This window comes from Syngnathus floridae, chromosome 19, assembly GCF_059516105.1.
Source record: "Syngnathus floridae isolate MCC-2025c chromosome 19, RoL_Sflo_1.0, whole genome shotgun sequence".
Lineage (NCBI taxonomy): Eukaryota > Metazoa > Chordata > Actinopteri > Syngnathiformes > Syngnathidae > Syngnathus > Syngnathus floridae.
This window is the reverse complement of record NC_142431.1, coordinates 9,451,702-9,523,790: the sequence shown is the minus strand read 5'-3', so window position 1 is coordinate 9,523,790 and position 72,089 is coordinate 9,451,702.

The window sequence follows — 72,089 nt, the reverse complement described above, 5'->3', positions numbered from 1 at the left end:
ATGCCGCACTGAACAACACCATGCCGCACTGAACAACACCATGCCGCACTGAACAACACGATACCGCATTGAACAACACCATGCCGCACTGAACAACACCATCCCGCACTGAACAACACCATCCCGCACTGAACAACACCATGCCGCACTGAACAACATTATGGCGCACTGAACAACATCATGCCGCACTGAACAACACCATGCCGCACTGAACAAAACCATGCCGCACTGAACAACACCATGCCGCAATGAACAACACCATCCCGCACTGAACAACACCATGCCGCACTGAGCAACACCATGCCGCACTGAACAACACCATCCCGCACTGAACAACACCATGCCGCACTGAACAACACCATTCCGCACTGAACAACACCATGCCGCACTGAACAACATTACGCTGCACTGAACAACACCATGCCGCACTGAACAACACCATGCCGCACTGAACAACACCATGCCGCATTGAACAACACCATGCCGCATTGAACAACACCATGCCGCACTGAACAACACCATCCTGCACTGAACAACACCATGCCGCATTGAACAACACCATGCCGCACTGAACAACACCATCCTGCACTGAACAACACCATCCCGCACTGAACAACACCATCCCGCATTGAACAACACCATCCTGCACTGAACAACACCATGCCGCACTGAACAACACCATGCCGCACTGAACAACACCATGCCGCACTGAACAACACCATGCCGCACTGAACAACACCATCCTGCACTGAACAACACCATCCCGCACTGAACAACACCATGCCGCATTGAACAACACCATCCTGCACTGAACAACACCATCCTGCACTGAACAACACCATGCCGCACTGAACAACACCATGCCGCACTGAACAACACCATGCCGCACTGAACAACACCATGCCGCACTGAACAACATTATGCCGCACTGAACAACATTATGTCGCACTGAACAACACCATGCCGCACTGAACAACACCATGCCGCACTGAACAACATGCCGCACTGAAAAACACCATGCCGCACTGAACAACACCATCCCGCACTGAACAACACCATGCCGCATTGAACAACACCATGCCGCACTGAACAACACCATGCTGCACTGAACAACATTATGCTGCACTGAACAACACGATCCTGCATTGAACAACACCATGCCGCACTGAACAACACCATCCTGTACTGAACAACACCATCCTGCACTGAACAACACCACCCCGTGCTGAACAACACGATCCCGCATTGAACAACACCATCCCGCACTGAACAACACCATGCCGCACTGAACACCACCATTCCGCACTGAACAACACCATGCCGCACTGAACAACACCATGCCGCACTGAACAACACCATGCCGCACTGAACAACACCATGCCGCACTGAACAACATTATGCCGCACTGAACACCATGCCGCACTGAACAACACCATCCCGCACTGAACAACACCATGCCGCATTGAACAACACCATGCCGCACTGAACAACACCATCCTGCACTGAACAACACCATCCCGCACTAAACAACACCATGCCGCACTGAACAACATTATGGCGCACTGGACAACATTATGCCGCACTGAACAACACCATGCCGCACTGAACAACACCATGCCGCACTGAACAACACCATGCCGCACTGAACAACACCATGCCGCACTGAACAACATTATGCCGCACTGAACAACACCATGCCGCACTGAACAACACCATGCCGCACTGCACAACACGATCCCGCATTGAACAACACCATCCTGCACTGAACAACACCATGCCGCACTGAACAACACCATGCCGCACTGAACAACACCATTCCGCACTGAACAACACCATGCCGCACTGAACAACACCATCCTGCACTGAACAACACCATCCCGCACTGAACAACACCATGCCGCATTGAACAACACCATGCCGCACTGAACAACACCATCCTGCACTGAACAACACCATGCCGCACTGAACAACACCATGCCGCACTGAACAACACCATGCCGCACTGAACAACATTATGCCGCACTGAACAACATTATGCCGCACTAAACAACATTATGTCGCACTGAACAACACCATGCCGCACTGAACAACACCATGCTGCACTGAACAACATTATGCCGCACTGAACAACACGATCCCGCATTGAACAACACCATCCCGCAGTGAACAACACCATGCCGCATTGAACAACACCATGCCGCACTGAACAACACCATGCTGCACTGAACAACATTATGCTGCACTGAACAACACGATCCTGCATTGAACAACACCATGCCGCACTGAACAACACCATCCTGCACTGAACAACACCTTTCCACACTGAACAACACCATGCCGCACTGAACAACATTATGCCGCACTGAACAACACCATGCCGCACTGAACAACACCATGCCGCTCTGAACAACACCATGCCGCAATGAACAACACCATCCCGCACTGAACAACACCATGCCGCATTGAACAACACCATGCCGCACTGAACAACACCATCCCGCACTGAACAACACCACCCCGCACTGAACAACACGATCCCGCATTGAACAACACCATCCCGGACTGAACAACACCATGCCGCACTGAACAACACCATTCCGCACTGAACAACACCATGCCGCACTGAACAACACCATGCCGCACTGAACAACACCATGCCGCACTGAACAACACCATGCCGCACTGAACAACATTATGCCGCACTGAACAACACCATGCCGCACTGAACAACACCATCCCGCACTGAACAACACCATCCCGCACTGAACAACACCATGCCGCACTGAACAACATTATGGCGCACTGAACAACATTATACCGCACTGAACAACACCATGCCGCACTGAACAACACCATGCCGCACTGAACAACACCATGCCGCACTGAACAACATTATGCCGCACTGAACAACATTATGCCGCACTGAACAACACCATGCCGCACTGAACAACACCATGCCGCACTGAACAACACCATGCCGCACTGAACAACACGACGTCGCACTGAACAACACGACGCCGCACAGAACAACACGACGCCGCACAGAATAACACAATACCGCACAGAACAACACAATACCGCACAAACAGTCTTAGATAATATTACGTCGCAGTCATGTGACGCGGACATGACGTCAATAGGCGGAACTCACGGCAAAATTATAATCCGTGGGCGTGGCTTGCAACAGGAAGTAGGAAAGCGGCAATTCTGGCAAACAAGACACAGCGGTTAGTAACACGATGACTAACAAGGCAAATATTTTTGTTTTCAGCTTGCAACTTGACCGTCTAGAGCGTACAAGGTAATTACAACTGTTTTTTTTTAGCCCTGAAAAGCGAGGGAGTGTGGTGTTTGGGAGGAATGTCGAACTCGGCGTCTGCTTCCAGCCACAGACGCCAAATTTCGACGATTATTTCGACTGGTCAACGGTTGTAAATTATTGCGTTGACTAAAAACTTTATTTAACTCTACTCTTAACTTTGCCGTTTCAGATATGCGGGTATTACACCGCGGAAATGACGTCAATAGGCTGAACTCTCGCCAAAATTCAAATCTGTGGGCGCAATGGCCTTGAGCGAGACACCGGATACAAACACGACGATTATCAACAGAAATATCTTTATTTTCTGCTTGCAAGTGGACCGTCTAGAGCGTACACGGTAAGTACAACTCATTGTGTTTAAAAAGATTTACGTTTGTGTAGTTTGCGTTGCGTTGTATCTGTGAATGTTGGTTGAGGCTAAATGTTAATGTTTAATTTCATTCCTTTAGGTTCCACGGTGTTTGTTGGCTGTATGTTTTCCACTGCAAGAAGAGGCTCGTATCATTGACCAGCAGGAGCTACAATGGTGAGTACCCCTTTCGTCTTCCATTTATGTTAAACACTTCCTATTTCATGTCTAACAGTACTCGATTTAACAAATAACCATAAATAAATACAGTGTGGGCAGTCACGTTAACATATGTGATTATCCTGCCTAATATGTTTATCACAAATATGTCACTAATCACTAATATGTTTATTTGTTTATCACAACACCTTTGGACCTTCAGCAATCGATTATTTCCCTTCATCTACATAGAGACAGAACGATGGTGTCTTAAACATCTCATTCATTTCACCAAATAACTTCACGCAGGTGGATAACGGCCGTCTCGGTCACGCTATGTTGCGTGATGCAGTTTTGAAGAACCAAATGCATTTATTCAATGAATAAGTCAAGCTAGTTCTATGTTTATGATGTTGTAAGTTACGGTACCGATTGAAGTTGAGTTCGAAGCCAGTGGAAAACAGCGCTGCGTTTGTGCTCTCCAGGTACAAATGTTGTGATCTCTGACTGACGACCGGGCGAGACTCGAGTAAGAGATGTCCAAACGAGCTCCGGCAGGGCGGGCCAAGGCGGAGCGAACGGACGCCCTTCAGGCCGCCAATGACGAGCTGAGAACCAAACTGATGGACGTCCAGTTAGAACTTCAGCAGGAGAAGAACAAGGTGAAAACCTCAACAGACAGACACTGCCTGCCTCCCTGCCTGCCTCCCTGCCTGCCTCCCTGCCTGCCTCCCTCCCTCCCAGTTTTCCCGATGTAGATTAGACATGCGTGTGCCATGACTGTGTCAGCCTACATCAACAAATGCACCGAGGACGTCAGCACCACTAAGAATATCATCACCCGGGGCAACCAACGACCCTGGATGACTGAGGAGGTACGTCAAACGCTACGAGCGCGGAACTCTGCCTTCAAGTCTGGCGACAAGGAGACACTGAGGACAGCGAGAGCCAACTTGAACCGTGCCATCAGGATAGCGAAGCGAGACCGCAGTCGAAAATTTCAGGATCGTTTCCACGACGTCAAAAACATCAGGAGTATGTGGCAAGGCATACGGGCGATTACAGACTACAACTCACCCTCCCCCCCCCCCGGTGGGTGTAGTTGATGCTGACTTTCTAAATGGTCTAAATAACTTCTTTGGGAGGTTCGAGGCACTAAACGGCACTCCAGCAGTTAAAACTGTCCCCCATCAGGAAGAGGAGGTACTCTGCCTTGACTCCGCCGATGTGTTGAAGACCCTGAGGAGAGTCAACCCCTGTAAGGCCCCTGGCCCCGACAACATTCCTGGGCGTGTGTTCAGGGAATGTGCAAGTCATCTGGCTGGGGTCATCACAGACATTTTTAACACCTCGCTGGGCCAAGCCACAGTGCCGGCGTGCTTTAAGACTGCCTCCATCATTCCGGTGCCGAAGAAACCTCAAATCACCTCATTTAATGATTACCGGCCTGTTGCACTGACTCCGGTTATGATGAAGTGCTTCGAAAGGCTGCTTAAAGGTCACATCGTTTCCAGACTCCCCCTATTATTTGACCCGTTCCAGTTTGCCGACCGGCAAAACCGCTCCACTCAGGACGCCATCTCCTCCGTTCTTCACCTGAGCCTGGCTCACCTGGAGGAGAAGAACACCCATGTGCGGAGGCTGTTCCTGGACTTCAGCTCAGCGTTTAACACCATCATCCCACAGCATCTGGTAGGAAAATTGGAACACCTGGGCTTCAACACCCCCCTTCGCAACTGGCTGCTAGACTTCCTCACCAACAGACCTCAGTCAGTCCGGGTCGGACAGAACACCTCTGATGTCATCACCCTCAGCACAGGCTCCCTTCAGGGCTGCGTCCTGAGCCCCCTGCTGTGCACCCTGATGACACACGACTGCGTCCTCAGGTTCACCACCAATCACATCGTGAAGTCAGCAGACGACACAACGGTGGTGGGGCTCATCAGAGACAACAACGACCTGGACTACAGAGAGGAGGTGGAGCAGCTGGTGGGCTGGTGCAGAGAAAACAGCCTGATCCTGAATGAGGAGAAGATGAAGGAGATCATCGTCGACTTCAGGAAAAAACAGCCTCACCACGCTCCACTGATCATCAACAGCTCAGCTGTGGAGGTGGTCAGCACCACCAAATTCCTGGGGGTCCACATCACAGAAGACCTCACCTGGACTATGAACACTACGGCACTGGTCAAGAGGGCACAGAAGCGCTTGTACTTCCTGCGGAGGATGATGAGAGCCCACCTGCCCCCACCCATCATGAGGACGTTCTACAGGAGCACCATAGAGAGCATTCTGACAAGCTGTCTCTCTGTGTGGTGTGGAGGCTGCACCGCCTCCGATTGGAAGAACGTGAGGAGAGTGGTGAGGACAGCAGAGAGGATCATAGGGGCTCCTCTTCCCTCCATTCAGGACATTTCATCTCAGCGCTGCATGTCCCGTGCCCGTAACATCATCAATGACCCATCACACCCCCACCATGGACTGTTCTCCCTGCTGCCCTCTGGGAAGAGGTTTGCAGCATCCGCTGCAGGTCCACCAGGTTCTGCAACAGCTTTTTCCCTGCTGTCATCAGACTGTTGAACACTAGAACTGTTGAGCTCTAAACTGAACTCTGCATCACACATTCACAGAACTGTACTTTATGACACTACGGACCTCTATCTTGCACTATCTCGCACTACCAACTTTACTGAACTTGTATAAACCCTTTAAATAGAAGTTTAATACATGGTTTAGCATTCCTCTGCACACTCTTGAATACTGTTTTGCCTACTTGCACTATTGCATAATTATCACTGCTGCACTTTATACTTATTTTTAATATATATATATATATATATATATATATAGTATATATGTATATATATATATTTTCATAGGATATGTTACTTCTATTCAACTGCAATATCACTACTTTGTTGTAAGACGTATGCAACGGAATTTCGTTTTGTATGCACCATGTGCAGACAAGATGACAATAAAGTTTGTCTAAGTCTAAGTCTAAGTCATGTCAGGTCAGCTGTCTGGAGAGAGAGAGAAGTCAGGACCTGCGGGCGGAGCACCACCGTGCCACCGCCGCCATGACGGAACTCAAAAGCAAACTCCATGAGGAGAAGCAGAAAGAGTTAGCCATTACCAGGGAGACATTACTGCGGCAGCATGAAATGGAGCTGATGAGAGTGATCAAAATCAAAGATGGAGAGATCCAGCGACTGAATGCCTTGGTCCTCAGCCTGAGGGACGGCTCCATGGACAAGGTGATCCGCTCTATCCGTGTCTGACTATCCGCACGCCACGTCGGGCTTCGATGCGGCCGCTACCGTATTGTGTAGCTTGTCCCCAGTAAGTGTCGCGGCGCTCCGTTGCGGTCTCAACGGCCCGGTGTGGCGCAATGTCTGCTCAGGTGAGGAGGGGGGGCGCTTTGCTGGCGGAGGTGGAGGAGACGCGGCGGTGTCGGGAGACCGAGCGGTGTCGCCTCCACCAGGAGCGCGGAAGAAGCCCTGGCAGCGGCCCAGCAGGCCTGGCAGTCCCGAGCGGCCGAGCTCCGATCGGCTCATCACCAGCATCGGGAGGAGCTGAGCCGAACCAAGAGAGACTGCGAGAGGGAGATCCGCCGACTGGTAGGACTGATCAGATGCGCGGTGCGTGGCTATGTTCCCAATTTCGTTGTATACCTGCAGTGCAATGACACCTAAGGCATTCTATTCTATTCTATTTCACAAGAAGAAAATGTCCGGTTGCTCGCTTCGCTTTTGTCACAGCAAAGGTGTTCTAGTCGATTCAAGAAAAAAATTGGCCGGTTGCTCTCTTTGTTTTTGTCACAATTCTGGCAAATGAGTTTGCCCGCCTGCCTGAGCGCTCCCCGTTTGTACATCCAGACGGATGAGATCAAGCTGAAAGACAGAGCGGTTAGTGTTTTGGATGAAGCCCTGGGGCCGGCCACGTCCACCGCCTTCAGCTGCAGACTCAGGCTGCCGAGCAGCAGATCGCTGCCCTGAGGGATTCCCAAAGGGCGGGCCTAAACTACCCTGGAAGTGGGGTCAACGCCGCTACTAGCAATCCTCTTCATTGCGTAAGCCACCTCATCACACACTTGCAGTACGCATGACTTAGTTCGTTGCTGGAGGAAGGTAGCACAAAAACAGTTTTGAACTTTGAACGAGTGCTTGTGTGTGTGTGTTGCGGGGCGTTTTCAGTCTCAGGAGGATCGGGACACGCGACGGTTTCATCTGAAAATCGCTGAGCTCAGCGCAGTCATCAGGAAACTGGAGGATCGAAACGCCCTGCTTTCTGAAGAGCGCAATGAACTGGTAATTTATTGACGGCACGCTTGAAGGTTTGCGCTACGTTTGATGCGCGCCATCCAGCGAGGCACCCATTGCGCTTGCTTATTAGTTGAGCGGCGCGGCGAGTCGGTTGCCTGGTAGATGTCTTTTATTGGGAGCCAAAGCCACGATTCCGTTCAAACCGATGCAAAAGGAATGGATACGTTCTGGCCCGCGTGTTGTGCGTCTTTCACATCCCGCACTTCATGCTTGCAGCTAAAGCGACTGAGAGAAACAGAAAGCCAGTTTCTGCCACTCCTGTACAAAAACAAACGCCTGAGCAGGAAGAATGAAGAACTCTCGCTGGTGCTGTGTCGCCTTGAAAACAAAGTGCGCTTTGTCACCCAGGAGAACGAGGAGATGGCAAGCTTGGTAAGTCGACGCGGACAACGGCGGCGTGCCAACAGAGTCCACTGCATTTGTGTTCCACAGAGAAGGCCTAGTTCGCTCAATGACCTGGACCGCGGTTGCGGCCAGCAGGACGGTGAAATGGAGTTCCTTCAAGTTGTGGAGCAGCGGCACATCATCGACGACTTGTCCAAGGTCTTCAGGCAGGCGACTCGGTGCACGTACGGCAGCGCCGCGCTCGCTCGCTGTCGCCAGGAAACCTTTTCCGTCCAAAGCTTGGCCGGCGGCCGCCATCCAAAAAATTGGCCCCTTAAATTCCGACCTTTCAAGCAGGAGCATTGTGCGCACGCGTTTGAACACGCTTTAGACTTGTTTTGCCGTTTTCAGCAGCTCAAAGCTCCCGTTTTGTCAGCGCCTTTGCCACTCGCTGTGCGCTGAAAACGACGGACTTGCCCGGCTGCTCAGCCCGTCAACCATGAGCTGCGAGCGCGACGTCATTGTCCGTAGGCAGCTAGTGGCAAAATGCACCCTGTTAGAGTTGCGCTCGCTCCAACTTATTTTGCAAGAACCACACGGGAGACAAGTAAGTTCTTTTGGACACCTGCAGGTGGAGAGTCCATCCGTTGTACGAATGAAGTCTGACTCTCGGCTCCTGCACGAGCATTTTAATTAAGAGAAACAGGGTGGGTGTAAGAGTGGATTGAATAGAGGAAGCCCTTGACCTCTAGTCAAAACATAGCAAGGGGTGTTTTACAACTTTGTGTAGGAAGGGATAAGCGATAGGGATAAATAAGGGATAAATAATATTATTTATTACAGGTCGCAGTCAAAGTCAAAGCAACACAATGATACGATAAAGATAATCTGGAAAACCCTGACACACCCTGTAGTTGTCACTTTTGGAAAAGACGAGCGTCCCTCCAATCATCGCCGGTGACGTGTTTTTCAGGCTCTGGAGACAGGAGCTCATGTCAGAAATGTCATTGTGAGTCGCGTTTGTTTCTGCGCCGGAGCCGTTCGTTCCCTTTGCATCCAAAGAATCTCAAAGGCGGATTATTTGTGTCGACAGGAGAGAGATTTGCTGCTACGATACCGACGTCGAGAATCTCTGAGGAGGAACAAAGCGTGAGGTCCTGCAAGGTGAGTCTGTTTGTTTGCGGCTGCTTGGTGTTGCGCAAGATGAAATGGCCTTTTTCTCGCTATCGTTCCTCTCGTCGATTCATGGTGAGGTGTCGCTTCAGTTTGTTCAGAGAGATGTTTGCTTCCGCGCCCGCAGGTCATCGAAACATTTTACGGCTACGACGAAGACGTGTTGGTGGACTCGGACGGATCGTCCTTGTCTTTTCACACCGACAGAACCCCCGACACGGAACCCGAAGAGGTAGCCCGCCATTTCTGCCAGCGTATTGGCACCAAACATTCCTCTTCAGCCTGGAATCGGACTCGTCTTTGCGTCGCGGGTGCTTTGTCGCCGGTCTGACTGATTCTGGTACTAGTGCTGTGTTGCATTGGTGTGTGCATGAAGAGGCGGAGCTTCGCTACCGCCAGCTGACGCAAGAATATCAAGCGCTGCAACGAGCCTACGCTCTGCTAGCCCAGACCAGCGAAGGGGACTACGACGCCGAGAAGGAGATCAAGGTGGCGCCCCTTCCCGCAACCCCCGGCCGGGTCGCAGCCTCCCCGTTCTCACCCAGCCTCGGGTGTTCTCTGGTCTGAAAGGAGGAGGAGGAGCCTCCCTCCTCCTCCTTTCAGACCAGAGAAAAGCTGATGGTAGAAATGGGTCACTATCAAAGCAGAGTAGCAGATCTGGAGTCAGCGCTGAAGCAACAAGGACAGGTAAGCTCATCAATGAGCACACCTTTTTCTCAGACAAAATAGCTACATTCTTCAGTCACTCATCCGTCTGGCATTACTGGACCAACCCCCCCCCCCCCCCCCCCCCCCAAACGTGGCTGGGAAAATGCGGAGAAAAGCAAATGTCATTTTCCAGTCAACCAAAGAATTTGTGGATGAAAATGACACAACATTCCAAAGCTGTCCACGCGTTTGTCTCTTCTAGAATGTCAAGTGGGTGGAGGAGAAGCAGCTGCTGCGTCAGAGCAATCAGCAGTTGGCCGAAAAGGTGACGGAAAGAAAGGCGCTGGGCGGAGTCGCTTGGCGTCACACCTGTCGGGAAGCCCCGCAGATGAGGTCTGACTGTCTTTTCAGGTCAGGCGGATGGAGGCGGAAGAAGCGCGTCTGAAAGAGCACATCCAGGATATCCGAGACCAAAACGAACAGCTTGAGTTCCGCATCCTGGAGCTGGAGGTGGGAAGACTCGCACAAGCGTGTTGAGGCCAGAGATGTGACGGACGGACGGACGGACGGACGGACGGACGGATGCATGCCTCTGCCTTTCAGGAGAGGGAGTGGCGCTCCCCCGTCTTGAAGTTTCTGCAAGTCCGTTTCCCAGACGGCCTCAGCCCTTTGCAGATCTACTGCGAGGCCGAGGGCGTGAGCGTAGGTAAGGCGTCCCTCGCAACCCTAACCTTAACCCGAGGTCCCAGAACACCTTACATTGCTCCTTGCGCCTTTCCCCCGGACATCGTCATCAGTGATCTGATGAAGAAGCTGGACATCCTGGGCTATAACGCCGTAAGTGTATGTCGAACTCCTTATGTTCGCACTCCACGAGACTCGGCGGCTCAAATGTGACTTTTGGAAGGCTTTGCGCTGAAAGAAGCTTGTTGACGCTGTGCCTTTGGGCTCTTGCAGAATCTCACCAACGAGGAGCAGGTGGTCGTGATTCACGCCAGGACCCTTCTCACCCTAGCCGAGAAGGTAACGCGCACGTCCACGCACGCTCTCGCATTCTGCTTATGTGACAGCAGCCTTTCCTCAGTGGTTAGAATACATCAAAGTGACCAAGTCAGCACTTCAACAGAAGATGTTGGACATTGAAAGTGAGAAGGTAGACAGACACGCGACATCAGCCAAGGGGAACTCCGGCAATGTGCCCCAACAATTCTGACCTTGAGCTGTGCTAGGATATGTTCTGCAAGCAGAAGGGCTACCTGGATGAAGAGTTGGACTTCAGGAAGTGTTCCATGGACCAGGCTCATAAGGTAAGCCGCCCTCAAATCTCCCGCCGGACCACTGATGGACGAGGATTGCGGCCCAGAGGATCCTGGAGCTGGAGGCCATGTTGTACGAGGCGCTACCGCAGCGGGACTGCCCCGCCACGGACGGCGAAAAAGCCAGCCACGCTGGCGTGAATGACGTGCTGACGGCGGATCAGAGAGAAGAGCTTAGGAGCGCCGTGGACCAATGGAAGCGAGCCCTGATGTGCGAGTTGAGGGAGCGCGACGCTTGCATCCTCCAAGAGAGAATGGATCTGCTGCACAGCGCGCAACAGGTAAGGGCCCAAAGCCAGCCCGGCACTTACTTGCACGCTTACTGGCTTTTGAATGCCACTTTCCATTTGTCCGTCCTAGAGGAACAAAGAGCTGAAAGAATTCATCGAAGCTCAGAAGAGACAAATCAAACAATTGGAGGAGAAGTTTCTGTTTCTCTTTCTATTCTTCTCCTTGGCCTTCATTCTGTGGCCCTAACACCAGCTGGTGAGTGAGCTCCAGCGGCACCGCACTCGACACCTCCGATACACTGCCAGCCGGTCTCAGACGTTGGCAGACGCTCCGATGCCAACGTATACCCCCCGCCACGGTGACAGAGGCACCGCGTCACACCGGCGCTCATCCAATCAGAAGGCAGGAAAAGCAAATTCACATGCAGGGCACTTTTGAACCAGAAGAGAGCGCCACAAAAAACGGTTGTTGCCCCAAACGCGCACTAAAAAGGGTCAGAATAACAAGAGTCCCACTGGCCAGCCGGGGCCACCCGTCCAGCTGTTTCTTCAGGGGGGAAAAAAATTGGAGTCACCGGTGAGTACATTTTGCATTTAGCTCTGCTTTTCTGCTTCTGTCTTCAAGTGTGTGGCATCCTGCGATCAAAGATTCAGCCAACCCCAAAGCGGTTGACCTCAACGTCCCACCACCATGCCTACCAGAGCAGGTGACGTGATGCTTTGGACATCCTTCCGTCTCAGATGCCCAAAAGTACTCTTTGCCACATCTGCGGCAATACGGTGTCTTTTCAAAGGTGCAAATAAATCCAGCGTGGGCGGAACACGCACGTCTTCGGTTTTTCCCGCTTTGTTTGTGTGACAGCTGTTGTGAAAATTTTATACAAATAAAGTTGTATAGTACAGGTTTGGCCAAGCCGCAACTCCCGAACCGCATGCGGCTCTTTTATGTTCATATCAACATTTGTGTGTGTGTGTGTGTGTGGGGGGGGGGGGGGGGGGGGTTGTGCGTGTTGGCTTCACTTGAGTTCAATTTGGTATTTTGGTCAAAAGCGCATGTGGTGAAATTCCACAAAGTAGGATGGGCAAACACATTTCTTTAAACTATGAGTGTCAATTGGGCTCTCGAAATGGCAGGGAAAAGATGCACAGCAAAACGAAAATACGTAGATGAACACAGGACGTTTTAATCAGAGTGGGAAAGTTTCTATTTTTTGTTGAACGTGATGGCAAACCATTCTGCCTGATATGTCAGACCTCAGCGCATTTCAAAGATTCAAATCTTCAGCGCCATGCACTTCAGCTCACTCCATGCTAACATTGATCAGGCGTCGAACCCGCATCATCATGCTTAAGAGGTGGCCATGCTAACCAGTGCGCCATTATGTCAACGCATAATAACTAAGTCTACTGGTCAAAACAGCGGTTACTATATGACGTCGCTACGTCGTGGTCACGTGACACAGACAAGACGTCAATGGACGTGGGCAGAGTTAACTTGTTTAAAAGGGAGTAGGCAGAAGAAATATTTAATTTATTTAAATCTATTTTGAGTGCACACCATTATGCCAATGCATAACAACTGTAAATCTACTAAACAAAACAGCGGTTGCTATATGACATCTGCCACGTCGTGGTCACGTGACATACGTGACGTCGATGGGCGTAACTTTCGCCGGAATTCAAATCCGCGGGGAGAGTTAACTTGTTTAAAAGAGAGTGGGCAGAAGAATTATTTAATTTATTTAAATCTATTTGGTGTGTGCGCCATTATGTCAATGCATAACAACTGTAAGTCTACTAAACAAAACAGCGGTTGCTATATGACGTCTGCCACGTCGTGGTCACGTGACGCGGACGTGACGTCGACGCCTACTTTACATCCCACCGATCACAGGACCCCTCGGCTGCATAACCGTGCCCCCTTCCCAACCAATCGGATTTGCTATACGCGAAAACGACGCCAATGGAAAGAGCTTCCGCCCAAATTTAAATCCGTGGGCGTGGCTCGCAGCAGGAAGTAGGAAAATGGCGGCGATGTTGACAAAGACACAGCGGATGGTAACATACGACTAACAAGAGAAATATTTTTATTTTCTGCTTGCAACTGGACCGTCCAGAGCGTACACGGTAAGTACAACTCATCGTTTTTAAAAAGAAGTACTTTTGTTGCCCTGAAAAGCGAGTGAGCGTGGCGTTTGTGGGGGACGTCGAATTTCGACGATTCTTTCTGGTCAACGGTTGTAAATGATTGTGTTGATTAAAAAAGAAAACTTGATGTAACTCTACTTTTAACTGCCGTTTCAGATAGATTTGGAATTGCATCACATCCAATTTTGCCTAGAGCGTACACGGTAAGTAACACTCGTTGTGTTTAAGGAGAGTTACGTTTGTAATAGCAGAAGTGTAGCCGCGTTGCGTTGTACGTGTGAATGTTGGTCCGGGCGAAATGTTAATGTTTAATTTCATTCCTTTAGGTTCCACGGTGTTTGTTGGCTGCAAGTTTTCCACTGCAAGAAGAGGCTCATATCATTGACCAGGAGCGAGCTACAATGGTGAGTAGCCATAACATTTATGTTAAACACTTCCTATTTTATGTCTAACAGTACTTGATTTAACAAATAACCATAAATAAATACAGTGTGGGCACTGAAGTTAACATATGTGATTATACTGCCTAATCTGTCACCGAGTAGATTGTTGCAAAGTAATATAAGATCCAAAGTTGTAATTCAGAATAGTTTTCAAAAGAAGGCCATTAGAATTATATACAAGTCTGATTACCCTGAACAAGCTATTAATTAAATCACAAATTCTTCAATTCAAAGATTTGGTAGATTATCAGACAAATAATGTCTAACAGTAATTGATTTAACACATCACGATAAGTAGATTGAGTGTGGGCACTCTCAAGTTAACATATGTGATTATACTGCCTAATCTGTTACAGAGTATGTTGTTGCCAAGTAATGTAGAATAGATCCAAAGTAGTAATCCAGAATAGTTTTGAAGAGGCCATTAGAATGATAAACAAATCTGATTACCTTGAACATAATAACAAGCTAAGTGTTTAATATGTCCTATGAAGTCAAAATTGGGCACCATCATGTGGTGAAATTTGGAATTGCATCACATCCAATTTTGCCTGGGAACAAACAGATTACATAAATCTTAGTTTTGAATAAGCCACTCCTTCTCAAACAAGTAAACTCTGCCCATTTTGCGCAGTAGATGTTCTGTTAATATCTAGTATTTATACAAAGTCATAATTTAAATTGCTTTCAACCTTCATTCATCGGTTCAACCAACATTACTCGCTCTTATTACCAACTTGTATTGATTTAACTAAGCGTTTAATACTTCCTATCAGGTCTCAAATCGAGATTTGGCAAAATACAATTTCAGCAAATCCAATTTTGCCAGGGAACAAAAATAGATTAAATAAACTAAATAAGTCCTCTTCCCATTAAATAAATCAGAAAAGTCTGTCTTGTAACCAGTCCTCTTCAAACAAGTAAAGTCTGCCCATTTTGTGCCGTAGATTTTGTGTCTATGCCTAGTATTTAAACAAAATCATAATTTAAACGACTTCTTTCCTTCATTCACTTTGGAAATTTGGAATTGCAGCAAATCGAATTTTGGCAGGGAACAAAAATAGATCAATTAAACTAAATAAGTCTTCTTCCCATTAAATAAATTAAAAAAGTCTGTCTTGTAACCAGTCCTTTTCAAACAAGTAAAGTCTGCCCATTTTGTGCCGTCGATTTTGTGTTAATGCCTAGTATTTATACAAAATCATAATTTAAAGGACTTCATTCCTTCATTCACTTTGGAAATTTGGAATTGCAGCACATCAAATTTTGCCTGGGAAGAAAAGTAGATTAAATAAATTTAATAAGTCTTACTACTTCCCATTAAATAAATTAAATACGTCTTACTTGTTCCCACTCCTTTTCAAAACAGTAGTTTAAAACGAGGGCCCTTCACTCAATCTTTAACCTCAACCCCGCACGTTGTGTTGTATCTGTGAATGTTGGTTGTGGCCAAATGATAGTTTTCTTTCATTCGTTTAGGTTCCAAGAAAACTTGATGTAACTCTACTTTTAACTGCCGTTTCAGATAAGCGGGTATTACGTCGCAGTCATGTGCCGCGGATATGACGTAATTGCCCGAACCTCCGATTCAAATCTGTTGGTGCGATGGCCGTGAGCCACTGAGCAGCGACGATTATCAACAGAAATATCTTTATTTTCTGCTTGCAACTGGACCGTCTAGAGCGTACACGGTAAGTAACACTCATTGTGTTTAAGGAGATTTACGTTTGTAATAGCAGAAGTGTAGCCGCGTTGCGTTGTACGTGTGAAAATTGGTCGAGGCGAAATGTTAATGTTTAATTTCATTCCTTTAGGTTCCACGGTGTTTGTTGGCTGCAAGTTTTCCACTGCAAGAAGAGGCTCGTATCATTGACCAGGAGCGAGCTACAATGGTGAGTAGCCATAACATTTATGTTAAACACTTCCTATTTCATGTCTAACAGTACTTGATTTAACAAATAACCATAAATAAATACAGTGTGGGCACTGAAGTTAACATATGTGATTATACTGCCTAATCTGTCACGGAGTAGATTGTTGCAAAGTAATATAAGATCCAAAGTTGTAATTCAGAATAGTTTTCAAAAGAAGGCCATTAGAATTATATACAAGTCTGATTACCCTGAACAAGCTATTAATTAAATCACAAATTCTTCAATTCAAAGATTTGGTAGATTATCAGACAAATAATGTCTAACAGTAATTGATTTAACACATCACGATAAGTAGATTGAGTGTGGGCACTCTCAAGTTAACAGATATGATTATACTGCCTAATCTGTTACAGAGTATGTTGTTGCCAAGTAATGTAGAATAGATCCAAAGTAGTAATCCAGAATAGTTTTGAAGAGGCCATTAGAATAATAAACAAATCTGATTACCTTGAACATAATAACAAGCTAAGTGTTTAATATGTCCTATGAAGTCAAAATTGGGCACCATCATGTGGTGAAATTTGGAATTGCATCACATCCAATTTTGCCTGGGAACAAACAGATTAAATAAATCTTAGTTTTGAATAAGACACTCCTTCTCAAACAAGTAAACTCTGCCCATTTCGCGCAGTAGATGTTCTGTTAATATCTAGTATTTATACAAAGTCATAATTTAAATTGCTTTCAACCTTCATTCATCGGTTCAACCAACATTACTCGCTCTTATTACCAACTTGTATTGATTTAACTAAGCGTTTAATACTTCCTATCAGGTCTCAAGGCAAGATTTGGCAAAATACAATTTCAGCAAATCCAATTTTGCCAGGGAACAAAAATAGATTAAATAAACTAAATAAGTCTTCTTCCCATTAAATAAATCAGAAAAGTCTGTCTTGTAACCAGTCCTCTTCAAACAAGTAAAGTCTGCCCATTTTGTGCCGTAGATTTTGTGTCTATGCCTAGTATTTAAACAAAATCATAATTTAAACGACTTCTTTCCTTCATTCACTTTGGAAATTTGGAATTGCAGCAAATCGAATTTTGCCAGGGAACAAAAATAGATCAATTAAACTAAATAAGTCTTCTTCCCATTAAATAAATTAAAAAAGTCTGTCTTGTAACCAGTCCTTTTCAAACAAGTAAAGTCTGCCGATTTTGGGCCGTCGATTTTGTGTTAATGCCTAGTATTTATACAAAATCATAATTTAAAGGACTTCATTCCTTCATTCACTTTGGAAATTTGGAATTGCAGCACATCAAATTTTGCCTGGGAAGAAAAGTAGATTAAATAAATTTAATAAGTCTTACTACTTCCCATTAAATAAATTAAATACGTCTTACTTGTTCCCACTCCTTTTCAAAAAAGTAGTTTAAAACGAGGTCCCTTCACTCAACCTTTAACCCTATTTATTCACCTTCTAGGCTAAGTGTTAAAGGCTAAGTGTTAAAGGCTAAGTGTTAAAGGCTAAGTGTTAAAGGCTAAGTGTTAGAGGCTAAGTGCCAGAGGCTAGGCGCCAGAGGCGAGTTTTTGTGGGCTGAAGTTTTAGTGGGGTTAGTGTGAATACAATCCAAAAGAATACAACAGAATACAATACAATAGAATATAATACATAGATTAAATTATATAGCTCTTACTACTTCCCATTAAATAAATTAAATACGTCTTACTTGTTCCCAATCCTTTTCAAAAAAGTAGTTTAAAACGAGGGCCCTTCACTCAACCTTTAACCTCAACCCCGCACGTCACATTGTGTTGTATCTGTGAATGTTGGTTGTGGCCAAATGATAGTTTTCTTTCATTCGTTTAGGTTCCACGGTGTTTGTTGGCTATGTTTTCCACTGTCAGAAGGATGAAAATACAAAGTACAACGCTTGGACGTGGGCGAAGGCGTCACCGGTGAGTCCTTCCTTCCTATTCATTTACCTTCTAGATGCTAGAGGCTAAGTGTTAGAGGCTAAGTGTTAGAGGCTAAGTGTTAAACACAATACGAACAACACAACGATACTGCACTGAACAACACGATACCGCACTGAGAAACACGATACCGCACTGAACAACACGATACCGCACTGAACAACACCATGCCGCACTGAACACCATGCCACACTGAACAACACCATCCCGCACTGAACAACACCATGCCGCACTAAACAACACCATGCCGCACTGAACAACACCATGCCTCACTGAACGACACCATGCCGCACTGAAAGACACCATGCCGCACTGAACGACACCATGCCGCACTGAAAGACACCATCCCGCACTGAACACCATGCCGCACTGAACAACACCATCCTGCACTGAACAACACCATCCCGCACTGAACAACACCATGCCGCACTGAACAACATTATGGCGCACTGAACAACATTATGCCGCACTGAACAACACCATGCCGCACTGAACAACACCATGCCGCACTGAACAACACCATGCCGCAATGAACAACACCATCCCGCAATGAACAACACCATGCCGCACTGAGCAACACCATGCCGCACTGAACAACACCATCCCGCACTGAACAACACCATGCCGCACTGAACAACACCATTCCGCACTGAACAACACCATGCCGCACTGAACAACATTACGCTGCACTGAACAACACCATGCCGCACTGAACAACACCATGCCGCACTGAACAACACCATGCCGCATTGAACAACACCATGCCGCATTGAACAACACCATGCCGCACTGAACAACACCATCCTGCACTGAACAACACCATGCCGCATTGAACAACACCATGCCGCACTGAACAACACCATCCTGCACTGAACAACACCATCCCGCACTGAACAACACCATCCCGCATTGAACAACACCATCCTGCACTGAACAACACCATGCCGCACTGAACAACACCATGCCGCACTGAACAACACCATTCCGCACTGAACAACACCATGCCGCACTGAACAACACCATCCTGCACTGAACAACACCATCCCGCACTGAACAACACCATGCCGCATTGAACAACACCATCCTGCACTGAACAACACCATCCTGCACTGAACAACACCATGCCGCACTGAACAACACCATGCCGCACTGAACAACACCATGCCGCACTGAACAACATTATGCCGCACTGAACAACATTATGTCGCACTGAACAACACCATGCTGCACTGAACAACACCATGCCGCACTGAACAACATGCCGCACTGAAAAACAACATGCCGCACTGAACAACACCATCCCGCACTGAACAACACCATGCCGCATTGAACAACACCATGCCGCACTGAACAACACCATGCTGCACTGAACAACATTATGCTGCACTGAACAACACGATCCTGCATTGAACAACACCATGCCGCACTGAACAACACCATCCTGCACTGAACAACACCTTTCCACACTGAACAACACCATGCCGCACTGAACAACATTATGCCGCACTGAACAACACCATGCCGCACTGAACAACACCATGCCGCACTGAACAACACCATGCCGCACTGAACAACACCATGCCGCAATGAACAACACCATCCCGCACTGAACAACACCATGCCGCATTGAACAACACCATGCCGCACTGAACAACACCATCCCGCACTGAACAACACCACCCCGCACTGAACAACACGATCCCGCATTGAACAACACCATCCCGGACTGAACAACACCATGCCGCACTGAACAACACCATTCCGCACTGAACAACACCATGCCGCACTGAACAACACCATGCCGCACTGAACAACACCATGCCGCACTGAACAACATTATGCCGCACTGAACAACATTATGCCGCACTGAACAACACCATGCCGCACTGAACAACACCATCCCGCACTGAACAACACCATGCCGCATTGAACAACACCATGCCGCACTGAACAACACCATCCTGCACTGAACAACACCATCCCGCACTGAACAACACCATGCCGCACTGAACAACATTATGCCGCACTGAACAACATTATGCCGCACTGAACAACACCATGCCGCACTGAACAACACCATGCCGCACTGAACAACATTATGCCGCACTGAACAACATTATGCCGCACTGAACAACACCATGCCGCACTGAACAACACCATGCCGCACTGAACAACACCATGCCGCACTGAACAACACGACGTCGCACTGAACAACACGACGCCGCACAGAACAACACGACGCCGCACAGAATAACACAATACCGCACAGAACAACACAATACCGCACAAACAGTTTTAGATAATATTACGTCGCAGTCATGTGACGCGGACATGACGTCAATAGGCGGAACTCACGGCAAAATTATAATCCGTGGGCGTGGCTTGCAACAGGAAGTAGGAAAGCGGCAATTCTGGCAAACAAGACACAGCGGTTAGTAACACGATGACTAACAAGGCAAATATTTTTGTTTTCAGCTTGCAACTTGACCGTCTAGAGCGTACAAGGTAATTACAACTGTTTTTTTTTAGCCCTGAAAAGCGAGGGAGTGTGGTGTTTGGGAGGAATGTCGAACTCGGCGTCTGCTTCCAGCCACAGACGCCAAATTTCGACGATTATTTCGACTGGTCAACGGTTGTAAATTATTGCGTTGACTAAAAACTTTATTTAACTCTACTCTTAACTTTGCCGTTTCAGATATGCGGGTATTACACCGCGGAAATGACGTCAATAGGCTGAACTCTCGCCAAAATTCAAATCTGTGGGCGCAATGGCCTTGAGCGAGACACCGGATACAAACACGACGATTATCAACAGAAATATCTTTATTTTCTGCTTGCAAGTGGACCGTCTAGAGCGTACACGGTAAGTACAACTCATTGTGTTTCAAAAGATTTACGTTTGTGTAGTTTGCGTTGCGTTGTATCTGTGAATGTTGGTTGAGGCTAAATGTTAATGTTTAATTTCATTCCTTTAGGTTCCACGGTGTTTGTTGGCTGTATGTTTTCCACTGCAAGAAGAGGCTCGTATCATTGACCAGCAGGAGCTACAATGGTGAGTACCCCTTTCGTCTTCCATTTATGTTAAACACTTCCTATTTCATGTCTAACAGTACTCGATTTAACAAATAACCATAAATAAATACAGTGTGGGCAGTCACGTTAACATATGTGATTATCCTGCCTAATATGTTTATCACAAATATGTCACTAATCACTAATATGTTTATTTGTTTATCACAACACCTTTGGACCTTCAGCAATCGATTATTTCCCTTCATCTACATAGAGACAGAACGATGGTGTCTTAAACATCTCATTCATTTCACCAAATAACTTCACGCAGGTGGATAACGGCCGTCTCGGTCACGCTATGTTGCGTGATGCAGTTTTGAAGAACCAAATGCATTTATTCAATGAATAAGTCAAGCTAGTTCTATGTTTATGATGTTGTAAGTTACGGTACCGATTGAAGTTGAGTTCGAAGCCAGTGGAAAACAGCGCTGCGTTTGTGCTCTCCAGGTACAAATGTTGTGATCTCTGACTGACGACCGGGCGAGACTCGAGTAAGAGATGTCCAAACGAGCTCCGGCAGGGCGGGCCAAGGCGGAGCGAACGGACGCCCTTCAGGCCGCCAATGACGAGCTGAGAACCAAACTGATGGACGTCCAGTTAGAACTTCAGCAGGAGAAGAACAAGGTGAAAACCTCAACAGACAGACACTGCCTGCCTGCCTCCCTGCCTGCCTCCCTGCCTGCCTCCCTCCCTCCCAGTTTTCCCGATGTAGATTAGACATGCGTGTGCCATGACTGTGTCAGCCTACATCAACAAATGCACCGAGGACGTCAGCACCACTAAGAATATCATCACCCGGGACAACCAACGACCCTGGATGACTGAGGAGGTACGTCAAACGCTACGAGCGCGGAACTCTGCCTTCAAGTCTGGCGACAAGGAGACACTGAGGACAGCGAGAGCCAACTTGAACCGTGCCATCAGGATAGCGAAGCGAGACCGCAGTCGAAAATTTCAGGATCGTTTCCACGACGTCAAAAACATCAGGAGTATGTGGCAAGGCATACGGGCGATTACAGACTACAACTCCCCCTCCCCCCCCCCGGTGGGTGTAGTTGATGCTGACTTTCTAAATGGTCTAAATAACTTCTTTGGGAGGTTCGAGGCACTAAACGGCACTCCAGCAGTTAAAACTGTCCCCCATCAGGAAGAGGAGGTACTCTGCCTTGACTCCGCCGATGTGTTGAAGACCCTGAGGAGAGTCAACCCCTGTAAGGCCCCTGGCCCCGACAACATTCCTGGGCGTGTGTTCAGGGAATGTGCAAGTCATCTGGCTGGGGTCATCACAGACATTTTTAACACCTCGCTGGGCCAAGCCACAGTGCCGGCGTGCTTTAAGACTGCCTCCATCATTCCGGTGCCGAAGAAACCTCAAATCACCTCATTTAATGATTACCGGCCTGTTGCACTGACTCCGGTTATGATGAAGTGCTTCGAAAGGCTGCTTAAAGGTCACATCGTTTCCAGACTCCCCCTATTATTTGACCCGTTCCAGTTTGCCGACCGGCAAAACCGCTCCACTCAGGACGCCATCTCCTCCGTTCTTCACCTGAGCCTGGCTCACCTGGAGGAGAAGAACACCCATGTGCGGAGGCTGTTCCTGGACTTCAGCTCAGCGTTTAACACCATCATCCCACAGCATCTGGTAGGAAAATTGGAACACCTGGGCTTCAACACCCCCCTTCGCAACTGGCTGCTAGACTTCCTCACCAACAGACCTCAGTCAGTCCGGGTCGGACAGAACACCTCTGATGTCATCACCCTCAGCACAGGCTCCCTTCAGGGCTGCGTCCTGAGCCCCCTGCTGTGCACCCTGATGACACACGACTGCGTCCTCAGGTTCACCACCAATCACATCGTGAAGTCAGCAGACGACACAACGGTGGTGGGGCTCATCAGAGACAACAACGACCTGGACTACAGAGAGGAGGTGGAGCAGCTGGTGGGCTGGTGCAGAGAAAACAGCCTGATCCTGAATGAGGAGAAGATGAAGGAGATCATCGTCGACTTCAGGAAAAAACAGCCTCACCACGCTCCACTGATCATCAACAGCTCAGCTGTGGAGGTGGTCAGCACCACCAAATTCCTGGGGGTCCACATCACAGAAGACCTCACCTGGACTATGAACACTACGGCACTGGTCAAGAGGGCACAGAAGCGCTTGTACTTCCTGCGGAGGATGATGAGAGCCCACCTGCCCCCACCCATCATGAGGACGTTCTACAGGAGCACCATAGAGAGCATTCTGACAAGCTGTCTCTCTGTGTGGTGTGGAGGCTGCACCGCCTCCGATTGGAAGAACGTGAGGAGAGTGGTGAGGACAGCAGAGAGGATCATAGGGGCTCCTCTTCCCTCCATTCAGGACATTTCATCTCAGCGCTGCATGTCCCGTGCCCGTAACATCATCAATGACCCATCACACCCCCACCATGGACTGTTCTCCCTGCTGCCCTCTGGGAAGAGGTTTGCAGCATCCGCTGCAGGTCCACCAGGTTCTGCAACAGCTTTTTCCCTGCTGTCATCAGACTGTTGAACACTAGAACTGTTGAGCTCTAAACTGAACTCTGCATCACACATTCACAGAACTGTACTTTATGACACTACGGACCTCTATCTTGCACTATCTCGCACTACCAACTTTACTGAACTTGTATAAACCCTTTAAATAGAAGTTTAATACATGGTTTAGCATTCCTCTGCACACTCTTGAATACTGTTTTGCCTACTTGCACTATTGCATAATTATCACTGCTGCACTTTATACTTATTTTTAATATATATATATATATATATATATATATATAGTATATATGTATATATATATATTTTCATAGGATATGTTACTTCTATTCAACTGCAATATCACTACTTTGTTGTAAGACGTATGCAACGGAATTTCGTTTTGTATGCACCATGTGCAGACAAGATGACAATAAAGTTTGTCTAAGTCTAAGTCTAAGTCATGTCAGGTCAGCTGTCTGGAGAGAGAGAGAAGTCAGGACCTGCGGGCGGAGCACCACCGTGCCACCGCCGCCATGACGGAACTCAAAAGCAAACTCCATGAGGAGAAGCAGAAAGAGTTAGCCATTACCAGGGAGACATTACTGCGGCAGCATGAAATGGAGCTGATGAGAGTGATCAAAATCAAAGATGGAGAGATCCAGCGACTGAATGCCTTGGTCCTCAGCCTGAGGGACGGCTCCATGGACAAGGTGATCCGCTCTATCCGTGTCTGACTATCCGCACGCCACGTCGGGCTTCGATGCGGCCGCTACCGTATTGTGTAGCTTGTCCCCAGTAAGCGTCGCGGCGCTCCGTTGCGGTCTCAACGGCCCGGTGTGGCGCAATGTCTGCTCAGGTGAGGAGGGGGGGCGCTTTGCTGGCGGAGGTGGAGGAGACGCGGCGGTGTCGGGAGACCGAGCGGTGTCGCCTCCACCAGGAGCGCGGAAGAAGCCCTGGCAGCGGCCCAGCAGGCCTGGCAGTCCCGAGCGGCCGAGCTCCGATCGGCTCATCACCAGCATCGGGAGGAGCTGAGCCGAACCAAGAGAGACTGCGAGAGGGAGATCCGCCGACTGGTAGGACTGATCAGATGCGCGGTGCGTGGCTATGTTCCCAATTTCGTTGTATACCTGCAGTGCAATGACACCTAAGGCATTCTATTCTATTCTATTTCACAAGAAGAAAATGTCCGGTTGCTCGCTTCGCTTTTGTCACAGCAAAGGTGTTCTAGTCGATTCAAGAAAAAAATTGGCCGGTTGCTCTCTTTGTTTTTGTCACAATTCTGGCAAATGAGTTTGCCCGCCTGCCTGAGCGCTCCCCGTTTGTACATCCAGACGGATGAGATCAAGCTGAAAGACAGAGCGGTTAGTGTTTTGGATGAAGCCCTGGGGCCGGCCACGTCCACCGCCTTCAGCTGCAGACTCAGGCTGCCGAGCAGCAGATCGCTGCCCTGAGGGATTCCCAAAGGGCGGGCCTAAACTACCCTGGAAGTGGGGTCAACGCCGCTACTAGCAATCCTCTTCATTGCGTAAGCCACCTCATCACACACTTGCAGTACGCATGACTTAGTTCGTTGCTGGAGGAAGGTAGCACAAAAACAGTTTTGAACTTTGAACGAGTGCTTGTGTGTGTGTGTTGCGGGGCGTTTTCAGTCTCAGGAGGATCGGGACACGCGACGGTTTCATCTGAAAATCGCTGAGCTCAGCGCAGTCATCAGGAAACTGGAGGATCGAAACGCCCTGCTTTCTGAAGAGCGCAATGAACTGGTAATTTATTGACGGCACGCTTGAAGGTTTGCGCTACGTTTGATGCGCGCCATCCAGCGAGGCACCCATTGCGCTTGCTTATTAGTTGAGCGGCGCGGCGAGTCGGTTGCCTGGTAGATGTCTTTTATTGGGAGCCAAAGCCACGATTCCGTTCAAACCGATGCAAAAGGAATGGATACGTTCTGGCCCGCGTGTTGTGCGTCTTTCACATCCCGCACTTCATGCTTGCAGCTAAAGCGACTGAGAGAAACAGAAAGCCAGTTTCTGCCACTCCTGTACAAAAACAAACGCCTGAGCAGGAAGAATGAAGAACTCTCGCTGGTGCTGTGTCGCCTTGAAAACAAAGTGCGCTTTGTCACCCAGGAGAACGAGGAGATGGCAAGCTTGGTAAGTCGACGCGGACAACGGCGGCGTGCCAACAGAGTCCACTGCATTTGTGTTCCACAGAGAAGGCCTAGTTCGCTCAATGACCTGGACCGCGGTTGCGGCCAGCAGGACGGTGAAATGGAGTTCCTTCAAGTTGTGGAGCAGCGGCACATCATCGACGACTTGTCCAAGGTCTTCAGGCAGGCGACTCGGTGCACGTACGGCAGCGCCGCGCTCGCTCGCTGTCGCCAGGAAACCTTTTCCGTCCAAAGCTTGGCCGGCGGCCGCCATCCAAAAAATTGGCCCCTTAAATTCCGACCTTTCAAGCAGGAGCATTGTGCGCACGCGTTTGAACACGCTTTAGACTTGTTTTGCCGTTTTCAGCAGCTCAAAGCTCCCGTTTTGTCAGCGCCTTTGCCACTCGCTGTGCGCTGAAAACGACGGACTTGCCCGGCTGCTCAGCCCGTCAACCATGAGCCGCGAGCGCGACGTCATTGTCCGTAGGCAGCTAGTGGCAAAATGCACCCTGTTAGAGTTGCGCTCGCTCCAACTTATTTTGCAAGAACCACACGGGAGACAAGTAAGTTCTTTTGGACACCTGCAGGTGGAGAGTCCATCCGTTGTACGAATGAAGTCTGACTCTCGGCTCCTGCACGAGCATTTTAATTAAGAGAAACAGGGTGGGTGTAAGAGTGGATTGAATAGAGGAAGCCCTTGACCTCTAGTCAAAACATAGCAAGGGGTGTTTTACAACTTTGTGTAGGAAGGGATAAGCGATAGGGATAAATAAGGGATAAATAATATTATTTATTACAGGTCGCAGTCAAAGTCAAAGCAACACAATGATACGATAAAGATAATCTGGAAAACCCTGACACACCCTGTAGTTGTCACTTTTGGAAAAGACGAGCGTCCCTCCAATCATCGCCGGTGACGTGTTTTTCAGGCTCTGGAGACAGGAGCTCATGTCAGAAATGTCATTGTGAGTCGCGTTTGTTTCTGCGCCGGAGCCGTTCGTTCCCTTTGCATCCAAAGAATCTCAAAGGCGGATTATTTGTGTCGACAGGAGAGAGATTTGCTGCTACGATACCGACGTCGAGAATCTCTGAGGAGGAACAAAGCGTGAGGTCCTGCAAGGTGAGTCTGTTTGTTTGCGGCTGCTTGGTGTTGCGCAAGATGAAATGGCCTTTTTCTCGCTATCGTTCCTCTCGTCGATTCATGGTGAGGTGTCGCTTCAGTTTGTTCAGAGAGATGTTTGCTTCCGCGCCCGCAGGTCATCGAAACATTTTACGGCTACGACGAAGACGTGTTGGTGGACTCGGACGGATCGTCCTTGTCTTTTCACACCGACAGAACCCCCGACACGGAACCCGAAGAGGTAGCCCGCCATTTCTGCCAGCGTATTGGCACCAAACATTCCTCTTCAGCCTGGAATCGGACTCGTCTTTGCGTCGCGGGTGCTTTGTCGCCGGTCTGACTGATTCTGGTACTAGTGCTGTGTTGCATTGGTGTGTGCATGAAGAGGCGGAGCTTCGCTACCGCCAGCTGACGCAAGAATATCAAGCGCTGCAACGAGCCTACGCTCTGCTAGCCCAGACCAGCGAAGGGGACTACGACGCCGAGAAGGAGATCAAGGTGGCGCCCCTTCCCGCAACCCCCGGCCGGGTCGCAGCCTCCCCGTTCTCACCCAGCCTCGGGTGTTCTCTGGTCTGAAAGGAGGAGGAGGAGCCTCCCTCCTCCTCCTTTCAGACCAGAGAAAAGCTGATGGTAGAAATGGGTCACTATCAAAGCAGAGTAGCAGATCTGGAGTCAGCGCTGAAGCAACAAGGACAGGTAAGCTCATCAATGAGCACACCTTTTTCTCAGACAAAATAGCTACATTCTTCAGTCACTCATCCGTCTGGCATTACTGGACCAACCCCCCCCCCCCCCCCCCGAACGTGGCTGGGAAAATGCGGAGAAAAGCAAATGTCATTTTCCAGTCAACCAAAGAATTTGTGGATGAAAATGACACAACATTCCAAAGCTGTCCACGCGTTTGTCTCTTCTAGAATGTCAAGTGGGTGGAGGAGAAGCAGCTGCTGCGTCAGAGCAATCAGCAGTTGGCCGAAAAGGTGACGGAAAGAAAGGCGCTGGGCGGAGTCGCTTGGCGTCACACCTGTCGGGAAGCCCCGCAGATGAGGTCTGACTGTCTTTTCAGGTCAGGCGGATGGAGGCGGAAGAAGCGCGTCTGAAAGAGCACATCCAGGATATCCGAGACCAAAACGAACAGCTTGAGTTCCGCATCCTGGAGCTGGAGGTGGGAAGACTCGCACAAGCGTGTTGAGGCCAGAGATGTGACGGACGGACGGACGGACGGACGGACGGACGGATGCATGCCTCTGCCTTTCAGGAGAGGGAGTGGCGCTCCCCCGTCTTGAAGTTTCTGCAAGTCCGTTTCCCAGACGGCCTCAGCCCTTTGCAGATCTACTGCGAGGCCGAGGGCGTGAGCGTAGGTAAGGCGTCCCTCGCAACCCTAACCTTAACCCGAGGTCCCAGAACACCTTACATTGCTCCTTGCGCCTTTCCCCCGGACATCGTCATCAGTGATCTGATGAAGAAGCTGGACATCCTGGGCTATAACGCCGTAAGTGTATGTCGAACTCCTTATGTTCGCACTCCACGAGACTCGGCGGCTCAAATGTGACTTTTGGAAGGCTTTGCGCTGAAAGAAGCTTGTTGACGCTGTGCCTTTGGGCTCTTGCAGAATCTCACCAACGAGGAGCAGGTGGTCGTGATTCACGCCAGGACCCTTCTCACCCTAGCCGAGAAGGTAACGCGCACGTCCACGCACGCTCTCGCATTCTGCTTATGTGACAGCAGCCTTTCCTCAGTGGTTAGAATACATCAAAGTGACCAAGTCAGCACTTCAACAGAAGATGTTGGACATTGAAAGTGAGAAGGTAGACAGACACGCGACATCAGCCAAGGGGAACTCCGGCAATGTGCCCCAACAATTCTGACCTTGAGCTGTGCTAGGATATGTTCTGCAAGCAGAAGGGCTACCTGGATGAAGAGTTGGACTTCAGGAAGTGTTCCATGGACCAGGCTCATAAGGTAAGCCGCCCTCAAATCTCCCGCCGGACCACTGATGGACGAGGATTGCGGCCCAGAGGATCCTGGAGCTGGAGGCCATGTTGTACGAGGCGCTACCGCAGCGGGACTGCCCCGCCACGGACGGCGAAAAAGCCAGCCACGCTGGCGTGAATGACGTGCTGACGGCGGATCAGAGAGAAGAGCTTAGGAGCGCCGTGGACCAATGGAAGCGAGCCCTGATGTGCGAGTTGAGGGAGCGCGACGCTTGCATCCTCCAAGAGAGAATGGATCTGCTGCACAGCGCGCAACAGGTAAGGGCCCAAAGCCAGCCCGGCACTTACTTGCACGCTTACTGGCTTTTGAATGCCACTTTCCATTTGTCCGTCCTAGAGGAACAAAGAGCTGAAAGAATTCATCGAAGCTCAGAAGAGACAAATCAAACAATTGGAGGAGAAGTTTCTGTTTCTCTTTCTATTCTTCTCCTTGGCCTTCATTCTGTGGCCCTAACACCAGCTGGTGAGTGAGCTCCAGCGGCACCGCACTCGACACCTCCGATACACTGCCAGCCGGTCTCAGACGTTGGCAGACGCTCCGATGCCAACGTATACCCCCCGCCACGGTGACAGAGGCACCGCGTCACACCGGCGCTCATCCAATCAGAAGGCAGGAAAAGCAAATTCACATGCAGGGCACTTTTGAACCAGAAGAGAGCGCCACAAAAAACGGTTGTTGCCCCAAACGCGCACTAAAAAGGGTCAGAATAACAAGAGTCCCACTGGCCAGCCGGGGCCACCCGTCCAGCTGTTTCTTCAGGGGGGAAAAAAATTGGAGTCACCGGTGAGTACATTTTGCATTTAGCTCTGCTTTTCTGCTTCTGTCTTCAAGTGTGTGGCATCCTGCGATCAAAGATTCAGCCAACCCCAAAGCGGTTGACCTCAATGTCCCACCACCATGCCTACCAGAGCAGGTGACGTGATGCTTTGGACATCCTTCCGTCTCAGATGCCCAAAAGTACTCTTTGCCACATCTGCGGCAATACGGTGTCTTTTCAAAGGTGCAAATAAATCCAGCGTGGGCGGAACACGCACGTCTTCGGTTTTTCCCGCTTTGTTTGTGTGACAGCTGTTGTGAAAATTTTATACAAATAAAGTTGTATAGTACAGGTTTGGCCAAGCCGCAACTCCCGAACCGCATGCGGCTCTTTTATGTTCATATCAACATTTGTGTGTGTGTGTGTGTGTGTGTGTGTGGGGGGGGGGGTTGTGCGTGTTGGCTTCACTTGAGTTCAATTTGGTATTTTGGTCAAAAGCGCATGTGGTGAAATTCCACAAAGTAGGATGGGCAAACACATTTCTTTAAACTATGAGTGTCAATTGGGCTCTCGAAATGGCAGGGAAAAGATGCACAGCAAAACGAAAATACGTAGATGAACACAGGACGTTTTAATCAGAGTGGGAAAGTTTCTATTTTTTGTTGAACGTGATGGCAAACCATTCTGCCTGATATGTCAGACCTCAGCGCATTTCAAAGATTCAAATCTTCAGCGCCATGCACTTCAGCTCACTCCATGCTAACATTGATCAGGCGTCGAACCCGCATCATCATGCTTAAGAGGTGGCCATGCTAACCAGTGCGCCATTATGTCGACGCATAATAACTAAGTCTACTGGTCAAAACAGCGGTTACTATATGACGTCGCTACGTCGTGGTCACGTGACGCAGACAAGACGTCAATGGACGTGGGCAGAGTTAACTTGTTTAAAAGGGAGTAGGCAGAAGAAATATTTAATTTATTTAAATCTATTTTGAGTGCACACCATTATGCCAATGCATAACAACTGTAAATCTACTAAACAAAACAGCGGTTGCTATATGACATCTGCCACGTCGTGGTCACGTGACATACGTGACGTCGATGGGCGTAACTTTCGCCGGAATTCAAATCCGCGGGGAGAGTTAACTTGTTTAAAAGAGAGTGGGCAGAAGAATTATTTAATTTATTTAAATCTATTTGGTGTGTGCGCCATTATGTCAATGCATAACAACTGTAAGTCTACTAAACAAAACAGCGGTTGCTATATGACGTCTGCCACGTCGTGGTCACGTGACGCGGACGTGACGTCGACGCCTACTTTACATCCCACCGATCACAGGACCCCTCGGCTGCATAACCGTGCCCCCTTCCCAACCAATCGGATTTGCTATACGCGAAAACGACGCCAATGGAAAGAGCTTCCGCCCAAATTTAAATCCGTGGGCGTGGCTCGCAGCAGGAAGTAGGAAAATGGCGGCGATGTTGACAAAGACACAGCGGATGGTAACATACGACTAACAAGAGAAATATTTTTATTTTCTGCTTGCAACTGGACCGTCCAGAGCGTACACGGTAAGTACAACTCATCGTTTTTAAAAAGAAGTACTTTTGTTGCCCTGAAAAGCGAGTGAGCGTGGCGTTTGTGGGGGACGTCGAATTTCGACGATTCTTTCTGGTCAACGGTTGTAAATGATTGTGTTGATTAAAAAAGAAAACTTGATGTAACTCTACTTTTAACTGCCGTTTCAGATAGATTTGGAATTGCATCACATCCAATTTTGCCTAGAGCGTACACGGTAAGTAACACTCGTTGTGTTTAAGGAGAGTTACGTTTGTAATAGCAGAAGTGTAGCCGCGTTGCGTTGTACGTGTGAATGTTGGTCCGGGCGAAATGTTAATGTTTAATTTCATTCCTTTAGGTTCCACGGTGTTTGTTGGCTGCAAGTTTTCCACTGCAAGAAGAGGCTCATATCATTGACCAGGAGCGAGCTACAATGGTGAGTAGCCATAACATTTATGTTAAACACTTCCTATTTCATGTCTAACAGTACTTGATTTAACAAATAACCATAAATAAATACAGTGTGGGCACTGAAGTTAACATATGTGATTATACTGCCTAATCTGTCACCGAGTAGATTGTTGCAAAGTAATATAAGATCCAAAGTTGTAATTCAGAATAGTTTTCAAAAGAAGGCCATTAGAATTATATACAAGTCTGATTACCCTGAACAAGCTATTAATTAAATCACAAATTCTTCAATTCAAAGATTTGGTAGATTATCAGACAAATAATGTCTAACAGTAATTGATTTAACACATCACGATAAGTAGATTGAGTGTGGGCACTCTCAAGTTAACATATGTGATTATACTGCCTAATCTGTTACAGAGTATGTTGTTGCCAAGTAATGTAGAATAGATCCAAAGTAGTAATCCAGAATAGTTTTGAAGAGGCCATTAGAATGATAAACAAATCTGATTACCTTGAACATAATAACAAGCTAAGTGTTTAATATGTCCTATGAAGTCAAAATTGGGCACCATCATGTGGTGAAATTTGGAATTGCATCACATCCAATTTTGCCTGGGAACAAACAGATTACATAAATCTTAGTTTTGAATAAGCCACTCCTTCTCAAACAAGTAAACTCTGCCCATTTTGCGCAGTAGATGTTCTGTTAATATCTAGTATTTATACAAAGTCATAATTTAAATTGCTTTCAACCTTCATTCATCGGTTCAACCAACATTACTCGCTCTTATTACCAACTTGTATTGATTTAACTAAGCGTTTAATACTTCCTATCAGGTCTCAAATCGAGATTTGGCAAAATACAATTTCAGCAAATCCAATTTTGCCAGGGAACAAAAATAGATTAAATAAACTAAATAAGTCCTCTTCCCATTAAATAAATCAGAAAAGTCTGTCTTGTAACCAGTCCTCTTCAAACAAGTAAAGTCTGCCCATTTTGTGCCGTAGATTTTGTGTCTATGCCTAGTATTTAAACAAAATCATAATTTAAACGACTTCTTTCCTTCATTCACTTTGGAAATTTGGAATTGCAGCAAATCGAATTTTGGCAGGGAACAAAAATAGATCAATTAAACTAAATAAGTCTTCTTCCCATTAAATAAATTAAAAAAGTCTGTCTTGTAACCAGTCCTTTTCAAACAAGTAAAGTCTGCCCATTTTGTGCCGTCGATTTTGTGTTAATGCCTAGTATTTATACAAAATCATAATTTAAAGGACTTCATTCCTTCATTCACTTTGGAAATTTGGAATTGCAGCACATCAAATTTTGCCTGGGAAGAAAAGTAGATTAAATAAATTTAATAAGTCTTACTACTTCCCATTAAATAAATTAAATACGTCTTACTTGTTCCCACTCCTTTTCAAAACAGTAGTTTAAAACGAGGGCCCTTCACTCAATCTTTAACCTCAACCCCGCACGTTGTGTTGTATCTGTGAATGTTGGTTGTGGCCAAATGATAGTTTTCTTTCATTCGTTTAGGTTCCAAGAAAACTTGATGTAACTCTACTTTTAACTGCCGTTTCAGATAAGCGGGTATTACGTCGCAGTCATGTGCCGCGGATATGACGTAATTGCCCGAACCTCCGATTCAAATCTGTTGGTGCGATGGCCGTGAGCCACTGAGCAGCGACGATTATCAACAGAAATATCTTTATTTTCTGCTTGCAACTGGACCGTCTAGAGCGTACACGGTAAGTAACACTCATTGTGTTTAAGGAGATTTACGTTTGTAATAGCAGAAGTGTAGCCGCGTTGCGTTGTACGTGTGAAAATTGGTCGAGGCGAAATGTTAATGTTTAATTTCATTCCTTTAGGTTCCACGGTGTTTGTTGGCTGCAAGTTTTCCACTGCAAGAAGAGGCTCGTATCATTGACCAGGAGCGAGCTACAATGGTGAGTAGCCATAACATTTATGTTAAACACTTCCTATTTCATGTCTAACAGTACTTGATTTAACAAATAACCATAAATAAATACAGTGTGGGCACTGAAGTTAACATATGTGATTATACTGCCTAATCTGTCACGGAGTAGATTGTTGCAAAGTAATATAAGATCCAAAGTTGTAATTCAGAATAGTTTTCAAAAGAAGGCCATTAGAATTATATACAAGTCTGATTACCCTGAACAAGCTATTAATTAAATCACAAATTCTTCAATTCAAAGATTTGGTAGATTATCAGACAAATAATGTCTAACAGTAATTGATTTAACACATCACGATAAGTAGATTGAGTGTGGGCACTCTCAAGTTAACAGATATGATTATACTGCCTAATCTGTTACAGAGTATGTTGTTGCCAAGTAATGTAGAATAGATCCAAAGTAGTAATCCAGAATAGTTTTGAAGAGGCCATTAGAATAATAAACAAATCTGATTACCTTGAACATAATAACAAGCTAAGTGTTTAATATGTCCTATGAAGTCAAAATTGGGCACCATCATGTGGTGAAATTTGGAATTGCATCACATCCAATTTTGCCTGGGAACAAACAGATTAAATAAATCTTAGTTTTGAATAAGACACTCCTTCTCAAACAAGTAAACTCTGCCCATTTCGCGCAGTAGATGTTCTGTTAATATCTAGTATTTATACAAAGTCATAATTTAAATTGCTTTCAACCTTCATTCATCGGTTCAACCAACATTACTCGCTCTTATTACCAACTTGTATTGATTTAACTAAGCGTTTAATACTTCCTATCAGGTCTCAAGGCAAGATTTGGCAAAATACAATTTCAGCAAATCCAATTTTGCCAGGGAACAAAAATAGATTAAATAAACTAAATAAGTCTTCTTCCCATTAAATAAATCAGAAAAGTCTGTCTTGTAACCAGTCCTCTTCAAACAAGTAAAGTCTGCCCATTTTGTGCCGTAGATTTTGTGTCTATGCCTAGTATTTAAACAAAATCATAATTTAAACGACTTCTTTCCTTCATTCACTTTGGAAATTTGGAATTGCAGCAAATCGAATTTTGCCAGGGAACAAAAATAGATCAATTAAACTAAATAAGTCTTCTTCCCATTAAATAAATTAAAAAAGTCTGTCTTGTAACCAGTCCTTTTCAAACAAGTAAAGTCTGCCGATTTTGGGCCGTCGATTTTGTGTTAATGCCTAGTATTTATACAAAATCATAATTTAAAGGACTTCATTCCTTCATTCACTTTGGAAATTTGGAATTGCAGCACATCAAATTTTGCCTGGGAAGAAAAGTAGATTAAATAAATTTAATAAGTCTTACTACTTCCCATTAAATAAATTAAATACGTCTTACTTGTTCCCACTCCTTTTCAAAAAAGTAGTTTAAAACGAGGTCCCTTCACTCAACCTTTAACCCTATTTATTCACCTTCTAGGCTAAGTGTTAAAGGCTAAGTGTTAAAGGCTAAGTGTTAAAGGCTAAGTGTTAAAGGCTAAGTGTTAGAGGCTAAGTGCCAGAGGCTAGGCGCCAGAGGCGAGTTTTTGTGGGCTGAAGTTTTAGTGGGGTTAGTGTGAATACAATCCAAAAGAATACAACAGAATACAATACAATAGAATATAATACATAGATTAAATTATATAGCTCTTACTACTTCCCATTAAATAAATTAAATACGTCTTACTTGTTCCCAATCCTTTTCAAAAAAGTAGTTTAAAACGAGGGCCCTTCACTCAACCTTTAACCTCAACCCCGCACGTCACATTGTGTTGTATCTGTGAATGTTGGTTGTGGCCAAATGATAGTTTTCTTTCATTCGTTTAGGTTCCACGGTGTTTGTTGGCTATGTTTTCCACTGTCAGAAGGATGAAAATACAAAGTACAACGCTTGGACGTGGGCGAAGGCGTCACCGGTGAGTCCTTCCTTCCTATTTATTTACCTTCTAGATGCTAGAGGCTAAGTGTTAGAGGCTAAGTGTTAGAGGCTAAGTGTTAAACACAATACGAACAACACAACGATACTGCACTGAACAACACGATACCGCACTGAGAAACACGATACCGCACTGAACAACACGATACCGCACTGAACAACACCATGCCACACTGAACAACACCATCCCGCACTGAACAACACCATGCCGCACTAAACAACACCATGCCGCACTGAACAACACCATGCCTCACTGAACGACACCATGCCGCACTGAAAGACACCATGCCGCACTGAACGACACCATGCCGCACTGAAAGACACCATCCCGCACTGAACACCATGCCGCACTGAACAACACCATCCTGCACTGAACAACACCATCCCGCACTGAACAACACCATGCCGCACTGAACAACATTATGCCGCACTGAACATTATGCCGCACTGAACAACACCATGCCGCACTGAACAACACCATGCCGCACTGAACAACATTATGCCGCACTGAACAACACCATGCCGCACTGAACAACACCATGCCGCACTGAACAACACCATGCCGCACTGAACAACACCATGCCGCACTGAACAACATTATGCCGCACTGAACAACACCATGCCGCACTGAACAACACCATCCTGCACTGAACAACACCATTCCGCATTGAACACCATGCCGCACTGAACAACACCATCCCGCACTGAACAACACCATCCCGCACTGAACAACACCATGCCGCACTGAACAACATTATGCCGCACTGAACAACATTATGCCGCACTGAACAACACCATGCCGCACTGAACAACACCATGCCGCACTGAACAACACCATGCCGCACTGAACAACATTATAACGCACTGAACAACACCATCCCGCACTGAACAACATTATGCCGAAATGAACAACACCATGCCACACTGAACAACACCATGCCGCACTGAACAACACCATGCCGCACTGAACAACACGATCCCGCATTGAACACCATCCCGCACTGAACAACACCATGCCGCACTGAACAACACCATGCCGCACTGAACAACACCATGCCGCACTGAACAACACCATGCCGCACTGAACAACACCATTCCGCACTGAACAACACCATGCCGCACTGAACAACATTATGCTGCACTGAACAACACCATGCCGCACTGAACAACACCATGCCGCACCGAACAACACCATGCCACACTGAACAACACCATGCCGCACTGAACAACACCATCCCGAACTGAACAACACCATGCCGCATTGAACAACACCATGCCGCACTGAACAACACCATCCTGCACTGAACAACACCATCCCGCACTGAACAACACCATGCCGCACTGAACAACACCATGCCGCACTGAACAACACCATGCCGCAATGAACAACACCATCCCGCACTGAACAACATTATGCCGCACTGAACAACATTATGCCGCACTGAACAACATTATGCCGCACTGAACAACATTATGCCGCACTGAACAACATTATGCCGCACTGAACAACATTATGCCGCACTGAACAACACCATGCCGCACTGAACAACACCATGCCGCACTGAACAACACCATGCCGCACTGAACAACACGATACCGCATTGAACAACACCATGCCGCACTGAACAACACCATCCCGCACTGAACAACACCATCCCGCACTGAACAACACCATGCCGCACTGAACAACATTATGGCGCACTGAACAACATCATGCCGCACTGAACAACACCATGCCGCACTGAACAAAACCATGCCGCACTGAACAACACCATGCCGCAATGAACAACACCATCCCGCACTGAACAACACCATGCCGCACTGAGCAACACCATGCCGCACTGAACAACACCATCCCGCACTGAACAACACCATGCCGCACTGAACAACACCATTCCGCACTGAACAACACCATGCCGCACTGAACAACATTACGCTGCACTGAACAACACCATGCCGCACTGAACAACACCATGCCGCACTGAACAACACCATGCCGCATTGAACAACACCATGCCGCATTGAACAACACCATGCCGCACTGAACAACACCATCCTGCACTGAACAACACCATGCCGCATTGAACAACACCATGCCGCACTGAACAACACCATCCTGCACTGAACAACACCATCCCGCACTGAACAACACCATCCCGCATTGAACAACACCATCCTGCACTGAACAACACCATGCCGCACTGAACAACACCATGCCGCACTGAACAACACCATGCCGCACTGAACAACACCATGCCGCACTGAACAACACCATCCTGCACTGAACAACACCATCCCGCACTGAACAACACCATGCCGCATTGAACAACACCATCCTGCACTGAACAACACCATCCTGCACTGAACAACACCATGCCGCACTGAACAACACCATGCCGCACTGAACAACACCATGCCGCACTGAACAACACCATGCCGCACTGAACAACATTATGCCGCACTGAACAACATTATGTCGCACTGAACAACACCATGCCGCACTGAACAACACCATGCCGCACTGAACAACATGCCGCACTGAAAAACACCATGCCGCACTGAACAACACCATCCCGCACTGAACAACACCATGCCGCATTGAACAACACCATGCCGCACTGAACAACACCATGCTGCACTGAACAACATTATGCTGCACTGAACAACACGATCCTGCATTGAACAACACCATGCCGCACTGAACAACACCATCCTGTACTGAACAACACCATCCTGCACTGAACAACACCACCCCGTGCTGAACAACACGATCCCGCATTGAACAACACCATCCCGCACTGAACAACACCATGCCGCACTGAACACCACCATTCCGCACTGAACAACACCATGCCGCACTGAACAACACCATGCCGCACTGAACAACACCATGCCGCACTGAACAACACCATGCCGCACTGAACAACATTATGCCGCACTGAACACCATGCCGCACTGAACAACACCATCCCGCACTGAACAACACCATGCCGCATTGAACAACACCATGCCGCACTGAACAACACCATCCTGCACTGAACAACACCATCCCGCACTAAACAACACCATGCCGCACTGAACAACATTATGGCGCACTGGACAACATTATGCCGCACTGAACAACACCATGCCGCACTGAACAACACCATGCCGCACTGAACAACACCATGCCGCACTGAACAACACCATGCCGCACTGAACAACATTATGCCGCACTGAACAACACCATGCCGCACTGAACAACACCATGCCGCACTGCACAACACGATCCCGCATTGAACAACACCATCCTGCACTGAACAACACCATGCCGCACTGAACAACACCATGCCGCACTGAACAACACCATTCCGCACTGAACAACACCATGCCGCACTGAACAACACCATCCTGCACTGAACAACACCATCCCGCACTGAACAACACCATGCCGCATTGAACAACACCATGCCGCACTGAACAACACCATCCTGCACTGAACAACACCATGCCGCACTGAACAACACCATGCCGCACTGAACAACACCATGCCGCACTGAACAACATTATGCCGCACTGAACAACATTATGCCGCACTAAACAACATTATGTCGCACTGAACAACACCATGCCGCACTGAACAACACCATGCTGCACTGAACAACATTATGCCGCACTGAACAACACGATCCCGCATTGAACAACACCATCCCGCAGTGAACAACACCATGCCGCATTGAACAACACCATGCCGCACTGAACAACACCATGCTGCACTGAACAACATTATGCTGCACTGAACAACACGATCCTGCATTGAACAACACCATGCCGCACTGAACAACACCATCCTGCACTGAACAACACCTTTCCACACTGAACAACACCATGCCGCACTGAACAACATTATGCCGCACTGAACAACACCATGCCGCACTGAACAACACCATGCCGCTCTGAACAACACCATGCCGCAATGAACAACACCATCCCGCACTGAACAACACCATGCCGCATTGAACAACACCATGCCGCACTGAACAACACCATCCCGCACTGAACAACACCACCCCGCACTGAACAACACGATCCCGCATTGAACAACACCATCCCGGACTGAACAACACCATGCCGCACTGAACAACACCATTCCGCACTGAACAACACCATGCCGCACTGAACAACACCATGCCGCACTGAACAACACCATGCCGCACTGAACAACACCATGCCGCACTGAACAACATTATGCCGCACTGAACAACACCATGCCGCACTGAACAACACCATCCCGCACTGAACAACACCATCCCGCACTGAACAACACCATGCCGCACTGAACAACATTATGGCGCACTGAACAACATTATACCGCACTGAACAACACCATGCCGCACTGAACAACACCATGCCGCACTGAACAACACCATGCCGCACTGAACAACATTATGCCGCACTGAACAACATTATGCCGCACTGAACAACACCATGCCGCACTGAACAACACCATGCCGCACTGAACAACACCATGCCGCACTGAACAACACGACGTCGCACTGAACAACACGACGCCGCACAGAACAACACGACGCCGCACAGAATAACACAATACCGCACAGAACAACACAATACCGCACAAACAGTCTTAGATAATATTACGTCGCAGTCATGTGACGCGGACATGACGTCAATAGGCGGAACTCACGGCAAAATTATAATCCGTGGGCGTGGCTTGCAACAGGAAGTAGGAAAGCGGCAATTCTGGCAAACAAGACACAGCGGTTAGTAACACGATGACTAACAAGGCAAATATTTTTGTTTTCAGCTTGCAACTTGACCGTCTAGAGCGTACAAGGTAATTACAACTGTTTTTTTTTAGCCCTGAAAAGCGAGGGAGTGTGGTGTTTGGGAGGAATGTCGAACTCGGCGTCTGCTTCCAGCCACAGACGCCAAATTTCGACGATTATTTCGACTGGTCAACGGTTGTAAATTATTGCGTTGACTAAAAACTTTATTTAACTCTACTCTTAACTTTGCCGTTTCAGATATGCGGGTATTACACCGCGGAAATGACGTCAATAGGCTGAACTCTCGCCAAAATTCAAATCTGTGGGCGCAATGGCCTTGAGCGAGACACCGGATACAAACACGACGATTATCAACAGAAATATCTTTATTTTCTGCTTGCAAGTGGACCGTCTAGAGCGTACACGGTAAGTACAACTCATTGTGTTTAAAAAGATTTACGTTTGTGTAGTTTGCGTTGCGTTGTATCTGTGAATGTTGGTTGAGGCTAAATGTTAATGTTTAATTTCATTCCTTTAGGTTCCACGGTGTTTGTTGGCTGTATGTTTTCCACTGCAAGAAGAGGCTCGTATCATTGACCAGCAGGAGCTACAATGGTGAGTACCCCTTTCGTCTTCCATTTATGTTAAACACTTCCTATTTCATGTCTAACAGTACTCGATTTAACAAATAACCATAAATAAATACAGTGTGGGCAGTCACGTTAACATATGTGATTATCCTGCCTAATATGTTTATCACAAATATGTCACTAATCACTAATATGTTTATTTGTTTATCACAACACCTTTGGACCTTCAGCAATCGATTATTTCCCTTCATCTACATAGAGACAGAACGATGGTGTCTTAAACATCTCATTCATTTCACCAAATAACTTCACGCAGGTGGATAACGGCCGTCTCGGTCACGCTATGTTGCGTGATGCAGTTTTGAAGAACCAAATGCATTTATTCAATGAATAAGTCAAGCTAGTTCTATGTTTATGATGTTGTAAGTTACGGTACCGATTGAAGTTGAGTTCGAAGCCAGTGGAAAACAGCGCTGCGTTTGTGCTCTCCAGGTACAAATGTTGTGATCTCTGACTGACGACCGGGCGAGACTCGAGTAAGAGATGTCCAAACGAGCTCCGGCAGGGCGGGCCAAGGCGGAGCGAACGGACGCCCTTCAGGCCGCCAATGACGAGCTGAGAACCAAACTGATGGACGTCCAGTTAGAACTTCAGCAGGAGAAGAACAAGGTGAAAACCTCAACAGACAGACACTGCCTGCCTCCCTGCCTGCCTCCCTGCCTGCCTCCCTGCCTGCCTCCCTCCCTCCCAGTTTTCCCGATGTAGATTAGACATGCGTGTGCCATGACTGTGTCAGCCTACATCAACAAATGCACCGAGGACGTCAGCACCACTAAGAATATCATCACCCGGGGCAACCAACGACCCTGGATGACTGAGGAGGTACGTCAAACGCTACGAGCGCGGAACTCTGCCTTCAAGTCTGGCGACAAGGAGACACTGAGGACAGCGAGAGCCAACTTGAACCGTGCCATCAGGATAGCGAAGCGAGACCGCAGTCGAAAATTTCAGGATCGTTTCCACGACGTCAAAAACATCAGGAGTATGTGGCAAGGCATACGGGCGATTACAGACTACAACTCACCCTCCCCCCCCCCGGTGGGTGTAGTTGATGCTGACTTTCTAAATGGTCTAAATAACTTCTTTGGGAGGTTCGAGGCACTAAACGGCACTCCAGCAGTTAAAACTGTCCCCCATCAGGAAGAGGAGGTACTCTGCCTTGACTCCGCCGATGTGTTGAAGACCCTGAGGAGAGTCAACCCCTGTAAGGCCCCTGGCCCCGACAACATTCCTGGGCGTGTGTTCAGGGAATGTGCAAGTCATCTGGCTGGGGTCATCACAGACATTTTTAACACCTCGCTGGGCCAAGCCACAGTGCCGGCGTGCTTTAAGACTGCCTCCATCATTCCGGTGCCGAAGAAACCTCAAATCACCTCATTTAATGATTACCGGCCTGTTGCACTGACTCCGGTTATGATGAAGTGCTTCGAAAGGCTGCTTAAAGGTCACATCGTTTCCAGACTCCCCCTATTATTTGACCCGTTCCAGTTTGCCGACCGGCAAAACCGCTCCACTCAGGACGCCATCTCCTCCGTTCTTCACCTGAGCCTGGCTCACCTGGAGGAGAAGAACACCCATGTGCGGAGGCTGTTCCTGGACTTCAGCTCAGCGTTTAACACCATCATCCCACAGCATCTGGTAGGAAAATTGGAACACCTGGGCTTCAACACCCCCCTTCGCAACTGGCTGCTAGACTTCCTCACCAACAGACCTCAGTCAGTCCGGGTCGGACAGAACACCTCTGATGTCATCACCCTCAGCACAGGCTCCCTTCAGGGCTGCGTCCTGAGCCCCCTGCTGTGCACCCTGATGACACACGACTGCGTCCTCAGGTTCACCACCAATCACATCGTGAAGTCAGCAGACGACACAACGGTGGTGGGGCTCATCAGAGACAACAACGACCTGGACTACAGAGAGGAGGTGGAGCAGCTGGTGGGCTGGTGCAGAGAAAACAGCCTGATCCTGAATGAGGAGAAGATGAAGGAGATCATCGTCGACTTCAGGAAAAAACAGCCTCACCACGCTCCACTGATCATCAACAGCTCAGCTGTGGAGGTGGTCAGCACCACCAAATTCCTGGGGGTCCACATCACAGAAGACCTCACCTGGACTATGAACACTACGGCACTGGTCAAGAGGGCACAGAAGCGCTTGTACTTCCTGCGGAGGATGATGAGAGCCCACCTGCCCCCACCCATCATGAGGACGTTCTACAGGAGCACCATAGAGAGCATTCTGACAAGCTGTCTCTCTGTGTGGTGTGGAGGCTGCACCGCCTCCGATTGGAAGAACGTGAGGAGAGTGGTGAGGACAGCAGAGAGGATCATAGGGGCTCCTCTTCCCTCCATTCAGGACATTTCATCTCAGCGCTGCATGTCCCGTGCCCGTAACATCATCAATGACCCATCACACCCCCACCATGGACTGTTCTCCCTGCTGCCCTCTGGGAAGAGGTTTGCAGCATCCGCTGCAGGTCCACCAGGTTCTGCAACAGCTTTTTCCCTGCTGTCATCAGACTGTTGAACACTAGAACTGTTGAGCTCTAAACTGAACTCTGCATCACACATTCACAGAACTGTACTTTATGACACTACGGACCTCTATCTTGCACTATCTCGCACTACCAACTTTACTGAACTTGTATAAACCCTTTAAATAGAAGTTTAATACATGGTTTAGCATTCCTCTGCACACTCTTGAATACTGTTTTGCCTACTTGCACTATTGCATAATTATCACTGCTGCACTTTATACTTATTTTTAATATATATATATATATATATATATATAGTATATATGTATATATATATATTTTCATAGGATATGTTACTTCTATTCAACTGCAATATCACTACTTTGTTGTAAGACGTATGCAACGGAATTTCGTTTTGTATGCACCATGTGCAGACAAGATGACAATAAAGTTTGTCTAAGTCTAAGTCTAAGTCATGTCAGGTCAGCTGTCTGGAGAGAGAGAGAAGTAAGGACCTGCGGGCGGAGCACCACCGTGCCACCGCCGCCATGACGGAACTCAAAAGCAAACTCCATGAGGAGAAGCAGAAAGAGTTAGCCATTACCAGGGAGACATTACTGCGGCAGCATGAAATGGAGCTGATGAGAGTGATCAAAATCAAAGATGGAGAGATCCAGCGACTGAATGCCTTGGTCCTCAGCCTGAGGGACGGCTCCATGGACAAGGTGATCCGCTCTATCCGTGTCTGACTATCCGCACGCCACGTCGGGCTTCGATGCGGCCGCTACCGTATTGTGTAGCTTGTCCCCAGTAAGCGTCGCGGCGCTCCGTTGCGGTCTCAACGGCCCGGTGTGGCGCAATGTCTGCTCAGGTGAGGAGGGGGGGCGCTTTGCTGGCGGAGGTGGAGGAGACGCGGCGGTGTCGGGAGACCGAGCGGTGTCGCCTCCACCAGGAGCGCGGAAGAAGCCCTGGCAGCGGCCCAGCAGGCCTGGCAGTCCCGAGCGGCCGAGCTCCGATCGGCTCATCACCAGCATCGGGAGGAGCTGAGCCGAACCAAGAGAGACTGCGAGAGGGAGATCCGCCGACTGGTAGGACTGATCAGATGCGCGGTGCGTGGCTATGTTCCCAATTTCGTTGTATACCTGCAGTGCAATGACACCTAAGGCATTCTATTCTATTCTATTTCACAAGAAGAAAATGTCCGGTTGCTCGCTTCGCTTTTGTCACAGCAAAGGTGTTCTAGTCGATTCAAGAAAAAAATTGGCCGGTTGCTCTCTTTGTTTTTGTCACAATTCTGGCAAATGAGTTTGCCCGCCTGCCTGAGCGCTCCCCGTTTGTACATCCAGACGGATGAGATCAAGCTGAAAGACAGAGCGGTTAGTGTTTTGGATGAAGCCCTGGGGCCGGCCACGTCCACCGCCTTCAGCTGCAGACTCAGGCTGCCGAGCAGCAGATCGCTGCCCTGAGGGATTCCCAAAGGGCGGGCCTAAACTACCCTGGAAGTGGGGTCAACGCCGCTACTAGCAATCCTCTTCATTGCGTAAGCCACCTCATCACACACTTGCAGTACGCATGACTTAGTTCGTTGCTGGAGGAAGGTAGCACAAAAACAGTTTTGAACTTTGAACGAGTGCTTGTGTGTGTGTGTTGCGGGGCGTTTTCAGTCTCAGGAGGATCGGGACACGCGACGGTTTCATCTGAAAATCGCTGAGCTCAGCGCAGTCATCAGGAAACTGGAGGATCGAAACGCCCTGCTTTCTGAAGAGCGCAATGAACTGGTAATTTATTGACGGCACGCTTGAAGGTTTGCGCTACGTTTGATGCGCGCCATCCAGCGAGGCACCCATTGCGCTTGCTTATTAGTTGAGCGGCGCGGCGAGTCGGTTGCCTGGTAGATGTCTTTTATTGGGAGCCAAAGCCACGATTCCGTTCAAACCGATGCAAAAGGAATGGATACGTTCTGGCCCGCGTGTTGTGCGTCTTTCACATCCCGCACTTCATGCTTGCAGCTAAAGCGACTGAGAGAAACAGAAAGCCAGTTTCTGCCACTCCTGTACAAAAACAAACGCCTGAGCAGGAAGAATGAAGAACTCTCGCTGGTGCTGTGTCGCCTTGAAAACAAAGTGCGCTTTGTCACCCAGGAGAACGAGGAGATGGCAAGCTTGGTAAGTCGACGCGGACAACGGCGGCGTGCCAACAGAGTCCACTGCATTTGTGTTCCACAGAGAAGGCCTAGTTCGCTCAATGACCTGGACCGCGGTTGCGGCCAGCAGGACGGTGAAATGGAGTTCCTTCAAGTTGTGGAGCAGCGGCACATCATCGACGACTTGTCCAAGGTCTTCAGGCAGGCGACTCGGTGCACGTACGGCAGCGCCGCGCTCGCTCGCTGTCGCCAGGAAACCTTTTCCGTCCAAAGCTTGGCCGGCGGCCGCCATCCAAAGAATTGGCCCCTTAAATTCCGACCTTTCAAGCAGGAGCATTGTGCGCACGCGTTTGAACACGCTTTAGACTTGTTTTGCCGTTTTCAGCAGCTCAAAGCTCCCGTTTTGTCAGCGCCTTTGCCACTCGCTGTGCGCTGAAAACGACGGACTTGCCCGGCTGCTCAGCCCGTCAACCATGAGCCGCGAGCGCGACGTCATTGTCCGTAGGCAGCTAGTGGCAAAATGCACCCTGTTAGAGTTGCGCTCGCTCCAACTTATTTTGCAAGAACCACACGGGAGACAAGTAAGTTCTTTTGGACACCTGCAGGTGGAGAGTCCATCCGTTGTACGAATGAAGTCTGACTCTCGGCTCCTGCACGAGCATTTTAATTAAGAGAAACAGGGTGGGTGTAAGAGTGGATTGAATAGAGGAAGCCCTTGACCTCTAGTCAAAACATAGCAAGGGGTGTTTTACAACTTTGTGTAGGAAGGGATAAGCGATAGGGATAAATAAGGGATAAATAATATTATTTATTACAGGTCGCAGTCAAAGTCAAAGCAACACAATGATACGATAAAGATAATCTGGAAAACCCTGACACACCCTGTAGTTGTCACTTTTGGAAAAGACGAGCGTCCCTCCAATCATCGCCGGTGACGTGTTTTTCAGGCTCTGGAGACAGGAGCTCATGTCAGAAATGTCATTGTGAGTCGCGTTTGTTTCTGCGCCGGAGCCGTTCGTTCCCTTTGCATCCAAAGAATCTCAAAGGCGGATTATTTGTGTCGACAGGAGAGAGATTTGCTGCTACGATACCGACGTCGAGAATCTCTGAGGAGGAACAAAGCGTGAGGTCCTGCAAGGTGAGTCTGTTTGTTTGCGGCTGCTTGGTGTTGCGCAAGATGAAATGGCCTTTTTCTCGCTATCGTTCCTCTCGTCGATTCATCGTGAGGTGTCGCTTCAGTTTGTTCAGAGAGATGTTTGCTTCCGCGCCCGCAGGTCATCGAAACATTTTACGGCTACGACGAAGACGTGTTGGTGGACTCGGACGGATCGTCCTTGTCTTTTCACACCGACAGAACCCCCGACACGGAACCCGAAGAGGTAGCCCGCCATTTCTGCCAGCGTATTGGCACCAAACATTCCTCTTCAGCCTGGAATCGAACTCGTCTTTGCGTCGCGGGTGCTTTGTCGCCGGTCTGACTGATTCTGGTACTAGTGCTGTGTTGCATTGGTGTGTGCATGAAGAGGCGGAGCTTCGCTACCGCCAGCTGACGCAAGAATATCAAGCGCTGCAACGAGCCTACGCTCTGCTAGCCCAGACCAGCGAAGGGGACTACGACGCCGAGAAGGAGATCAAGGTGGCGCCCCTTCCCGCAACCCCCGGCCGGGTCGCAGCCTCCCCGTTCTCACCCAGCCTCGGGTGTTCTCTGGTCTGAAAGGAGGAGGAGGAGCCTCCCTCCTCCTCCTTTCAGACCAGAGAAAAGCTGATGGTAGAAATGGGTCACTATCAAAGCAGAGTAGCAGATCTGGAGTCAGCGCTGAAGCAACAAGGACAGGTAAGCTCATCAATGAGCACACCTTTTTCTCAGACAAAATAGCTACATTCTTCAGTCACTCATCCGTCTGGCATTACTGGACCAACCCCCCCCCCCCGAACGTGGCTGGGAAAATGCGGAGAAAAGCAAATGTCATTTTCCAGTCAACCAAAGAATTTGTGGATGAAAATGACACAACATTCCAAAGCTGTCCACGCGTTTGTCTCTTCTAGAATGTCAAGTGGGTGGAGGAGAAGCAGCTGCTGCGTCAGAGCAATCAGCAGTTGGCCGAAAAGGTGACGGAAAGAAAGGCGCTGGGCGGAGTCGCTTGGCGTCACACCTGTCGGGAAGCCCCGCAGATGAGGTCTGACTGTCTTTTCAGGTCAGGCGGATGGAGGCGGAAGAAGCGCGTCTGAAAGAGCACATCCAGGATATCCGAGACCAAAACGAACTGCTTGAGTTCCGCATCCTGGACCTGGAGGTGGGAAGACTCGCACAAGCGTGTTGAGGCCAGAGATGTGACGGACGGACGGACGGACGGACGGACGGACGGATGCATGCCTCTGCCTTTCAGGAGAGGGAGTGGCGCTCCCCCGTCTTGAAGTTTCTGCAAGTCCGTTTCCCAGACGGCCTCAGCCCTTTGCAGATCTACTGCGAGGCCGAGGGCGTGAGCGTAGGTAAGGCGTCCCTCGCAACCCTAACCTTAACCCGAGGTCCCAGAACACCTTACATTGCTCCTTGCGCCTTTCCCCCGGACATCGTCATCAGTGATCTGATGAAGAAGCTGGACATCCTGGGCTATAACGCCGTAAGTGTATGTCGAACTCCTTATGTTCGCACTCCACGAGACTCGGCGGCTCAAATGTGACTTTTGGAAGGCTTTGCACTGAAAGAAGCTTGTTGACGCTGTGCCTTTGGGCTCTTGCAGAATCTCACCGAGGAGCAGGTGGTCGTGATTCACGCCAGGACCCTTCTCACCCTAGCCGAGAAGGTAACGCGCACGTCCACGCACGCTCTCGCATTCTGCTTATGTGACAGCAGCCTTTCCTCAGTGGTTAGAATACATCAAAGTGACCAAGTCAGCACTTCAACAGAAGATGTTGGACATTGAAAGTGAGAAGGTAGACAGACACGCGACATCAGCCAAGGGGAACTCCGGCAATGTGCCCCAACAATTCTGACCTTGAGCTGTGCTAGGATATGTTCTGCAAGCAGAAGGGCTACCTGGATGAAGAGTTGGACTTCAGGAAGTGTTCCATGGACCAGGCTCATAAGGTAAGCCGCCCTCAAATCTCCCGCCGGACCACTGATGGACGAGGATTGCGGCCCAGAGGATCCTGGAGCTGGAGGCCATGTTGTACGAGGCGCTACCGCAGCGGGACTGCCCCGCCACGGACGGCGAAAAAGCCAGCCACACTGGCGTGAATGACGTGCTGACGGCGGATCAGAGAGAAGAGCTTAGGAGCGCCGTGGACCAATGGAAGCGAGCCCTGATGTGCGAGTTGAGGGAGCGCGACGCTTGCATCCTCCAAGAGAGAATGGATCTGCTGCACAGCGCGCAACAGGTAAGGGCCCAAAGCCAGCCCGGCACTTACTTGCACGCTTACTGGCTTTTGAATGCCACTTTCCATTTGTCCGTCCTAGAGGAACAAAGAGCTGAAAGAATTCATCGAAGCTCAGAAGAGACAAATCAAACAATTGGAGGAGAAGTTTCTGTTTCTCTTTCTATTCTTCTCCTTGGCCTTCATTCTGTGGCCCTAACACCAGCTGGTGAGTGAGCTCCAGCGGCACCGCACTCGACACCTCCGATACACTGCCAGCCGGTCTCAGACGTTGGCAGACGCTCCGATGCCAACGTAGACCCCCCGCCACGGTGACAGAGGCACCGCGTCACACCGGCGCTCATCCAATCAGAAGGCAGGAAAAGCAAATTCACATGCAGGGCACTTTTGAACCAGAAGAGAGCGCCACAAAAAACGGTTGTTGCCCCAAACGCGCACTAAAAAGGGTCAGAATAACAAGAGTCCCACTGGCCAGCCGGGGCCACCCGTCCAGCTGTTTCTTCAGGGGGGAAAAAAATTGGAGTCACCGGTGAGTACATTTTGCATTTAGCTCTGCTTTTCTGCTTCTGTCTTCAAGTGTGTGGCATCCTGCGATCAAAGATTCAGCCAACCCCAAAGCGGTTGACCTCAACGTCCCACCACCATGCCTACCAGAGCAGGTGACGTGATGCTTTGGACATCCTTCCGTCTCAGATGCCCAAAAGTACTCTTTGCCACATCTGCGGCAATACGGTGTCTTTTCAAAGGTGCAAATAAATCCAGCGTGGGCGGAACACGCACGTCTTCGGTTTTTCCCGCTTTGTTTGTGTGACAGCTGTTGTGAAAATTTTATACAAATAAAGTTGTATAGTACAGGTTTGGCCAAGCCGCAACTCCCGAACCGCATGCGGCTCTTTTATGTTCATATCAACATTTGTGTGTGTGTGTGTGTGTGGGGGGGGGGGGGGTTGTGCGTGTTGGCTTCACTTGAGTTCAATTTGGTATTTTGGTCAAAAGCGCATGTGGTGAAATTCCACAAAGTAGGATGGGCAAACACATTTCTTTAAACTATGAGTGTCAATTGGGCTCTCGAAATGGCAGGGAAAAGATGCACAGCAAAACGAAAATACGTAGATGAACACAGGACGTTTTAATCAGAGTGGGAAAGTTTCTATTTTTTGTTGAACGTGATGGCAAACCATTCTGCCTGATATGTCAGACCTCAGCGCATTTCAAAGATTCAAATCTTCAGCGCCATGCACTTCAGCTCACTCCATGCTAACATTGATCAGGCGTCGAACCCGCATCATCATGCTTAAGAGGTGTTCATGCTAACCAGTGCGCCATTATGTCGACGCATAATAACTAAGTCTACTGGTCAAAACAGCGGTTACTATATGACGTCGCTACGTCGTGGTCACGTGACGCAGACAAGACGTCAATGGACGTGGGCAGAGTTAACTTGTTTAAAAGGGAGTAGGCAGAAGAAATATTTAATTTATTTAAATCTATTTTGAGTGCACACCATTATGCCAATGCATAACAACTGTAAATCTACTAAACAAAACAGCGGTTGCTATATGACATCTGCCACGTCGTGGTCACGTGACATACGTGACGTCGATGGGCGTAACTTTCGCCGGAATTCAAATCCGCGGGGAGAGTTAACTTGTTTAAAAGAGAGTGGGCAGAAGAATTATTTAATTTATTTAAATCTATTTGGTGTGTGCGCCATTATGTCAATGCATAACAACTGTAAGTCTACTAAACAAAACAGCGGTTGCTATATGACGTCTGCCACGTCGTGGTCACGTGACGCGGACGTGACGTCGACGCCTACTTTACATCCCACCGATCACAGGACCCCTCGGCTGCATAACCGTGCCCCCTTCCCAACCAATCGGATTTGCTATACGCGAAAACGACGCCAATGGAAAGAGCTTCCGCCCAAATTTAAATCCGTGGGCGTGGCTCGCAGCAGGAAGTAGGAAAATGGCGGCGATGTTGACAAAGACACAGCGGATGGTAACATACGACTAACAAGAGAAATATTTTTATTTTCTGCTTGCAACTGGACCGTCCAGAGCGTACACGGTAAGTACAACTCATCGTTTTTAAAAAGAAGTACTTTTGTTGCCCTGAAAAGCGAGTGAGCGTGGCGTTTGTGGGGGACGTCGAATTTCGACGATTCTTTCTGGTCAACGGTTGTAAATGATTGTGTTGATTAAAAAAGAAAACTTGATGTAACTCTACTTTTAACTGCCGTTTCAGATAGATTTGGAATTGCATCACATCCAATTTTGCCTAGAGCGTACACGGTAAGTAACACTCGTTGTGTTTAAGGAGATTTACGTTTGTAATAGCAGAAGTGTAGCCGCGTTGCGTTGTACGTGTGAATGTTGGTCCGGGCGAAATGTTAATGTTTAATTTCATTCCTTTAGGTTCCACGGTGTTTGTTGGCTGCAAGTTTTCCACTGCAAGAAGAGGCTCATATCATTGACCAGGAGCGAGCTACAATGGTGAGTAGCCATAACATTTATGTTAAACACTTCCTATTTCATGTCTAACAGTACTTGATTTAACAAATAACCATAAATAAATACAGTGTGGGCACTGAAGTTAACATATGTGATTATACTGCCTAATCTGTCACCGAGTAGATTGTTGCAAAGTAATATAAGATCCAAAGTTGTAATTCAGAATAGTTTTCAAAAGAAGGCCATTAGAATTATATACAAGTCTGATTACCCTGAACAAGCTATTAATTAAATCACAAATTCTTCAATTCAAAGATTTGGTAGATTATCAGACAAATAATGTCTAACAGTAATTGATTTAACACATCACGATAAGTAGATTGAGTGTGGGCACTCTCAAGTTAACATATGTGATTATACTGCCTAATCTGTTACAGAGTATGTTGTTGCCAAGTAATGTAGAATAGATCCAAAGTAGTAATCCAGAATAGTTTTGAAGAGGCCATTAGAATGATAAACAAATCTGATTACCTTGAACATAATAACAAGCTAAGTGTTAATATGTCCTATGAAGTCAAAATTGGGCACCATCATGTGGTGAAATTTGGAATTGCATCACATCCAATTTTGCCTGGGAACAAACAGATTACATAAATCTTAGTTTTGAATAAGCCACTCCTTCTCAAACAAGTAAACTCTGCCCATTTTGCGCAGTAGATGTTCTGTTAATATCTAGTATTTATACAAAGTCATAATTTAAATTGCTTTCAACCTTCATTCATCGGTTCAACCAACATTACTCGCTCTTATTACCAACTTGTATTGATTTAACTAAGCGTTTAATACTTCCTATCAGGTCTCAAATCGAGATTTGGCAAAATACAATTTCAGCAAATCCAATTTTGCCAGGGAACAAAAATAGATTAAATAAACTAAATAAGTCCTCTTCCCATTAAATAAATCAGAAAAGTCTGTCTTGTAACCAGTCCTCTTCAAACAAGTAAAGTCTGCCCATTTTGTGCCGTAGATTTTGTGTCTATGCCTAGTATTTAAACAAAATCATAATTTAAACGACTTCTTTCCTTCATTCACTTTGGAAATTTGGAATTGCAGCAAATCGAATTTTGGCAGGGAACAAAAATAGATCAATTAAACTAAATAAGTCTTCTTCCCATTAAATAAATTAAAAAAGTCTGTCTTGTAACCAGTCCTTTTCAAACAAGTAAAGTCTGCCCATTTTGTGCCGTCGATTTTGTGTTAATGCCTAGTATTTATACAAAATCATAATTTAAAGGACTTCATTCCTTCATTCACTTTGGAAATTTGGAATTGCAGCACATCAAATTTTGCCTGGGAAGAAAAGTAGATTAAATAAATTTAATAAGTCTTACTACTTCCCATTAAATAAATTAAATACGTCTTACTTGTTCCCACTCCTTTTCAAAACAGTAGTTTAAAACGAGGGCCCTTCACTCAATCTTTAACCTCAACCCCGCACGTTGTGTTGTATCTGTGAATGTTGGTTGTGGCCAAATGATAGTTTTCTTTCATTCGTTTAGGTTCCAAGAAAACTTGATGTAACTCTACTTTTAACTGCCGTTTCAGATAAGCGGGTATTACGTCGCAGTCATGTGCCGCGGATATGACGTAATTGCCCGAACCTCCGATTCAAATCTGTTGGCGCGATGGCCGTGAGCCACTGAGCAGCGACGATTATCAACAGAAATATCTTTATTTTCTGCTTGCAACTGGACCGTCTAGAGCGTACACGGTAAGTAACACTCATTGTGTTTAAGGAGATTTACGTTTGTAATAGCAGAAGTGTAGCCGCGTTGCGTTGTACGTGTGAAAATTGGTCGAGGCGAAATGTTAATGTTTAATTTCATTCCTTTAGGTTCCACGGTGTTTGTTGGCTGCAAGTTTTCCACTGCAAGAAGAGGCTCGTATCATTGACCAGGAGCGAGCTACAATGGTGAGTAGCCATAACATTTATGTTAAACACTTCCTATTTCATGTCTAACAGTACTTGATTTAACAAATAACCATAAATAAATACAGTGTGGGCACTGAAGTTAACATATGTGATTATACTGCCTAATCTGTCACGGAGTAGATTGTTGCAAAGTAATATAAGATCCAAAGTTGTAATTCAGAATAGTTTTCAAAAGAAGGCCATTAGAATTATATACAAGTCTGATTACCCTGAACAAGCTATTAATTAAATCACAAATTCTTCAATTCAAAGATTTGGTAGATTATCAGACAAATAATGCCTAACAGTAATTGATTTAACACATCACGATAAGTAGATTGAGTGTGGGCACTCTCAAGTTAACAGATATGATTATACTGCCTAATCTGTTACAGAGTATGTTGTTGCCAAGTAATGTAGAATAGATCCAAAGTAGTAATCCAGAATAGTTTTGAAGAGGCCATTAGAATAATAAACAAATCTGATTACCTTGAACATAATAACAAGCTAAGTGTTTAATATGTCCTATGAAGTCAAAATTGGGCACCATCATGTGGTGAAATTTGGAATTGCATCACATCCAATTTTGCCTGGGAACAAACAGATTAAATAAATCTTAGTTTTGAATAAGCCACTCCTTCTCAAACAAGTAAACTCTGCCCATTTCGCGCAGTAGATGTTCTGTTAATATCTAGTATTTATACAAAGTCATAATTTAAATTGCTTTCAACCTTCATTCATCGGTTCAACCAACATTACTCGCTCTTATTACCAACTTGTATTGATTTAACTAAGCGTTTAATACTTCCTATCAGGTCTCAAGGCAAGATTTGGCAAAATACAATTTCAGCAAATCCAATTTTGCCAGGGAACAAAAATAGATTAAATAAACTAAATAAGTCTTCTTCCCATTAAATAAATCAGAAAAGTCTGTCTTGTAACCAGTCCTCTTCAAACAAGTAAAGTCTGCCCATTTTGTGCCGTAGATTTTGTGTCTATGCCTAGTATTTAAACAAAATCATAATTTAAACGACTTCTTTCCTTCATTCACTTTGGAAATTTGGAATTGCAGCAAATCGAATTTTGCCAGGGAACAAAAATAGATCAATTAAACTAAATAAGTCTTCTTCCCATTAAATAAATTAAAAAAGTCTGTCTTGTAACCAGTCCTTTTCAAACAAGTAAAGTCTGCCCATTTTGTGCCGTCGATTTTGTGTTAATGCCTAGTATTTGTACAAAATCATAATTTAAAGGACTTCATTCCTTCATTCACTTTGGAAATTTGGAATTGCAGCACATCAAATTTTGCCTGGGAAGAAAAGTCGATTAAATAAATTTAATAAGTCTTACTACTTCCCATTAAATAAATTAAATACGTCTTACTTGTTCCCACTCCTTTTCAAAAAAGTAGTTTAAAACGAGGTCCCTTCACTCAACCTTTAACCCTATTTATTCACCTTCTAGGCTAAGTGTTAAAGGCTAAGTGTTAAAGGCTAAGTGTTAAAGGCTAAGTGTTAAAGGCTAAGTGTTAGAGGCTAAGTGTTAGAGGCTAAGTGCCAGAGGCTAGGCGCCAGAGGCGAGTTTTTGTGGGCTGAAGTTTTAGTGGGGTTAGTGTGAATACAATCCAAAAGAATACAACAGAATACAATACAATAGAATATAATACATAGATTAAATTATATAGCTCTTACTACTTCCCATTAAATAAATTAAATACATCTTACTTGTTCCCAATCCTTTTCAAAAAAGTAGTTTAAAACGAGGGCCCTTCACTCAACCTTTAACCTCAACCCCGCACGTCACATTGTGTTGTATCTGTGAATGTTGGTTGTGGCCAAATGATAGTTTTCTTTCATTCGTTTAGGTTCCACGGTGTTTGTTGGCTATGTTTTCCACTGTCAGAAGGATGAAAATACAAAGTACAACGCTTGGACGTGGGCGAAGGCGTCACCGGTGAGTCCTTCCTTCCTATTCATTTACCTTCTAGATGCTAGAGGCTAAGTGTTAGAGGCTAAGTGTTAGAGGCTAAGTGTTAAACACAATACGAACAACACAACGATACTGCACTGAACAACACGATACCGCACTGAGAAACACGATACCGCACTGAACAACACGATACCGCACTGAACAACACCATGCCGCACTGAACACCATGCCACACTGAACAACACCATCCCGCACTGAACAACACCATGCCGCACTAAACAACACCATGCCGCACTGAACAACACCATGCCTCACTGAACGACACCATGCCGCACTGAAAGACACCATGCCGCACTGAACGACACCATGCCGCACTGAAAGACACCATCCCGCACTGAACACCATGCCGCACTGAACAACACCATCCTGCACTGAACAACACCATCCCGCACTGAACAACACCATGCCGCACTGAACAACATTATGCCGCACCGAACATTATGCCGCACTGAACAACACCATGCCGCACTGAACAACACCATGCCGCACTGAACAACATTATGCCGCACTGAACAACACCATGCCGCACTGAACAACACCATGCCGCACTGAACAACACCATGCCGCACTGAACAACACCATGCCGCACTGAACAACATTATGCCGCACTGAACAACACCATGCCCCACTGAACAACACCATCCTGCACTGAACAACACCATTCCGCATTGAACACCATGCCGCACTGAACAACACCATCCCACACTGAACAACACCATCCCGCACTGAACAACACCATGCCGCACTGAACAACATTATGCCGCACTGAACAACATTATGCCGCACTGAACAACACCATGCCGCACTGAACAACACCATGCCGCACTGAACAACACCACTGAACAACACCATGCCGCACTGAACAACACCATGCCGCACTGAACAACACCATGCCGCACTGAACAACACCATGCCGCACTGAACAACACCATGCCGCACTGAACAACACCATGCCGCACTGAACAACATTATGCTGCACTGAACAACACCATGCCGCACTGAACAACACCATGCCGCACCGAACAACACCATGCCGCACTGAACAACACCATGCCGCACTGAACAACACCATCCCGACCTGAACAACACCATGCCGCATTGAACAACACCATGCCGCACTGAACAACACCATCCTGCACTGAACAACACCATCCCGCACTGAACAACACCATGCCGCACTGAACAACACCATGCCGCACTGAACAACACCATGCCGCAATGAACAACACCATCCCGCACTGAACAACATTATGCCGCACTGAACAACATTATGCCGCACTGAACAACATTATGCCGCACTGAACAACATTATGCCGCACTGAACAACATTATGCCGCACTGAACAACATTATGCCGCACTGAACAACACCACGCCGCACTGAACAACACCATGCCGCACTGAACAACACCATGCCGCACTGAACAACACGATCCCGCATTGAACAACACCATGCCGCACTGAACAACACCATCCCGCACTGAACAACACCATCCCGCACTGAACAACACCATGCCGCACTGAACAACATTATGGCGCACTGAACAACATTATGCCGCACTGAACAACACCATGCCGCACTGAACAACACCATGCCGCACTGAACAACACCATGCCGCAATGAACAACACCATCCCGCAATGAACAACACCATGCCGCACTGAGCAACACCATGCCGCACTGAACAACACCATCCCGCACTGAACAACACCATGCCGCACTGAACAACACCATTCCGCACTGAACAACACCATGCCGCACTGAACAACATTACGCTGCACTGAACAACACCATGCCGCACTGAACAACACCATGCCGCACTGAACAACACCATGCCGCATTGAACAACACCATGCCGCATTGAACAACACCATGCCGCACTGAACAACACCATCCTGCACTGAACAACACCATGCCGCATTGAACAACACCATGCCGCACTGAACAACACCATCCTGCACTGAACAACACCATCCCGCACTGAACAACACCATCCCGCATTGAACAACACCATCCTGCACTGAACAACACCATGCCGCACTGAACAACACCATGCCGCACTGAACAACACCATTCCGCACTGAACAACACCATGCCGCACTGAACAACACCATCCTGCACTGAACAACACCATCCCGCACTGAACAACACCATGCCGCATTGAACAACACCATCCTGCACTGAACAACACCATCCTGCACTGAACAACACCATGCCGCACTGAACAACACCATGCCGCACTGAACAACACCATGCCGCACTGAACAACATTATGCCGCACTGAACAACATTATGTCGCACTGAACAACACCATGCTGCACTGAACAACACCATGCCGCACTGAACAACATGCCGCACTGAAAAACAACATGCCGCACTGAACAACACCATCCCGCACTGAACAACACCATGCCGCATTGAACAACACCATGCCGCACTGAACAACACCATGCTGCACTGAACAACATTATGCTGCACTGAACAACACGATCCTGCATTGAACAACACCATGCCGCACTGAACAACACCATCCTGCACTGAACAACACCTTTCCACACTGAACAACACCATGCCGCACTGAACAACATTATGCCGCACTGAACAACACCATGCCGCACTGAACAACACCATGCCGCACTGAACAACACCATGCCGCACTGAACAACACCATGCCGCAATGAACAACACCATCCCGCACTGAACAACACCATGCCGCATTGAACAACACCATGCCGCACTGAACAACACCATCCCGCACTGAACAACACCACCCCGCACTGAACAACACGATCCCGCATTGAACAACACCATCCCGGACTGAACAACACCATGCCGCACTGAACAACACCATTCCGCACTGAACAACACCATGCCGCACTGAACAACACCATGCCGCACTGAACAACACCATGCCGCACTGAACAACATTATGCCGCACTGAACAACATTATGCCGCACTGAACAACACCATGCCGCACTGAACAACACCATCCCGCACTGAACAACACCATGCCGCATTGAACAACACCATGCCGCACTGAACAACACCATCCTGCACTGAACAACACCATCCCGCACTGAACAACACCATGCCGCACTGAACAACATTATGCCGCACTGAACAACATTATGCCGCACTGAACAACACCATGCCGCACTGAACAACACCATGCCGCACTGAACAACATTATGCCGCACTGAACAACATTATGCCGCACTGAACAACACCATGCCGCACTGAACAACACCATGCCGCACTGAACAACACCATGCCGCACTGAACAACACGACGTCGCACTGAACAACACGACGCCGCACAGAACAACACGACGCCGCACAGAATAACACAATACCGCACAGAACAACACAATACCGCACAAACAGTTTTAGATAATATTACGTCGCAGTCATGTGACGCGGACATGACGTCAATAGGCGGAACTCACGGCAAAATTATAATCCGTGGGCGTGGCTTGCAACAGGAAGTAGGAAAGCGGCAATTCTGGCAAACAAGACACAGCGGTTAGTAACACGATGACTAACAAGGCAAATATTTTTGTTTTCAGCTTGCAACTTGACCGTCTAGAGCGTACAAGGTAATTACAACTGTTTTTTTTTAGCCCTGAAAAGCGAGGGAGTGTGGTGTTTGGGAGGAATGTCGAACTCGGCGTCTGCTTCCAGCCACAGACGCCAAATTTCGACGATTATTTCGACTGGTCAACGGTTGTAAATTATTGCGTTGACTAAAAACTTTATTTAACTCTACTCTTAACTTTGCCGTTTCAGATATGCGGGTATTACACCGCGGAAATGACGTCAATAGGCTGAACTCTCGCCAAAATTCAAATCTGTGGGCGCAATGGCCTTGAGCGAGACACCGGATACAAACACGACGATTATCAACAGAAATATCTTTATTTTCTGCTTGCAAGTGGACCGTCTAGAGCGTACACGGTAAGTACAACTCATTGTGTTTCAAAAGATTTACGTTTGTGTAGTTTGCGTTGCGTTGTATCTGTGAATGTTGGTTGAGGCTAAATGTTAATGTTTAATTTCATTCCTTTAGGTTCCACGGTGTTTGTTGGCTGTATGTTTTCCACTGCAAGAAGAGGCTCGTATCATTGACCAGCAGGAGCTACAATGGTGAGTACCCCTTTCGTCTTCCATTTATGTTAAACACTTCCTATTTCATGTCTAACAGTACTCGATTTAACAAATAACCATAAATAAATACAGTGTGGGCAGTCACGTTAACATATGTGATTATCCTGCCTAATATGTTTATCACAAATATGTCACTAATCACTAATATGTTTATTTGTTTATCACAACACCTTTGGACCTTCAGCAATCGATTATTTCCCTTCATCTACATAGAGACAGAACGATGGTGTCTTAAACATCTCATTCATTTCACCAAATAACTTCACGCAGGTGGATAACGGCCGTCTCGGTCACGCTATGTTGCGTGATGCAGTTTTGAAGAACCAAATGCATTTATTCAATGAATAAGTCAAGCTAGTTCTATGTTTATGATGTTGTAAGTTACGGTACCGATTGAAGTTGAGTTCGAAGCCAGTGGAAAACAGCGCTGCGTTTGTGCTCTCCAGGTACAAATGTTGTGATCTCTGACTGACGACCGGGCGAGACTCGAGTAAGAGATGTCCAAACGAGCTCCGGCAGGGCGGGCCAAGGCGGAGCGAACGGACGCCCTTCAGGCCGCCAATGACGAGCTGAGAACCAAACTGATGGACGTCCAGTTAGAACTTCAGCAGGAGAAGAACAAGGTGAAAACCTCAACAGACAGACACTGCCTGCCTCCCTGCCTGCCTCCCTGCCTGCCTCCCTGCCTGCCTCCCTCCCTCCCAGTTTTCCCGATGTAGATTAGACATGCGTGTGCCATGACTGTGTCAGCCTACATCAACAAATGCACCGAGGACGTCAGCACCACTAAGAATATCATCACCCGGGACAACCAACGACCCTGGATGACTGAGGAGGTACGTCAAACGCTACGAGCGCGGAACTCTGCCTTCAAGTCTGGCGACAAGGAGACACTGAGGACAGCGAGAGCCAACTTGAACCGTGCCATCAGGATAGCGAAGCGAGACCGCAGTCGAAAATTTCAGGATCGTTTCCACGACGTCAAAAACATCAGGAGTATGTGGCAAGGCATACGGGCGATTACAGACTACAACTCCCCCTCCCCCCCCCCGGTGGGTGTAGTTGATGCTGACTTTCTAAATGGTCTAAATAACTTCTTTGGGAGGTTCGAGGCACTAAACGGCACTCCAGCAGTTAAAACTGTCCCCCATCAGGAAGAGGAGGTACTCTGCCTTGACTCCGCCGATGTGTTGAAGACCCTGAGGAGAGTCAACCCCTGTAAGGCCCCTGGCCCCGACAACATTCCTGGGCGTGTGTTCAGGGAATGTGCAAGTCATCTGGCTGGGGTCATCACAGACATTTTTAACACCTCGCTGGGCCAAGCCACAGTGCCGGCGTGCTTTAAGACTGCCTCCATCATTCCGGTGCCGAAGAAACCTCAAATCACCTCATTTAATGATTACCGGCCTGTTGCACTGACTCCGGTTATGATGAAGTGCTTCGAAAGGCTGCTTAAAGGTCACATCGTTTCCAGACTCCCCCTATTATTTGACCCGTTCCAGTTTGCCGACCGGCAAAACCGCTCCACTCAGGACGCCATCTCCTCCGTTCTTCACCTGAGCCTGGCTCACCTGGAGGAGAAGAACACCCATGTGCGGAGGCTGTTCCTGGACTTCAGCTCAGCGTTTAACACCATCATCCCACAGCATCTGGTAGGAAAATTGGAACACCTGGGCTTCAACACCCCCCTTCGCAACTGGCTGCTAGACTTCCTCACCAACAGACCTCAGTCAGTCCGGGTCGGACAGAACACCTCTGATGTCATCACCCTCAGCACAGGCTCCCTTCAGGGCTGCGTCCTGAGCCCCCTGCTGTGCACCCTGATGACACACGACTGCGTCCTCAGGTTCACCACCAATCACATCGTGAAGTCAGCAGACGACACAACGGTGGTGGGGCTCATCAGAGACAACAACGACCTGGACTACAGAGAGGAGGTGGAGCAGCTGGTGGGCTGGTGCAGAGAAAACAGCCTGATCCTGAATGAGGAGAAGATGAAGGAGATCATCGTCGACTTCAGGAAAAAACAGCCTCACCACGCTCCACTGATCATCAACAGCTCAGCTGTGGAGGTGGTCAGCACCACCAAATTCCTGGGGGTCCACATCACAGAAGACCTCACCTGGACTATGAACACTACGGCACTGGTCAAGAGGGCACAGAAGCGCTTGTACTTCCTGCGGAGGATGATGAGAGCCCACCTGCCCCCACCCATCATGAGGACGTTCTACAGGAGCACCATAGAGAGCATTCTGACAAGCTGTCTCTCTGTGTGGTGTGGAGGCTGCACCGCCTCCGATTGGAAGAACGTGAGGAGAGTGGTGAGGACAGCAGAGAGGATCATAGGGGCTCCTCTTCCCTCCATTCAGGACATTTCATCTCAGCGCTGCATGTCCCGTGCCCGTAACATCATCAATGACCCATCACACCCCCACCATGGACTGTTCTCCCTGCTGCCCTCTGGGAAGAGGTTTGCAGCATCCGCTGCAGGTCCACCAGGTTCTGCAACAGCTTTTTCCCTGCTGTCATCAGACTGTTGAACACTAGAACTGTTGAGCTCTAAACTGAACTCTGCATCACACATTCACAGAACTGTACTTTATGACACTACGGACCTCTATCTTGCACTATCTCGCACTACCAACTTTACTGAACTTGTATAAACCCTTTAAATAGAAGTTTAATACATGGTTTAGCATTCCTCTGCACACTCTTGAATACTGTTTTGCCTACTTGCACTATTGCATAATTATCACTGCTGCACTTTATACTTATTTTTAATATATATATATATATATATATATATATATAGTATATATGTATATATATATATTTTCATAGGATATGTTACTTCTATTCAACTGCAATATCACTACTTTGTTGTAAGACGTATGCAACGGAATTTCGTTTTGTATGCACCATGTGCAGACAAGATGACAATAAAGTTTGTCTAAGTCTAAGTCTAAGTCATGTCAGGTCAGCTGTCTGGAGAGAGAGAGAAGTCAGGACCTGCGGGCGGAGCACCACCGTGCCACCGCCGCCATGACGGAACTCAAAAGCAAACTCCATGAGGAGAAGCAGAAAGAGTTAGCCATTACCAGGGAGACATTACTGCGGCAGCATGAAATGGAGCTGATGAGAGTGATCAAAATCAAAGATGGAGAGATCCAGCGACTGAATGCCTTGGTCCTCAGCCTGAGGGACGGCTCCATGGACAAGGTGATCCGCTCTATCCGTGTCTGACTATCCGCACGCCACGTCGGGCTTCGATGCGGCCGCTACCGTATTGTGTAGCTTGTCCCCAGTAAGCGTCGCGGCGCTCCGTTGCGGTCTCAACGGCCCGGTGTGGCGCAATGTCTGCTCAGGTGAGGAGGGGGGGCGCTTTGCTGGCGGAGGTGGAGGAGACGCGGCGGTGTCGGGAGACCGAGCGGTGTCGCCTCCACCAGGAGCGCGGAAGAAGCCCTGGCAGCGGCCCAGCAGGCCTGGCAGTCCCGAGCGGCCGAGCTCCGATCGGCTCATCACCAGCATCGGGAGGAGCTGAGCCGAACCAAGAGAGACTGCGAGAGGGAGATCCGCCGACTGGTAGGACTGATCAGATGCGCGGTGCGTGGCTATGTTCCCAATTTCGTTGTATACCTGCAGTGCAATGACACCTAAGGCATTCTATTCTATTCTATTTCACAAGAAGAAAATGTCCGGTTGCTCGCTTCGCTTTTGTCACAGCAAAGGTGTTCTAGTCGATTCAAGAAAAAAATTGGCCGGTTGCTCTCTTTGTTTTTGTCACAATTCTGGCAAATGAGTTTGCCCGCCTGCCTGAGCGCTCCCCGTTTGTACATCCAGACGGATGAGATCAAGCTGAAAGACAGAGCGGTTAGTGTTTTGGATGAAGCCCTGGGGCCGGCCACGTCCACCGCCTTCAGCTGCAGACTCAGGCTGCCGAGCAGCAGATCGCTGCCCTGAGGGATTCCCAAAGGGCGGGCCTAAACTACCCTGGAAGTGGGGTCAACGCCGCTACTAGCAATCCTCTTCATTGCGTAAGCCACCTCATCACACACTTGCAGTACGCATGACTTAGTTCGTTGCTGGAGGAAGGTAGCACAAAAACAGTTTTGAACTTTGAACGAGTGCTTGTGTGTGTGTGTTGCGGGGCGTTTTCAGTCTCAGGAGGATCGGGACACGCGACGGTTTCATCTGAAAATCGCTGAGCTCAGCGCAGTCATCAGGAAACTGGAGGATCGAAACGCCCTGCTTTCTGAAGAGCGCAATGAACTGGTAATTTATTGACGGCACGCTTGAAGGTTTGCGCTACGTTTGATGCGCGCCATCCAGCGAGGCACCCATTGCGCTTGCTTATTAGTTGAGCGGCGCGGCGAGTCGGTTGCCTGGTAGATGTCTTTTATTGGGAGCCAAAGCCACGATTCCGTTCAAACCGATGCAAAAGGAATGGATACGTTCTGGCCCGCGTGTTGTGCGTCTTTCACATCCCGCACTTCATGCTTGCAGCTAAAGCGACTGAGAGAAACAGAAAGCCAGTTTCTGCCACTCCTGTACAAAAACAAACGCCTGAGCAGGAAGAATGAAGAACTCTCGCTGGTGCTGTGTCGCCTTGAAAACAAAGTGCGCTTTGTCACCCAGGAGAACGAGGAGATGGCAAGCTTGGTAAGTCGACGCGGACAACGGCGGCGTGCCAACAGAGTCCACTGCATTTGTGTTCCACAGAGAAGGCCTAGTTCGCTCAATGACCTGGACCGCGGTTGCGGCCAGCAGGACGGTGAAATGGAGTTCCTTCAAGTTGTGGAGCAGCGGCACATCATCGACGACTTGTCCAAGGTCTTCAGGCAGGCGACTCGGTGCACGTACGGCAGCGCCGCGCTCGCTCGCTGTCGCCAGGAAACCTTTTCCGTCCAAAGCTTGGCCGGCGGCCGCCATCCAAAAAATTGGCCCCTTAAATTCCGACCTTTCAAGCAGGAGCATTGTGCGCACGCGTTTGAACACGCTTTAGACTTGTTTTGCCGTTTTCAGCAGCTCAAAGCTCCCGTTTTGTCAGCGCCTTTGCCACTCGCTGTGCGCTGAAAACGACGGACTTGCCCGGCTGCTCAGCCCGTCAACCATGAGCCGCGAGCGCGACGTCATTGTCCGTAGGCAGCTAGTGGCAAAATGCACCCTGTTAGAGTTGCGCTCGCTCCAACTTATTTTGCAAGAACCACACGGGAGACAAGTAAGTTCTTTTGGACACCTGCAGGTGGAGAGTCCATCCGTTGTACGAATGAAGTCTGACTCTCGGCTCCTGCACGAGCATTTTAATTAAGAGAAACAGGGTGGGTGTAAGAGTGGATTGAATAGAGGAAGCCCTTGACCTCTAGTCAAAACATAGCAAGGGGTGTTTTACAACTTTGTGTAGGAAGGGATAAGCGATAGGGATAAATAAGGGATAAATAATATTATTTATTACAGGTCGCAGTCAAAGTCAAAGCAACACAATGATACGATAAAGATAATCTGGAAAACCCTGACACACCCTGTAGTTGTCACTTTTGGAAAAGACGAGCGTCCCTCCAATCATCGCCGGTGACGTGTTTTTCAGGCTCTGGAGACAGGAGCTCATGTCAGAAATGTCATTGTGAGTCGCGTTTGTTTCTGCGCCGGAGCCGTTCGTTCCCTTTGCATCCAAAGAATCTCAAAGGCGGATTATTTGTGTCGACAGGAGAGAGATTTGCTGCTACGATACCGACGTCGAGAATCTCTGAGGAGGAACAAAGCGTGAGGTCCTGCAAGGTGAGTCTGTTTGTTTGCGGCTGCTTGGTGTTGCGCAAGATGAAATGGCCTTTTTCTCGCTATCGTTCCTCTCGTCGATTCATGGTGAGGTGTCGCTTCAGTTTGTTCAGAGAGATGTTTGCTTCCGCGCCCGCAGGTCATCGAAACATTTTACGGCTACGACGAAGACGTGTTGGTGGACTCGGACGGATCGTCCTTGTCTTTTCACACCGACAGAACCCCCGACACGGAACCCGAAGAGGTAGCCCGCCATTTCTGCCAGCGTATTGGCACCAAACATTCCTCTTCAGCCTGGAATCGGACTCGTCTTTGCGTCGCGGGTGCTTTGTCGCCGGTCTGACTGATTCTGGTACTAGTGCTGTGTTGCATTGGTGTGTGCATGAAGAGGCGGAGCTTCGCTACCGCCAGCTGACGCAAGAATATCAAGCGCTGCAACGAGCCTACGCTCTGCTAGCCCAGACCAGCGAAGGGGACTACGACGCCGAGAAGGAGATCAAGGTGGCGCCCCTTCCCGCAACCCCCGGCCGGGTCGCAGCCTCCCCGTTCTCACCCAGCCTCGGGTGTTCTCTGGTCTGAAAGGAGGAGGAGGAGCCTCCCTCCTCCTCCTTTCAGACCAGAGAAAAGCTGATGGTAGAAATGGGTCACTATCAAAGCAGAGTAGCAGATCTGGAGTCAGCGCTGAAGCAACAAGGACAGGTAAGCTCATCAATGAGCACACCTTTTTCTCAGACAAAATAGCTACATTCTTCAGTCACTCATCCGTCTGGCATTACTGGACCAACCCCCCCCCCCCCCCCCCGAACGTGGCTGGGAAAATGCGGAGAAAAGCAAATGTCATTTTCCAGTCAACCAAAGAATTTGTGGATGAAAATGACACAACATTCCAAAGCTGTCCACGCGTTTGTCTCTTCTAGAATGTCAAGTGGGTGGAGGAGAAGCAGCTGCTGCGTCAGAGCAATCAGCAGTTGGCCGAAAAGGTGACGGAAAGAAAGGCGCTGGGCGGAGTCGCTTGGCGTCACACCTGTCGGGAAGCCCCGCAGATGAGGTCTGACTGTCTTTTCAGGTCAGGCGGATGGAGGCGGAAGAAGCGCGTCTGAAAGAGCACATCCAGGATATCCGAGACCAAAACGAACAGCTTGAGTTCCGCATCCTGGAGCTGGAGGTGGGAAGACTCGCACAAGCGTGTTGAGGCCAGAGATGTGACGGACGGACGGACGGACGGACGGACGGACGGATGCATGCCTCTGCCTTTCAGGAGAGGGAGTGGCGCTCCCCCGTCTTGAAGTTTCTGCAAGTCCGTTTCCCAGACGGCCTCAGCCCTTTGCAGATCTACTGCGAGGCCGAGGGCGTGAGCGTAGGTAAGGCGTCCCTCGCAACCCTAACCTTAACCCGAGGTCCCAGAACACCTTACATTGCTCCTTGCGCCTTTCCCCCGGACATCGTCATCAGTGATCTGATGAAGAAGCTGGACATCCTGGGCTATAACGCCGTAAGTGTATGTCGAACTCCTTATGTTCGCACTCCACGAGACTCGGCGGCTCAAATGTGACTTTTGGAAGGCTTTGCGCTGAAAGAAGCTTGTTGACGCTGTGCCTTTGGGCTCTTGCAGAATCTCACCAACGAGGAGCAGGTGGTCGTGATTCACGCCAGGACCCTTCTCACCCTAGCCGAGAAGGTAACGCGCACGTCCACGCACGCTCTCGCATTCTGCTTATGTGACAGCAGCCTTTCCTCAGTGGTTAGAATACATCAAAGTGACCAAGTCAGCACTTCAACAGAAGATGTTGGACATTGAAAGTGAGAAGGTAGACAGACACGCGACATCAGCCAAGGGGAACTCCGGCAATGTGCCCCAACAATTCTGACCTTGAGCTGTGCTAGGATATGTTCTGCAAGCAGAAGGGCTACCTGGATGAAGAGTTGGACTTCAGGAAGTGTTCCATGGACCAGGCTCATAAGGTAAGCCGCCCTCAAATCTCCCGCCGGACCACTGATGGACGAGGATTGCGGCCCAGAGGATCCTGGAGCTGGAGGCCATGTTGTACGAGGCGCTACCGCAGCGGGACTGCCCCGCCACGGACGGCGAAAAAGCCAGCCACGCTGGCGTGAATGACGTGCTGACGGCGGATCAGAGAGAAGAGCTTAGGAGCGCCGTGGACCAATGGAAGCGAGCCCTGATGTGCGAGTTGAGGGAGCGCGACGCTTGCATCCTCCAAGAGAGAATGGATCTGCTGCACAGCGCGCAACAGGTAAGGGCCCAAAGCCAGCCCGGCACTTACTTGCACGCTTACTGGCTTTTGAATGCCACTTTCCATTTGTCCGTCCTAGAGGAACAAAGAGCTGAAAGAATTCATCGAAGCTCAGAAGAGACAAATCAAACAATTGGAGGAGAAGTTTCTGTTTCTCTTTCTATTCTTCTCCTTGGCCTTCATTCTGTGGCCCTAACACCAGCTGGTGAGTGAGCTCCAGCGGCACCGCACTCGACACCTCCGATACACTGCCAGCCGGTCTCAGACGTTGGCAGACGCTCCGATGCCAACGTATACCCCCCGCCACGGTGACAGAGGCACCGCGTCACACCGGCGCTCATCCAATCAGAAGGCAGGAAAAGCAAATTCACATGCAGGGCACTTTTGAACCAGAAGAGAGCGCCACAAAAAACGGTTGTTGCCCCAAACGCGCACTAAAAAGGGTCAGAATAACAAGAGTCCCACTGGCCAGCCGGGGCCACCCGTCCAGCTGTTTCTTCAGGGGGGAAAAAAATTGGAGTCACCGGTGAGTACATTTTGCATTTAGCTCTGCTTTTCTGCTTCTGTCTTCAAGTGTGTGGCATCCTGCGATCAAAGATTCAGCCAACCCCAAAGCGGTTGACCTCAATGTCCCACCACCATGCCTACCAGAGCAGGTGACGTGATGCTTTGGACATCCTTCCGTCTCAGATGCCCAAAAGTACTCTTTGCCACATCTGCGGCAATACGGTGTCTTTTCAAAGGTGCAAATAAATCCAGCGTGGGCGGAACACGCACGTCTTCGGTTTTTCCCGCTTTGTTTGTGTGACAGCTGTTGTGAAAATTTTATACAAATAAAGTTGTATAGTACAGGTTTGGCCAAGCCGCAACTCCCGAACCGCATGCGGCTCTTTTATGTTCATATCAACATTTGTGTGTGTGTGTGTGTGTGTGTGTGTGGGGGGGGGGGTTGTGCGTGTTGGCTTCACTTGAGTTCAATTTGGTATTTTGGTCAAAAGCGCATGTGGTGAAATTCCACAAAGTAGGATGGGCAAACACATTTCTTTAAACTATGAGTGTCAATTGGGCTCTCGAAATGGCAGGGAAAAGATGCACAGCAAAACGAAAATACGTAGATGAACACAGGACGTTTTAATCAGAGTGGGAAAGTTTCTATTTTTTGTTGAACGTGATGGCAAACCATTCTGCCTGATATGTCAGACCTCAGCGCATTTCAAAGATTCAAATCTTCAGCGCCATGCACTTCAGCTCACTCCATGCTAACATTGATCAGGCGTCGAACCCGCATCATCATGCTTAAGAGGTGGCCATGCTAACCAGTGCGCCATTATGTCGACGCATAATAACTAAGTCTACTGGTCAAAACAGCGGTTACTATATGACGTCGCTACGTCGTGGTCACGTGACGCAGACAAGACGTCAATGGACGTGGGCAGAGTTAACTTGTTTAAAAGGGAGTAGGCAGAAGAAATATTTAATTTATTTAAATCTATTTTGAGTGCACACCATTATGCCAATGCATAACAACTGTAAATCTACTAAACAAAACAGCGGTTGCTATATGACATCTGCCACGTCGTGGTCACGTGACATACGTGACGTCGATGGGCGTAACTTTCGCCGGAATTCAAATCCGCGGGGAGAGTTAACTTGTTTAAAAGAGAGTGGGCAGAAGAATTATTTAATTTATTTAAATCTATTTGGTGTGTGCGCCATTATGTCAATGCATAACAACTGTAAGTCTACTAAACAAAACAGCGGTTGCTATATGACGTCTGCCACGTCGTGGTCACGTGACGCGGACGTGACGTCGACGCCTACTTTACATCCCACCGATCACAGGACCCCTCGGCTGCATAACCGTGCCCCCTTCCCAACCAATCGGATTTGCTATACGCGAAAACGACGCCAATGGAAAGAGCTTCCGCCCAAATTTAAATCCGTGGGCGTGGCTCGCAGCAGGAAGTAGGAAAATGGCGGCGATGTTGACAAAGACACAGCGGATGGTAACATACGACTAACAAGAGAAATATTTTTATTTTCTGCTTGCAACTGGACCGTCCAGAGCGTACACGGTAAGTACAACTCATCGTTTTTAAAAAGAAGTACTTTTGTTGCCCTGAAAAGCGAGTGAGCGTGGCGTTTGTGGGGGACGTCGAATTTCGACGATTCTTTCTGGTCAACGGTTGTAAATGATTGTGTTGATTAAAAAAGAAAACTTGATGTAACTCTACTTTTAACTGCCGTTTCAGATAGATTTGGAATTGCATCACATCCAATTTTGCCTAGAGCGTACACGGTAAGTAACACTCGTTGTGTTTAAGGAGAGTTACGTTTGTAATAGCAGAAGTGTAGCCGCGTTGCGTTGTACGTGTGAATGTTGGTCCGGGCGAAATGTTAATGTTTAATTTCATTCCTTTAGGTTCCACGGTGTTTGTTGGCTGCAAGTTTTCCACTGCAAGAAGAGGCTCATATCATTGACCAGGAGCGAGCTACAATGGTGAGTAGCCATAACATTTATGTTAAACACTTCCTATTTCATGTCTAACAGTACTTGATTTAACAAATAACCATAAATAAATACAGTGTGGGCACTGAAGTTAACATATGTGATTATACTGCCTAATCTGTCACCGAGTAGATTGTTGCAAAGTAATATAAGATCCAAAGTTGTAATTCAGAATAGTTTTCAAAAGAAGGCCATTAGAATTATATACAAGTCTGATTACCCTGAACAAGCTATTAATTAAATCACAAATTCTTCAATTCAAAGATTTGGTAGATTATCAGACAAATAATGTCTAACAGTAATTGATTTAACACATCACGATAAGTAGATTGAGTGTGGGCACTCTCAAGTTAACATATGTGATTATACTGCCTAATCTGTTACAGAGTATGTTGTTGCCAAGTAATGTAGAATAGATCCAAAGTAGTAATCCAGAATAGTTTTGAAGAGGCCATTAGAATGATAAACAAATCTGATTACCTTGAACATAATAACAAGCTAAGTGTTTAATATGTCCTATGAAGTCAAAATTGGGCACCATCATGTGGTGAAATTTGGAATTGCATCACATCCAATTTTGCCTGGGAACAAACAGATTACATAAATCTTAGTTTTGAATAAGCCACTCCTTCTCAAACAAGTAAACTCTGCCCATTTTGCGCAGTAGATGTTCTGTTAATATCTAGTATTTATACAAAGTCATAATTTAAATTGCTTTCAACCTTCATTCATCGGTTCAACCAACATTACTCGCTCTTATTACCAACTTGTATTGATTTAACTAAGCGTTTAATACTTCCTATCAGGTCTCAAATCGAGATTTGGCAAAATACAATTTCAGCAAATCCAATTTTGCCAGGGAACAAAAATAGATTAAATAAACTAAATAAGTCCTCTTCCCATTAAATAAATCAGAAAAGTCTGTCTTGTAACCAGTCCTCTTCAAACAAGTAAAGTCTGCCCATTTTGTGCCGTAGATTTTGTGTCTATGCCTAGTATTTAAACAAAATCATAATTTAAACGACTTCTTTCCTTCATTCACTTTGGAAATTTGGAATTGCAGCAAATCGAATTTTGGCAGGGAACAAAAATAGATCAATTAAACTAAATAAGTCTTCTTCCCATTAAATAAATTAAAAAAGTCTGTCTTGTAACCAGTCCTTTTCAAACAAGTAAAGTCTGCCCATTTTGTGCCGTCGATTTTGTGTTAATGCCTAGTATTTATACAAAATCATAATTTAAAGGACTTCATTCCTTCATTCACTTTGGAAATTTGGAATTGCAGCACATCAAATTTTGCCTGGGAAGAAAAGTAGATTAAATAAATTTAATAAGTCTTACTACTTCCCATTAAATAAATTAAATACGTCTTACTTGTTCCCACTCCTTTTCAAAACAGTAGTTTAAAACGAGGGCCCTTCACTCAATCTTTAACCTCAACCCCGCACGTTGTGTTGTATCTGTGAATGTTGGTTGTGGCCAAATGATAGTTTTCTTTCATTCGTTTAGGTTCCAAGAAAACTTGATGTAACTCTACTTTTAACTGCCGTTTCAGATAAGCGGGTATTACGTCGCAGTCATGTGCCGCGGATATGACGTAATTGCCCGAACCTCCGATTCAAATCTGTTGGTGCGATGGCCGTGAGCCACTGAGCAGCGACGATTATCAACAGAAATATCTTTATTTTCTGCTTGCAACTGGACCGTCTAGAGCGTACACGGTAAGTAACACTCATTGTGTTTAAGGAGATTTACGTTTGTAATAGCAGAAGTGTAGCCGCGTTGCGTTGTACGTGTGAAAA